The 72,089-nt window shown below is 32.3% G+C and overlaps 5 protein-coding genes and 1 long non-coding RNA gene across 12 annotated transcripts; 1 reads left to right on the top strand and 5 right to left on the bottom strand.

The window, feature by feature from the left end:
- Positions 1-13,259: 13,259 nt before the first annotated feature.
- Positions 13,260-14,741, bottom strand: LOC131182381 (uncharacterized). Its single transcript, XR_009150724.1, has 2 exons — positions 14,165-14,741; positions 13,260-13,433 (listed from the first exon to the last, which is right to left on the bottom strand). It is a non-coding gene; the product is annotated as an uncharacterized LOC131182381 (long non-coding RNA).
- Positions 14,742-18,366: 3,625 nt separating this feature from the next.
- Positions 18,367-24,704, bottom strand: LOC110652137 (anthranilate synthase alpha subunit 1, chloroplastic). Its single transcript, XM_058151809.1, has 11 exons — positions 24,468-24,704; positions 23,591-23,775; positions 23,308-23,497; positions 22,194-22,345; positions 21,407-21,522; positions 21,068-21,314; positions 20,917-20,973; positions 20,557-20,709; positions 19,706-19,786; positions 19,152-19,238; positions 18,367-18,826 (listed from the first exon to the last, which is right to left on the bottom strand). Exons 1-11 carry the CDS (start codon positions 24,607-24,609, stop codon positions 18,503-18,505), a joined length of 1,734 nt encoding a protein of 577 aa, XP_058007792.1. The 5' UTR covers positions 24,610-24,704; the 3' UTR covers positions 18,367-18,502.
- A 10,074-nt stretch (positions 24,705-34,778) lies between these two features.
- On the bottom strand, positions 34,779-40,077 carry LOC110653581 (probable zinc metalloprotease EGY2, chloroplastic). Its single transcript, XM_021809293.2, has 12 exons — positions 39,726-40,077; positions 39,573-39,645; positions 38,932-39,075; positions 38,457-38,507; positions 38,250-38,360; positions 37,894-37,968; positions 37,695-37,800; positions 37,514-37,607; positions 36,853-37,006; positions 36,458-36,665; positions 36,136-36,296; positions 34,779-35,191 (listed from the first exon to the last, which is right to left on the bottom strand). Exons 1-12 carry the CDS (start codon positions 39,899-39,901, stop codon positions 34,943-34,945), a joined length of 1,602 nt encoding a protein of 533 aa, XP_021664985.2. The 5' UTR covers positions 39,902-40,077; the 3' UTR covers positions 34,779-34,942.
- A 13,781-nt stretch (positions 40,078-53,858) lies between these two features.
- Positions 53,859-57,263, top strand: LOC110653518 (putative receptor-like protein kinase At3g47110). The gene is made up of 2 exons (XM_021809193.2): positions 53,859-56,797; positions 56,872-57,263. The coding sequence occupies exons 1-2, from the start codon at positions 53,980-53,982 to the stop codon at positions 57,261-57,263; spliced, it is 3,210 nt and encodes a 1,069-aa protein (XP_021664885.2). The 5' UTR covers positions 53,859-53,979.
- Positions 57,264-58,043: 780 nt separating this feature from the next.
- LOC110653580 (uncharacterized) lies at positions 58,044-60,661 on the bottom strand. 2 transcript variants are annotated; one of them, XM_021809291.2, is made up of 4 exons: positions 59,942-60,661; positions 59,718-59,813; positions 59,062-59,226; positions 58,044-58,548 (listed from the first exon to the last, which is right to left on the bottom strand). In XM_021809291.2, exons 1-4 carry the CDS (start codon positions 59,969-59,971, stop codon positions 58,207-58,209), a joined length of 633 nt encoding a protein of 210 aa, XP_021664983.2. In that variant the 5' UTR covers positions 59,972-60,661; the 3' UTR covers positions 58,044-58,206. The 2 variants fall into 2 exon arrangements, with proteins under 2 accessions (XP_021664983.2, XP_021664984.2); XM_021809292.2 differs by having other exon boundaries at positions 59,736-59,813; positions 59,942-60,654.
- Positions 60,662-66,019: 5,358 nt separating this feature from the next.
- LOC110653578 (auxin transporter-like protein 2) lies at positions 66,020-70,609 on the bottom strand. 6 transcript variants are annotated; one of them, XM_021809282.2, is made up of 11 exons: positions 70,377-70,609; positions 70,192-70,266; positions 69,806-70,097; positions 69,524-69,717; positions 69,215-69,400; positions 68,938-69,050; positions 68,602-68,785; positions 68,382-68,479; positions 67,501-67,708; positions 67,126-67,383; positions 66,020-66,406 (listed from the first exon to the last, which is right to left on the bottom strand). In XM_021809282.2, the coding sequence occupies exons 4-11, from the start codon at positions 69,692-69,694 to the stop codon at positions 66,200-66,202; spliced, it is 1,425 nt and encodes a 474-aa protein (XP_021664974.2). In that variant the 5' UTR covers positions 69,695-69,717; positions 69,806-70,097; positions 70,192-70,266; positions 70,377-70,609; the 3' UTR covers positions 66,020-66,199. The 6 variants fall into 6 exon arrangements, with proteins under 6 accessions (XP_021664974.2, XP_021664978.2, XP_021664979.2 ...); XM_021809286.2 differs by having other exon boundaries at positions 69,830-70,097; XM_021809287.2 differs by having other exon boundaries at positions 69,892-70,097.
- Positions 70,610-72,089: the final 1,480 nt, after the last annotated feature.

The following is a 72,089-nucleotide window of genomic DNA, read 5'->3' as shown; positions in this document are numbered from 1 at the left end:
TGATGATACCAAAACTCAACTAGAATCAAATTAACATTGTTTTAAGTGTTGTGAAAAAGACTAAGGATTTCATGATGGATTCGTGCTCTTGAAGAAAGGATGACATTCTAAGGATAACACAGGACGAATCAAAGGAGATAAAAGAAGAAAAGGTTACCTTCCAAGGCTGCATTGAAAAATCAGAATTGAAGGTACACATAGTATAGAAGTTAGTTTTAATTTCTAGAATTGGTTGTAAAAAGAATTGAGGAGTAAAAGTCAATGATGCTTATTTTCAATCCCTCAAAAGATTTTCTTGTTAAATATCTTTATTGGCCTAAAAAGTGTTTGACTATGATTTGGTGTAAAGTTTTATAGTTTTGAAAGTTATACAGAAAAGTTTTCCTGGTATGCTATCTGGTTTGCTACTTATTTTAGTATGCTAACTGGTTTGCTATTTTCTCAAGTATGCTAACTGTCTCAACTCTGCACAACATCGCAGAAAACGACAAAATAACGGCTATTTTCTTGAAATTCGTATCTGTGACGTTCAAATGAGTTCTGCAACGGTAAAAAACGTTCCAAAGCTATAAATACACCTTCCTTTGGCCATTTTGCACTTAATGAAAGTCCCTCTACTGTTCAAAATCATTAAAGCTTTCATTCAAAGTGCTCAAAGTGATTTATTGCTCATCATTGGCTTATTTACTCAACTCTTCTTTATAGATTCTGTTGTATTGAGTGAGAGTGAGTTTTAAACACATTATTATCATTTGTGAGAGGTCATTCAAGCACCTATTGAAGCTTGGTTGTGAAAAGTGTTTGGGTTAACACTTGGTAGAAGTGTGAAGCTACTTGTAAAAGCTTTGGTGAGAAGATTTGTAAAGGGCTTTGTCTCTTGCCTTCAAAAGAGAAGAATAGTGGAGTGAAGACTCAAAGTGGGATCTTTGAGAGAGTGGATGTAGGCTAGTTAAAGCCGAACCACTATAAAAATTTCAGTGTTCATTTTCTCAACCCTTGCTCTTTACATTTATGCATTTTAACTTTATGATTGATATGCTTTTGCAGATATGAAAGTTGATATCATATGCTGTTGATCTTGCTGCTATCTGAGAAAAAGCCATCGCTAAATCACGATATCTGATATAATCTGCTTGTTGTTTAATCTGCTGTCAATTAGTATATCTGGTATTCTGCTCTGGTTGATGTGTTAAAAATCTATCCAGATTACTGATATATTTACTGAATGCTAATATAGTGTGTTATATCAGTATACTGATTGCATAAAGCTTAACTTTGAATCAACTTGTCAATAGAGCTATATTGTTCATATTTCACATTAGTCAATTAAGTTGAACCTAGCTGCAATTTTCAAAGGTTTTGAGCAAGAACCGAAAATTATTTTTAAAGTCCAATTCACCCCCCTCTTGGACATATTTTTATCGGGCATGGCTGTGGTGAGTCTTTGATTCCAGAGGCTTAGTTTGTAGCCTCCTCTTGGTCCATCTTTGGACGGGTTCTGGATGAGGTGCAACCACAGTACCTTGAATAAGCTTCATGATTTAGTAAAATTACTATCCACACCTTAAATATGACTCTTGATCAAGAAAATCATCTTCAGAAAAACCCACAGTTAAAAAAAACTATTAACTCTCCTTTTGGGAGGAGGTAGAGTAAAGTAAAATTTTATAAAAAGTTTTTTAAAGTAAGGTTTTTCATAGTTTTTAGAGATTTATAATTTTTTAGTGTTTGGAAGGAAATAAAGATTTTTTTTAAAGTATGTGAAGGTTTTAAAAACAAAACCTCCTTAATCCACTAATTTGATGGGTTGGAAAATAAAAGTTTTTTGAGATTTTTAAAAACCTCCAAAAACCATACTTTAAAAAACTTTCTATACTCCCAAACAAAAGTTCAAAATTTTTAAACCTTGAAAAATCTTCAATTATTTTAAAAAACTCCTTCCCAGACAAAGGGTAAAGCATATTGCTTTCCAAATTAAAAAAAAAAAAAAAGAAAAAAAAAAAAGAAAAAAAGAAAAGAGAAACGTACCTTGAATAAAGCTCATAGTTTAGTAAAACTACTACCTACACCTTACGTACGACACTATGTTTAGAAAAACGATTTTGATAAAGCTCAACGTTTAGAAAAACATTAAAGCATACAACTTTACAAATAAGAAAGACAAAAAAGCACCTTGAATAAAGCACATGGTTTAGTAAAATTACTATCCCTACTTTAATTTCAGGGATTTTTCTTGCCTAAATTTGAATTGTTATGGATCTAAAATCAAAATATATAGTGAAACTCATCTATTAAACACATAAATCTCACATAATTGTTTCATATAAGAATTTCACTTAATTATAATCCTCAGTATAGAAAAGCATCTTCAGTAAAGCTCACTCTTTAAAAAATTACTATTGGAAGAGATGGTTTTATAGATAAAAAGAGATCAAAAGCTATCTTGGATAAATTACTACCCACATCTTTAAATGGCCATTAGTTAAATTAGAAACACAATAAAGTATATGGCTTCACAAATTAAAAAAAAATGTATCTTGAATGAAGCTCATGGTTTCGTATTTGATGTTGCCTATGGATTTCAGGTTGGCAAACGGGTGTAATACATCTCAAATAGCTTACAGTCAAAGAAAGATGTGAGGTCGGCAGCCTCTCCAATGTTTAAGTCAGAGACTATTATGATATCTGAGAATGATGACAATGAGTAATAACTAGTAAAGAGTGAAAATGAGTTACTCACCTTAGTTAGCATTAAGAGCCTATTTATAAGATGAGGAGCAATGTATTGGCGTGATCCTTAGGATTTTATTGATTTAAGCCCAGTTATACACCTTCGTATGTTACGAAAACATACCATATTAGCAATATTCTAGGTGGTAATCTCGCCTGCTTTAACAGCTTTTGTTCGATCTTTGTGTCCCCAAACTCAACTCCATTCACATGTTCCAAACTAGATTCTTAAATGATCTTTTCTAACCTCCTTGTGTTTGGTCTTGTTCCTTCTACCTTGATATCATTGTCTTCGAACTAATTGAGTGATGAATTCAAACTTCTCATGATCGAATTGGATCTAGGGGATCTGGCTCTTTAAGGAATGATTTGAATTTTGAGGTGTGCTATATCATTAATCCCCCCTAGTCCGAATCTTTAGGTTTGGCCTGATTTATAGCTGTACTCCAAGTCGACCCATGTGTCATATAATTTTTGCGACACTAATGGATACCGATAGCTGTGCCTCAGGAATCTGGAGGGTCACTGTCCATTTTTGGTGTTTAATACATTTTGGCATATCGATTCAAAAAAATCGATGTAATGGGTCTTGGATGGCCTGCAATTAAAGAAGATGTGAGGTCAGAAGCCTAAAGGCAGCTGCTGCAATGCTCAAGTCAAAGAGTATTATGATAACTGTGAATGATGACAATGAGCAACACCTAGAAAAGAGTGAAAATTAATTACTTACCTTGGTAGGCATTAGGAGTCTATTTATAAGGTGAGGAGAGCACATTGGCATGATTCTCAAGATTTTGTTAATTTATGCCCTGCTGTACTCCTCCATATGTTACGAAAACGTACCATATCAACGATATTCTCGACGGTAATCTTGTATGCTTTAACAGCTTTTGTCCAATCTCTTTGTCCCTGAACTCAACTCCATTATCAACCAATTCAATCTGAACTAGATTCTTAAATTATCTTTTCTGACCTCCTTGTGTTCATTCTTGTTCCTTTTGCCTAGATATCATTATCTTCAAACTAATTGAGTGATGAATCCAAACTTCTCATGATCGGATCAGATCTAATCTAGGAGATCCAATCCTTCAAAGATTGGTTCGGATTTTGAAGTGTGCTATATCAGTATTATTGCCAAATTATTATTATTATTATTATTATTATTATTATTTAAAACTACTTATTTATTATTATTACTTATTTATAGGTTGCTAAAATCTCCATATTTTGTAATTCTTATTGACATCTATAATTTTCCATCAAATAAATTATTTTACAATAAATGCATTGCTTTAAAATCTATTTTCATTTAAAACTACTATTTTGTTCAGATATAAGAGAGGAAGGTTATTGATTTTCACCTCAAATTGCAAACTTTGCACAGGTTGCGGTTATTAGTTTTTAAACCATGGATCTTTAAATTGCTCTCAAACCATATTCTGAGTGTAGATACTAGTTTTGTATAAACTATCATCAAGTCCCCAAATCTTATTTGAGATACAATTAAGCACTATCCAAAATGTCGCAATCAATTTTAGTCAATTACCATCAATAGAACTCCTTACAATTGTAATATCTCCATAGCCTGTAATTTTTTCAGTAAACTTTGTTTCTATCAGTCTTGTGTAAAGGACATAAGTAAATTAAAGGTAGATAAGGGAGAAATTATTCTATACAACTAGTATATATATAAAGGATAAATATTAATCAACATAATAGAATCCACATGAAATTTACCAGTATCCATAGCTATAAGAAAATCTTTTACATACAACGTTATTGTGTTTTAAAATTCCTCCATGCACACAATAGGCAAAATTCTTTCCTTTTCTATGTCTTTTTCCTTCTCAAGCACAACTAACTTACCCACCGAGCATGTTGCTACATAGAAAAGGTAAAGCAGCTTGGAAAATATGTACAGGGATTTAGGTTGATGGGCTTCTCAGTTCTCATTAGAAGCCAACTCAGCCAAATCAATGGCACGTGCAAGACAGGTAGCTTGAAGGTCTGCTACCCATTCACATCGATTATCAGCATTTTTGTACAGGGATATCATGTCATATCGTGCTTCCGTTGGGAACACCATGGTCCCAAGTCCAAAGGCAATGTCCACATCACCCATGAAGGACACACCACCAAATCCTCCGCTGTATGAGTATGGCCGTCGCCTGTTAACCTCATATTGGCCATTTAGTTCCATGGCTTTCACCTGCAACACAACGCCAGAGAAGATCAATAGAAAGAGGGAAAGAAAAAGGGATACATCAAGATAGTTCCAAAGAAAGGGGACAAACTGAGCCATAAAATTTGAAACTCATCATGAACAACTCAGCCATCAGCAATGCATGCAATAAAATTTTATTATAACAAGTAAAATTATGTAAAAATACAAACAGTTGAAGTAATTTTACTATTTTTTTATGGGAATTCTTGAAACATTCTTTACAAAATCCCAGTTTAGAAATCATAAAGACAAATATAATCTATTCTTAGTTATCAGATTCTTTGATTTTCGATTCCAATTCTCTGTTCAAATTTACATATATAATTTATTTTTTTTAATGAGTTCTTTATAACTTAATTAATTTAATAGAACTGTATAATTATTTTATTATATATCTCAATTGATTAAAGTAAATAAAAAATATATGATATTTATCAAATCAGATAATTTAATTAATATCTTATTATAATGAATTTATATTAATTAACAAATTATTATATATAATATTATTCTTCATGTAAAACTACATATTTATAAGTTGTTAAAATCTCTACGGTTTGTAATTTTTATTGACATCTATAATGTCACAACCCAACCTATGGGCCGGACCGGCACTAGGACCTGGGCCAGCCTAAAGCCCCCAAGGCCCGTAGTAAGCCTTAACTATTCATTTACCCAACTCTAAGGCCCATTTGGGCCCAATATCAAGAAAACAAACGGACAGAGTCCGGCCATAAAATGGACTTTCCAACGGGGAGTTTTCGACTCACCCGACCTGTAAACATAACAAATACTCAATTTGGGAGCTCAGCTCACTCTCCACATACTCATATCCTCATAAAAATAAATGGGAGCTCAGCTCCCTCATCCAATCCATCAAACATGCATATCATTATACGTTTACAGGTCCAACATGATAATAATATTACAGACCATAATCAAATAAATACTTCTAACACATGCGGAAATTCTAGGAGTAAATAAGATTACACAAATATCGATAAACAACCTGCGAAGGAGAAAAGCAGATTAACCAAAATAAAATCCTCCTGTAGCCTGAAAAAAATATTGAACAGGAGTGAGCGTTCGACTCAGAGAGTAAAATATCAATTTTAACCATAATCTCTATAACTATCTAAAACTAATGCAACCTGTGGAATGAAATGCAACATCAGCAATAAATTCACATCATAGCATCAAAAAGGTAATTTGGAGCACTCACACACCCTGTAGTATCAATCATAACATATGGGAGCTGATCCCCTATACAGCTCTCTTAAATCCAACCTGGTGCCAGCGAATTACTCAAGCTCGGACTTCCACTTAATAACCAAATCGAGGGTCCCAGCGAATTACTCAAGCCGTGACTACCCCTCGAAGGATCAGGTCCCAGCGAATTACTCAAGCCGTGACTACCCCGTCCTATCCATAGTCCACACCACATCACACGCACGCCAACGCATGCACACTGCTCCAAATTACCACAACAACATCCATGGCACATCAACAGTTATGAATGCAACATAAATCGTGCCTAGAGTTTAACTACATAAATATATGCATATAAGTGATGCATGGGCATGCTTGAACATATAATAATATCGAAATTACAATTAAAATTAATATTCTACTCACAGTACACCGATGACTATTGTGGCTGCTGGATGCAGAAAATAGCTGACCTCGATCACCTAATAATTAAATTATAAATTTATTAGTACTAAGTTAACATAAAACTCTAAAGAGGCAATAGACAGCCTAATTCATGCCGAAAATCCGGCAGAGTCTCCCCTATACCTGGGACCTACCCAACCTGCAAAAATGCTCAAATAACACTTCTAAATTCTCAATTCCCACAATCACATCTCATCAATATCACATGGCCCCTCCTGGGCCCTCCAAATCAGACAATACTCAAAATCTTAAAAATTACGTTTTAGTCCCTATAATTGACATTTTTCAAAAATCCACTCAAATAAGCTCTAAAAATTCTAAAATTTTGCCCCGCGGTCCTTAATAATATTGTAAGGCTATTGCAAAATGAATTGTAATTTTCTAGTCACCCATGAATATTTTATTCAAGAATTTTACTCAATTCCATAAGTTTCTAACAGCTAACATATTATTAATTCAACCCAATTTAATATTCACATATTTAAACCTCCATCCTCAAGCTTCAACCAATCATATAAAATTTAAACATCTTAATTTCAAACAATCTTATATGCCTATATGCTAAAAATTTAACTAAAATCCATCCATATTTCTCAAAAATATTCTACGATCACCCAAAAATTCAACTAACACCATAGAATATCTCCAAATAATTTTACTTTCATCATATATTTTTCTTAGAATTTTTCTCCAATTTTTCCTGTTTATTTATGCTCTACAGACAGAGAAATAATAAAAATTTTCTTACCCGAAGTTTATCTATGTCTCAAAAATTCCGAAAATTTATGAGGAAGCCTCTGGAAGTTGAACCATCTCCATAGCTCACCGGAGCCATCACGGCACCACCGCCAAGACGGTGGTCGGCCACGCGCCGCGACATTTGCCGGGTCTGATCATACCACCATGTTCCTCTCCTCTTCCTCAGTCCATATGTGGTCTCGGATCGTCGATCCAACGGTCGGATCGTCGTAGATCTGACGAAAAAGTTTGAAAAACCCAAAACTTCTCTCCTCTATATCTCACTCATCCGACCTCCATTTGCTTCAAAATTGGTATCAAAAGAAAGCTCTCGGAACAAGCTTTCCAACGCCACCGGAATCGCCTCGATCGGACGTCGGATGAAGCCGGAATCGCGCCGGAAAACCGCTGCCCACTATGCGCTCATTTTCTCTCTCCTCTCCCTCTCTTGCCGCCGTTTCTGGTGGTCCTGGACGTCGCCGGAGGGTCGCCGGCCGGTGGGGAGCTGCTTGGGACATCGCCGGCCGGTCACCAGAGAAAGGAAGAAGAAGAAGAGAGGGAAGGAAAGGGAGAGAAGAGAAAATGGGGGGGGGGGGGGCTTCCTCCTCCCGTTTTTGATTTTTTTTTTTTTTTTTTAATAAATGTTGGCTGTGACAGTAGAAACCCACTGTCACACGCCAACAGTCAAATCTGTTTTTTTTTTTTTTTTTATAATTTCTGGGTTGTTACATTCTTCCCCCCTTAAGAAAAATTCGTTCTCGAATTTTCGAAGAAACAAGAGATATGGAAAAGAAGATTATCGGAACAAGTGCAATCATTACTCCTTCAGCTATGCAAAGATGGGTAAAACATTTATTCTTCAAACTCTTCGTATATTATATATGACATTCTACCGCTCTCTGATTCTACCATAGTATCCTATTTGTCATCATCTCTTTCTAGAGGGCTTTTATCTTGTAACTATTTATTGACCATTTTTCTGACATTTCAAGTATTCGCTATACCTCACTGTTCTTGACTTGATGTCTCATAATTCAATAAACTTTGGTGCTTACCTCACTTTTATTACGCCCCAACATGTCTCTTGGTGACTTCAGTCATCATTCATTTGTTTTAATAATCTCTGTTTCCACAATGTCATAACTTATGTTCCTTATTCCATAGTATCCTATGAGTAGCTTTCCTGTAGCACCTAATCTAGGCGTCTTGTTCGAGATCTTCACTCTACTTATGACCTCAGTGGTCAATACCTATAAATCTTCTCCTCCCATGATACTTCAAATTTTTAATCTCTTTTGTGTCATTACTAAGGTACTTAGACCAACCTCTATCGATCTTATGTAACTAGTCAGGTAGAGTCTCCTCCAAGGGCCAAGTGTATCATTTATCAATATTGGAAAGTAAACTGGGTCTCTCCTTCTAGGTAACAAAAGTGTTTATATTCTCTAACAACTCAACCCATGCGACTTATCAATTCTCACTCCTTCTCTGGAATATAAATATCTAGACTTCTTCCTATAGCTTCTTAGTATATGGCCTACTTCTGACACATTGGCACTCAGATCGAGGCTCTACTACTCCTTTAATCTATCATCTCATAATAACTTGTTTTAAACATCTCTTAGTATGTTCCTAGCATACCTATTCCTCCTTATCCTCATCCTTATAACTAGCTGTACAAGCTTTCTTCCTATTCTTTGGATCTTATCCACTTCCTTTTCCTATTTCTGCTATTGTTGATATCTTTTCAACCCGCTGCACTTATTCCTTAATCTTAATCCTATTTCAACCTTACACATTTTTCCTTCTTAACTATCAGAACATTATCATTCCCTACCAGCCTTAGTAGGAAATTACTTATCCTGGATGGACATGAGCCCCAGAACTATAAGTTCCATCTGAACTAACACGGCTATGGGAAATGTGTGCCATGCCTTAATTCTAAACAAAATACTTCATGTGTTCATTCTCCCTAATATAATCACATATACTGCCTATAGCTTTCTAAACTTCAACCTCAAATTACCCATCAGCAACAATTTCATCTATTGAAACTCATCCATAAATAGTATTTCCTCTAGCTCATAGTTTAAAACAGTTGCAAGCCTTAGTAGCTAACTCAAGTTAACTCTTGTCATTACTCTGATCGTCCTTTCATACTTAACACTAGGTATGCACTTACTGTCATTCTCATATCAGGAAATTGTATATGAATTGGTGCCTACTAAACTCTCAAATAACTAGGTCTCCTTGACTCAATCTCTGTTCCTTATATAACCTTTTAGAATCAAAAGCACAAGCTAAACTTGAAAAGAAAGAAAAATATCCTCTTATATTCAACTACGCCCAATTGTCCATATAATAACGTTTAACCTATGTTTCTTAGTCTTTCTCTTCAAATTTCATCATCTCCTAGCACAATTGTGCTCTACCTATAAGGTATCATCTGCATGAACCCTTTACCGTACCATTGTCCTTCCTGACATAATATTTTATAATTTATTAACTTTACTTATACTCGACCTATGATTCATATCTATTATAGTTTATATTGTGCCCTTAACTTTTGTTGATTCCTGAAATATTTCTCTCACAAATAAATTCTTCCAACACTAATCCACCCTTATCTATGGTCATTAATTTGATCCTTGAACTTTCTAGTAATTTATAACCACCCAGACTTGTCATTTTTCGTTCTACCCCTACTATTGTCCTGTCGTTATTGCTTCACTACAAAGTGATTCTGTTGATCACACTAAAGACGCTTATTCGACATTCATAACGAACCTCTAACTACCTTCTCACTATCTCAAAAGTCTAACCTAAAGCCTCTGTGTCATTATCTATCATTCTTTTCCTCTCATCATACCTATTTGATCCCTTAGATTGACTTTTATTCAACTTACTGCTTACTAACTTCTCTTTCTCTGCCTAATTAGATAGTCCGCAATATCATCGCACATCTTCTACTTTTTACTCATTATTATTGTATTCCATACCTCCATCACTATTCTTGCTAATATGGTCCCATTTTGGGTTCTCCATCCTTGTCATTCACCTTGCCAAAAATAACACTTAGCCTACCCTATATCTTAACTTTGTTCCTTTTATTATGCGCCCTTCGAATTGTCCTTTCATTTATTTCCTTTGTCTTACCCAAAATAGAACTTGACTATTATGTCCCTGGTTCCATTCTTCTTCCTAACATGACAGCTGTACCTGCTAACTATATCTTCCAGAGTCTCTACCACGTTATCACATATCTGTGCTACTCAGATTTGATCCTTTGATCACTCTAGCTAGTACTCCCACTGGCATTTAAATTATATTGCATCTGCAATCAATTGTCCAAACTTTCATTCTGCACTTTCTTTATCCATTGGCCTTCTATGATTTATCTTCGCTAATTTATTACTCTTAATACTATTATAATTAGATTATATTATTGTTTTGAAAAAATATGAAGTTAGAAAGGAACTCAGGAAATTACAGTCATACTTTTATCGTATGATTTCTATTCTTATCCTTTAGCTTACATAATACCCTTACTACCTCGAGAACTGATTCTGCAGTAATTTTATTTATTTGTTATTATTATTATTATTATTATTATTATTATTATTATTATTATTATTATTATTATTATTATTATTATTTTCCATGTTTACTCAATTTGCCAAAACTTAAGATTTCGGGCACCCAAACCCGTCATCCAATTCAAAGGATTTACATCCATCGTGATCTGATTATATATGATTCCTATAATGAAACTTGTATCCTCTGCGGGATACTCGAGCCAACTACTCTCTACCACACTCTACAGTCCCATCTGGGGCACTATTTGGTTGGTCACCATTATTAGTAATAACTTTCGATCCCTTCTGAAAAGATAGGACTACACCCTAACTGGCTGCAATAAAGGTACTACATTTACCACCTTGCCCAAACCATGTCAAATTAATGTCTCTCTCATCATATCATAGCTCTGTAAATCATCAATTCATAGTTTCGACCTTCTCTAGGTAGTAGGGTTGTACTTTATTCCATACTGATACACACAAGGTATACTATTCTCACTAAGTTCTAAGCAAAACGTCTATCGTTCTGCAAAAACCATCCAAAATTCCATACCGAAGACTAGACGGTCTCACTCTATAGGTGTCACCTTTACTTTGCAACTAGTCCGAAACCTCTGGTCTGATGGCAACTTTTACTGTAACTCTAGCTCATGCTGGGGTAACTGAGTCACTGACTCTAGTTATCACCCAACTGTGACCTTTCAATATTCTAACTCTAGACCCCTAATCAAGAGTTTCCAACTCCTCTGCAGATATAGAACTCTGTTCTGGTATTACTGTACCAAAACAGAGACTGCCTGCAACATCCTCATCATAAGCACTACAGGGAAGTACGCAGCTCTACACAATAATCCCATGTCGGTCAGTGTCTGCGACTTCTGAGCAGATATCGAGAACATTGTATAGTTACTACGATACGTCCTGACAGACTAGGTCTCCCAATTTCTTATCTCTCTTGAATCTTCTATTATCAAAAACTTATTCTGACTGGGTCATCTACTGATGATTGCCAGCAGTGGTATCCTCATCCTTATCTAGGGCAACTGTACTTTCAGGACTTAATTTTATGTACTCGTGCCTTGCACGAAATGGGCACACTATTTAAAGCCATACAGACAGAAACATAGCATTTCTTGGAGTACGTATCCTCATGATAGACCTCACATGTCTACTAACTCTATTTCACATTTCTATGTACTCCACGAAAATCAAGACGCTAAATGAGGAACTTTTATATTTCCCGAGGTATAACGCAGAATCTAGAAACAAAGAATTACAGAAAAAGACGAAACAGAATCCTATACTCCGCATGTAACATCCTAACAAGACTCCTTTTACACTCCCAAGTATATTCTTTCCCATGAATCTAGAGCCTAAGCTCTGATACCACATCTGTCACGACCCAACCTATGGGCCGGACCGGCACTAGGACCTGGGCCAGCCTAAAGCCCCCAAGGCCCGTAGTAAGCCTTAACTATTCATTTACCCAACTCTAAGGCCCATTTGGGCCCAATATCAAGAAAACAAACGGACAGAGTCCGGCCATAAAATGGACTTTCCAACAGGGAGTTTTCGACTCACCCGACCTGTAAACATAACAAATACTCAATTGGGGAGCTCAGCTCACCCTCCACATACTCATATCCTCATAAAAATAAATGGGAGCTCAGCTCCCTCATCCAATCCATCAAACATGCATATCATTATACGTTTACAGGTCCAACATGATAATAATATTACAGACCATAATCAAATAAATACTTCTAACACATGCGGAAATTCTAGGAGTAAATAAGATTACACAAATATCGATAAACAACCTGCGAAGGAGAAAAGCAGATTAACCAAAATAAAATCCTCCTGTAGCCTGAAAAAAATATTGAACAGGAGTGAGCGTTCGACTCAGAGAGTAAAATATCAATTTTAACCATAATCTCTATAACTATCTAAAACTAATGCAACCTGTGGAATGAAATGCAACATCAGCAATAAATTCACATCATAGCATCAAAAAGGTAATTTGGAGCACTCACACACCCTGTAGTATCAATCATAACATATGGGAGCTGATCCCTATCTGACTCTCTTAAATCCAACCAGTGCCGGCCGAATTACTCAAGCTCGGACTTCCACTTAATAACCAAATCGAGGGTCCCGAATTACTCAAGCCGTGACTACCCCTCGAAGGATCGGGTCCCAATTACTCAAGCGTGACTACCCCGTCCTATCCATAGTCCACACCACATCACACGCACGCCAACGCACGCACCGCTCCAAATTACCACAACAACATCCATGGCACATCAGATTATGAATGCAACATAAATCGTGCCTAGAGTTTAACTACATAAATATATGCATATAAGTGATGCATGGGCATGCTTGAACATATAATAATATCGAAATTACAATTAAAATTAATATTCTACTCACAGTACACCGATGACTATTGTGGCTGCTGGATGCAGAAAATAGCTGACCTCGATCACCTAATAATTAAATTATAAATTTATTAGTACTAAGTTAACATAAAACTCTAAAGAGGCAATAGACAGCCTAATTCATGCCGAAAATCTGGCAGAGTCTCCCCTATACCTGGGACCTACCCAACCTGCAAAAATGCTCAAATAATACTTCTAAATTCTCAATTCCCACAATCACATCTCATCAATATCACATGGCCCCTCCTGGGCCCTCCAAATCAGACAATACTCAAAATCTTAAAAATTACGTTTTAGTCCCTATAATTGACATTTTTCAAAAATCCACTCAAACAAGCTCTAAAAATTCTAAAATTTTGCCCCGCGGTCCTTAATAATATTATAAGGCTATTGCAAAATGAATTGTAATTTTCTAGTCACCCATGAATATTTTATTCAAGAATTTTACTCAATTCCATAAGTTTCTAACAGCTAACATATTATTAATTCAACCCAATTTAATATTCACATATTTAAACCTCCATCCTCAAGCTTCAACCAATCATATAAAATTTAAACATCTTAATTTCAAACAATCTTATATGCCTATATGCTAAAAATTTAACTAAAATCCATCCATATTTCTCAAAAATATTCTACGATCACCCAAAAATTCAACTAACACCATAGAATATCTCCAAATAATTTTACTTTCATCATATATTTTTCTTAGAATTTTTCTCCAATTTTTCCTGTTTATTTATGCTCTACAGACAGAGAAATAATAAAAATTGTCTTACCCGAAGTTTATTTGTGTCTCAAAAATTCCAAAAATTTATGAGGAAGCCTCTGGAAGTTGAACCATCTCCATAGCTCACCGGAGCCACCGCCGGCACCACCGCGCACGGTGGTTGGCCGCCGGTCGTCGGCGACATTTGCCAGGTCTGATCATACCACCATGTTCCTCTCCTCTTCCTCAGTCCATATGTGGTCTCGGATCGTCGATCCAACGGTCGGATCGTCGTAGATCTGACGAAAAAGCTTGAAAAACCCGAAACTTCTCTCCTCCATATCTCACTCATCCGACCTCCATTTGCTTCAAAATTGGTATCAAAAGAAAGCTCTCGGAACAAGCTTTCCAACGCCACCGGAATCGCCTCGATCGGACATCGAATGAAGCCGGAATCACGCCGGAAAGCCGCTGCCCACTATGCGCGCGTTTTCTCTCTCCTCTCCCTCTCTTGCCGCCGTTTCTGGTGGTCCTGGACGTCGCCGGAGGGTCGCCGGCCGGTGGGGAGCTGCTTGGGACGTCGCCGGCCGGTCACCGGAGAAAGGAAGAAGAAGAAGAGAGGGAAGGAAAGGGAGAGAAGAGAAAATTGGGGGCTTCCTCCTCGCTTTTGATTTTTTTTTTTAATAAATGTTGGCTGTGACAGTGGAAACCCACTGTCACACGCCAACAGTCAAATCTGTTTTTTTTTTTTTTTTTTTTTTTAATTTCTGGGCTGTTACATATAATTTTTTGTTAAACAAATTATTTTATAATAAATACATTACTTTAAAATTTATTTTCATTTAAAACTATTAATTTTATTCAGAGTATAGGGGAATATCTAAGTAATTTTTATGTAAAATATAAGATACAATTTAAGAAAATAGACCGAGTCTAACTCACTCTCAAAAGCTAGTTCGAGAGAAGCGAAGTATCTAACACCATAAAAGAGGCACACTACCCCTATTCCAAACTAATATGAGATATTAACAACACAATTATTAATTTTTAAACTACAAAGCTTTAAATTATTCTAGAACTTTATTTAGAGTGTGGTTATTGATGTCATATTAAAATGTTGAGTTCTTGAATCTTATTTTTTAAAAAAACCATAAATCTTTAAATTACTCTCAAACTCTATTTACTTAGATTCGGCCTATCATTAACTCAAGACACAAAATATACGGTGAGATCCACTTATTAAATGTAATAATCTGAATTTTAAAATATAAATTTTATATTTTTCTATAATATTTAAATATTATTTTAATATTATCTAACTAATTTATAATTTTGCAATATTTTCATTTATATATATATTTTTAATATTATTTCTAAACATATTTTATAAATTATTTAATAGTCCAATTTTAATGTAAATGATTAGTTTTAAAGATTAATATTAAATCAAATAACAACGTATATTGCTTCATTATTGTTAACTTTGGTTCTAAGATTTGATTTAGTTATTATTAATTTGATTATTATTATTATTATTAGATTATGATCAATATTATTTATTTTATGTTTTATTATTTAATTATAAATATTATTGTATTTTGGGACCCAATTGAAAAGTTTTTAAGACTTATTTGAAAAGTTTTGAGAAGTTTAGGGTCTTAGTAGGTAATTAAAAGTAAAAAAAAAAAACACACACACACACACACAAAACCCAACTACTCTCTCTCTCCCTCCCACGTTCTCTCCTCTCCCTCTTGTCACTCTCTTTCTCCTTCCGTTTTACAGCTGCCGGTGAACCTCCGGCACACAGTGGCAAGCAAAGAAGCACCACCCAAAGAAGCCAGCAAACCGTCAGCCGACCGGAGCAACAATAGCAGCGACGCAGAAGCAAGGTGCTTCTCCTTCAACACGCTTACAGGAAGGAGTTTTCCAGGAGCGATTTCGGCTTCATTTAAAATCTGATTGGGGCATTTTTTTATGTCATTGGAAAGCTTATTCTATGAGCTTGCTTTTGGGATCAATTTCATAGCGTTTGGCGGTCAGATGAATGAGATCAAAAGGAAGAAGTTTCAGGTTTTTGTGACTTTACAGTTAGATTCCGGCCAACCGACCAATTTGGATGATCGAACCTGGAGATCATGATCTACACTCCTCAAGCTTCGTTTTGACACCAATTACGCCTTGATCAGAAATCGAATGGAGAAGATGCTCAATGGATAGCCTAAACTAAATTGACTGATATCAGGCGATCGGAGCAGAGTTTTGATGAACCGTCAGCGAATCCATCACCAACAGTTAGGCACTTGGATTGATGATATCTCACTGGCACCCAGGACGGAGTTTTCGGCTTGATCCAGATGCCTAGTGGTCTATCCCATAATATAGTCAATATTACAGTCAATCCTAGTATTTTTAGATATTCCGGACGCATTCCAAATAGCAGAATTTGCAAAAGTAGTCGCTAACTCAAGTCGTGTAGTTTGTGCCTTGATTAAGTTGGCTGGTTAAATCTGTAAAATGTTCCTAAATTAGTAAAATTAAGTAAACTTTTTTTAATTAATACAAGGACGATGTGGAGGACCTCCAGGAATATTTTTATAATTTTTGAAATGCTGAAAATAATTATTTGGATTGTAGAAGAATTAGGGACTCGAGCTGAAATTTGGAAGATTGAACCTAGATTAGGTTTTTTGTAGGCCCTAGATGGGCATTAGAATTGTTGTTGTGAGCTTGAGGCTTGTGTGTTGTTGTTGTTACATTTTCTTGTAGGGGGGTTAGGATCAGTTATAGAGAAAACTCTGTCAAAATTTCAGCAAGACCTTAGAAATTATTCCTGCTTCTTTAATTAAATTAATTGATTAATTTTGTCAGTAAATTGATAGGGGTCATTGTGTCTGTATAGGTGATCAGTGACGGCTAATCTATCTTCTCTCCAGTCGGACCTGCAATCGGGTCGACCAGTCTGTAAGTTAGATATTAATTATTTTGGTAATTTCAATATTAATTATATATCTGGCATACTCATGTATTTTATAAATATTTAATTATACACATAAATAGTTAATATATTAGGGGCATTTTAATTATTGCATATTTAATTATTATTATTTATTGGTGACTACCGCTCTGAGGATAATTTAGAGCTGGGTGTGTTATTTATATATAGATATGGATATGGATTGGACGGACAGTCACGGCTTGAGCTAGTCTCGCTGGAACCCGGTATTTATGGATATGGAAAGTCGAGATAAGGCACGACTTTGAGTTGATCTAATTGGCCCCTGCATTTGAATTAAGCAAGAGTCTTGCTTAAGTTGAACTCACTACCAAGATTTGGATTAAAAGAGCTGTATAGATGATCAATTCCTATATTTAAATATTGATGTGATACACTGAGTGCGTGAGTAATTCCAAATTATTCTCGTACGAATATTGAATGAATTATTATTATATGTGATGAATGTGTATTTCATAGTAAGATTACACTAGTTTTATATAGCTATAGAAATTGCTTCTATAATCAATATCTAACTCTCTAAGTCAAACGTTCATTCATATTCAAATATTTTTTTCTTAGATTGCAAGAGGAGCGAGTTTATTTTTCGAGTCTAACCTGTATTTTCTTTCATAAGTTGTGATACTTCTTACTTTAATAGTTTTTATTGTGTATATTTATTTATTTATTTATCTATTTATTTAATTACTAAAACTCCGTTATGACAATAATTTATTAATTAATAAAAAATTAATAATATTAAATGGTTTGTACATGTTATTAAGCTAGACTCCCCTAATAGTGGATTTCTAATGGTTATGGGATTAAATTAGCTCAAATAAATTTTTAATATTTTATTTTATTTTGTTATGTTAACATATTAAGCATTGATTTTAATCCTGGTTATGGGTTTGAAAATATGAGAGTTTTATGTCGGCTCAGGTCCTAGTGCCGATCCAACTCGTAAAATTGAATCATAATATTAAATACATAAATCTCTCATATATTTATGTCTTAAATCTATAATAGATCAAATCTAGGTAAAAATTTTCCTCATGCTATAATAAGAAAAAAACACATTATTATGTCATATCGTACTATTACCGGGGGTAAAATTACAAAAGAATACGACAAAGGTTATCTTAGTTGATCAGTATATCTCTAATATCCACCTTCCTAGAAGTTAGAAAACTCAACATCTGTAACTTCAAATACCCGAAGAAATACCAACTGTATTTTTTAGTGAACTTGTTTCTTAAGTCCTGTGTAAAGGACATACGCTGGGCAAAATTCTTTCCCTTTCTATGTGCTTTTCCTTCTCAAGCACGGCTGGCTTACCCACCAAGCATGTTGCTACATGGCAAAGGTAGAGCCGCTTGGAAAATATGTATGAGGATTCAGGGTACAGGCTTCTCATTTCTCAATAAAAGCAGACTCAGCCAAGTCTATGGCACGTGCAAGACCGGCAGCTTTGTTTTGGCACTCACGGTGCTCTTCATCAGGATCACTATCCGCAACTATACCTGCACCAGCTTGAAGGTATGCCACCCATTCACGCCGACTATCAGCATTTTTGTACAGGTACATCGTGTCATATCGTGCTCCCGTCGGGAACACCATTGTCCTAAGTCCCAAGGCAATGTCCATATCGCCTAGGAAGGACACGCCACCAAATCCTCCACTGTATGGGCCTCGCCTGTTAACCTCATACCGGTCTATTAATTCCATTGCCTTCACCTGTGGCACAGTGCCAGAGAAGATCAAAAGAAAGAAGGAAAAGAAAAGGATACATCTAGATAGTCCCAAAGAAAGGGGACAAAGATTTAAAGTTTGAAACTCATCATGAACAACTCAGCCATCAGCAACACATGTAATAGTAATGCAAATGATGAGGCAGGAGGCTGCCAGCTTTAAGCACGTGTTAACAAGCAATATTCTTGCCAACCAATCTTCACCATGTTGGGCCAAAACCAGACACAGTTGGGAGATAGAATTGAAGAATCACTAAAGAATGGAATCATGTTTGTGGTTTGAAAGTGAAGAAGAAAGTTTAACAGCAAACCTTTGGTGCTCCACTAACAGTTCCAACAGGCAAAGCAGCACGCAAAGCATCCCAGCAAGAGAGATTATCCTGTAATTCTCCGGTAACCTGCATTGAAAAGGGGATTATGGTTTTCATCAGTAAAACATGAGCTTTTACTAATTGACCAAAAAGGGAATACGGTCTTCTTTTATCATAGCCTTGGGATCTAGGAATGTTTTGCATCCATATAAATTGAAATCGCTCCAGTTTGTTGTATGCAAAATCAAATAGCGTTAATTAAGTCATATCAACAGCATCATTAAGATGACAATTGAAACTAGGAAATGATCTCATTGATGGAATTATCAAAATGCTTAACCAAAACACATGGTTGACAAGAAGAGGAAAACAGCTAGATGCTAGGAAGCAGAACAGGAGAAAGCATACTAGCTTCAACTTCTAAGACTTGTTTAGAAACATGAAATGACTTTTGCTCAATATTCAAACTACAGAATATAATACTTCAGAGAAATAATAAATATTTTACATAAAAGCTCAACCTACATTTAGATACCATAAGAAGAGATTCTCACCGTGGAGCTTATATGCATGACATGGGAATATCTTTCAACATTCATGAGTTTTTCCACTGTCACAGAACCATATTTTGAGACCTGCACAGAAAAAAATAATGAAAAAGATTGCCTGGTGCATAATTTTACTGCATCATCGAGATTAATATGTCCGCTATTTGATGCTTAAAAGTTTAATAAAAAATTTTTTATTTGGACACAAATGCCACAGCAAATACTACAATACTTCCCACAAATAAAAGGGAAGAAACAAAAAAATAATTCTGCACTATAATATTTTCTGTCAGGGAAAAAGATAAGGAATTAAGCTCAGAACAAATAAGAGAACAGGATAACAGAGATAAGAATTAAAATCTGCATAATTATCAGTTAAAGAACACAATAGCAGATACATCCTTAGTAACGCATCATTGTACAGACAAGAAAATATCATCCTCTTTGTCGATTTCTATAGACAAGCAAAAGAAGGCATATGATTCTCTGGACATTAATGAAACTGGAATTCTGATTATTTCGATATCAATTCCTTAGACAATGAAAAACAAAGAAATTTTGATATCAATTCATTTAAAAATGGAAAGCAAGGAAAATGACAACCAGCTACTTTCAGCATACAGAAAATTGTTAAATAATGAAAGTTGATAAAAGAAATTTCCTAATTCACACTAGTGATTGACCGAGCAGTATAAGCCTTTGGAAAAAAAAAGGAAAGAACATACAACGCAGACCAAGAAAGAACAAAAAAGAAGTGTATTAAATTATCCAGCTAAAATTGACAGAAGCACAATATAACATGAATATATGAGCTCTGAGAAATGCAGAGTAACATCCACAATAATTAGTTTTATGACCTTTCCAACATCATTTCTGCCCAGATCAACCAGCATGATATGCTCTGCACACTGCTTTGGATCATTTAGTAGACGCCCCTCCAACATCTCATCTTCTTCAGTTGTTTTCCCTCTTCTGATAGTTCCAGCTAACGGCCGATTAACTATCTTATTCTGTTTTATCAAGGTAACAGTTAAAAGCTCATAAATGTTAATGAGATTCAGCATATAATCAAATGAACACTAGAGTTCATAGAAATATTTTTAACTTGCTCAAATATAAGAAAAGAAATAAGAGATCAAAACTAAGCATGGAGCAAGTCATTACATGAGGAAGTCTCATATCATACTGGTAAGAAATGCTTCAGCAATATTTCATACCTTCTTTACACGTGTAAGAATTTCTGGACTTGAGGCAACTAGAATACAGCCTCTGGCCTGGAAAAGCAGCTTAAAATTTGTATTACAAGAATGTGTCAAAGATGCATAACTAGCCAAGGTGATATATAGCTTCACAGAAGAAAGAACTTACTTGCAAGTAAGTCATGTAAGGACTGGGATTCACAACTCTCAGTGCCCTATAGACTTCAAATGGGTCAGCAAATGTTCGGCGTTCAAAACGCTGACTTAATACTATCTGGAATATATCTCCAGCCAGAATGTGCTCTTTGGCCTTTAATACTGCCCCCTTATACTCTTCGCATGCCATGTTGGAATTTGTCAATGAGGGGCCAAAATGGCGAGTTTGTAAGTTTACAACTCCTGCAGATAGCCTTGGGCTAAAAATTGACAATTCCAGGAAAAAAAAAAGTAAATGAATTTCAGTGGAAGCCAATGGAGTAATATGGTAAAGAATACAACAGTAACTCACTGGTCAATATCCTGCAATCTGGCCAACAATTTTTCTAATCGCTTGATTCCATCAGAGTAAGCATCTTCCACAGAGGAATGTCTCTCCATCCTCACCCAGTGGATCACATGGACTTTCTGAGAATAAGTAAATTCATATTAAGAACCTCTAAATACAATATGCCCAGTAAAGGTAGCTGGAGAACTTAAGGAAAATTTTCTCCACATATTATTAACTAAAACCCTTGACATAGAGATTCTTTAATCTATAATCTTTGATCCAAATCCTAAGAAAGACTTAGAAGCACCAAATGGAGAGACAATAACCAACTCAACTCGACTCCTTTGAACCTTAAATCTGAATCTATTGGGATCAATCATACAAAACATTTATCCTCCATTCCAATCACTTTAGGGTTACATCTGCAGAGAGGTCTAGATCTACTAAATCCTTTCTCCTTTTCAACCCAATGGAGAGATATACGTTGCCAAATATAATGTGAAGCATTTATTGAACTTGCCATATTCACTTACTCTATCAAGAGTTATTTTTTCACTTTTCCCCCTATTTTTCTATGATTTAAGAATGTGACTTGATCATTCCTAACTGAAACAACCCTTTAATACCTACTTTATCAACAAATACTAAAAGTGTCTTTACACATTCAAGCGGAAGATGTTATAGAATATCAACTCTGGATGTTATAGAAATGAGAAAATGTAGGTCGTAACCAGGCAAAAGATCAAGAACCATGTTTAATAATCCTATGAAGAGTGTACACAGTGATAGTACGCTAGAACAAGAATACCTTCTCCACATGATCAAATACAATCACATCATCATATAGGCCAAGGTGTATGTCCGCCAGATTTCTGTCATCCTTAGGAGCGCTTGAAAACGGAAGCTTTTTCTTCTCCACATATCGTACTGTATCATAAGAAAAATAGCCAACCCAGCCACCTAGGAAGGAAAGAAATTATCAGTAGTAAGGTGGGTAGGCTTTGTATAGAAACTAATCAACAATGTCTAGTCATACAGATTGGCCATCATATAATCGAAAAAACACGGAAAGATAATAATATCACTTATCAATAAAGATTTATAATTCTTGAAACAATACACCAACCTACCTACTGAGAGGAAGAGTGGATTTCAGACAGAATGTTCAACATGCAAATAAAGAACCTCAAAAAAAAAAGGCAAATACACACGTACACAACGTATCTTACCTTTCAAGCCATAAATCAACTTCATAAAATTCATTAAACATGTATGTGCTTTGGCACACACGCTCTAGAGACATGCCAGCCTGTGTGCATATGCATGAAGAAACATGGGTGACTATAAAGCAATGGACAATGTACTCAGCATCTTTATGGAAACAAGAGAATATATCGAGATCACATCCAAAGTTATTCCTATTTGTCATATTTGGCACTGTTAAAGGTTGGCATTACTACTGAACACTACATTCTTTTCACATTTATATTTCTCATGGATACATATGGAATGGTGCTGATGAATTCCATAAAAAGATTAGCAGAGCCGAATAACTCCAAAATTTCATTTTTCTGCAGTTCATTCTGGTTAGTCTCTTTCTCTCCTCTTCTTTCTTTTCATGCGCTATCATGCAAGGTACATTAATTCCATACATGTTTGAAATTAACAATAAATTGCATTCAAACAATTTGATAACTCATATTTTTGCACCAATTATAATATAGCACAGTGACATTAAGTCATTGCATACTACATCATTTGATATTGGGCACAGCAAACCAAGCATCCAATCATTAGATAAAATTTTCAGTAGTAGTTTAATTAAGCTGTATGTTCAAATACTTGATAAGTTCTGATTGAGTTGTGCATTGAAAAACTAAAATTCATTATGGAACATTCAATTCATCTACAGAGTTTCTTACCACAAAAAGTTTCTGGAAGTTCAGCAATTACTTGGGGTTTCCAGCCCTCTGAAATTTTTCTTGGTATTGTCATTGGATCTTCAACAAACTCTTCAGTCAGAGACCCTTCTTCATGGTCCATTATTGTAACCTTATTTTCTTTCGCCACAATTTCAATTGATGGCTGAGCTCCAATGACACTGTAGCGTCCCTGAAGCCATTAGTACAGCATTAATAATAATTATATATAATCTAAGAGACTCTTACATGTATACAAAACAAAGAAAGAATGGACAGTTCTTACAACACTTGAAACCCGAAAACCAGGCTCTACAGACTCGTAAAGGAAGCTTGGAGCCTCTCTATCATCTTCTTTAACCAGGCATCGGTAAGCAGTAACCGGAGTTAGCTGGTCAGAGAATATGGAACTGTGAAGTGGCACCAAATTTCCATGTTTAGCAGCTTCTGCGAACCTCGCCTCATCAGCAACTAAAGAAAACCAAATCAGAAAAAAATCAAATTTCTAAATAAGGGTCCTAAATTTAACTTGCAAATCCTCAAATTAAATAATTTAACATGCAAATCCTCAAATTAAATACTAGATCACTTAAACACAAAAGGGATAAAAAGAGTATTCAACTGATTCTATTTAGCCATTTTTAATTATTTAATGAATTTTCAAAGAAAATAAAATGGCATAAAAAAAATAAATAATCTTATTAATTAAAAGTTAAACGAATTAAATTATACTTTATACCACCTTATTATTCTCAGCAAGGAAATTTTCAACCAAGAATGTCAAGGAACATAAATTTCGAATTCTTTTTCTTTTTATGAAAAGCAGTAACATTAAAGTACATGCTTCATTCAAACACAAAATTTCTGTCTCTTCTGAATTTTGCTTCTCTTTTCTCGAGTTTTCTTAGTAACCAAACTGAAGCTAATAAAAAAAATTTAATAACAAGAAACCAAATTCGAATCAAAATATAAAGAACTACATTTTAAAATTCTCAATAGCAGCAGCTAAAACCAGTAAACCACTATTCAAAAAAAATCCTATTCAATTAGAAAACCAGTAAAATAAAAAACACATGCAAAAAAAATAAAATAAAATAAAACTCAAACCTTTCCTTTTTTTTTTTTCTTTCTCTCACATTCCTCAGCAACCAAACTGAATTTACCTAATGAAGAGCTCAAGCGGGAAATGCACTTGAGTGGACGGACACAAGCGAGGGAGCTCGGAGGCCGTCTTCTTGTGGAAATGACGGTGGAGAAGGAGGAGGGAAGTGGAGAGAGATGGTGAGAGAAGGCTAGGGATTGCATTGTCGAAGTAGCAGAAACAAATGGTAGCAGAGAGAAACGCTCGGTGTTATGCAGTGGCAGTTGCTCTTCTTTGCTTGCTTGGTTTGTCTCTGTGTCTCCCTCTTGTTATTATATAGGCCAAGGGCCAAGCGAAGGGACAGTAGGGAGAGCCTGTCAGCCTGTGGTGGTGCCAGCTTTTAAAAAAACATTATTTTATTGTTTTAAAATTTTATAGTTAAAATATAAAAAAATAATAATAAATATTTTTAAAATAATATTTTTTTAATAAAATTTAGACAAAAATAGAAGCAATTCATATAAATATGAGAAATTTACTATTTAATATTTTTATTTTATTAAAATTAATTATTTAAAATTTTTATTTATAAAAATATATTAATTAATTCTCATATTTTTTACTACCTTCTAATTTTAGTTTAGATTAAAATTTTTATTAATTAATATAAAAATCACATAATTTAAGATAAGTAATTTCATAAAAATATAAATAGGATTTTTTTAAAGATTAAATTAAGTAGTTAAGTTAATAAAATAAAAGAAATTTATTTTTTTAATCATGAATTCGTTCATTAATTAATTAAATAATGTAGCCTTTTTTGGTTTTTCTTTTAAAGTAATTCTTGCTCATCACTTGATTTAGTTTCCATTTGAGGGTTGGCAAATTAAAAGTGTTTATAGTAAGAAATATTAAACCATTAGATATACTTTCTATAGTCAAGGTGAGTAATTTCTTTAATATTTATGAATGTGTTTACCTTTTTTAGACAAAGTATAATTTTGAATTTAAGGTTCTATTTATTTCATAAAAATATTTTTTTAAAAATATTTTTATATATTTTTTAATATTTAAGATACAAAATAAGTTAATGAAAAATATTTTTTTTAGTCAAAGATTTCATGGAAAATATTTTTTTAAAAAATATTTTTTAACGTTTGAAGCACTTAGAAAAATGAGTTAATAAAAATTATTTTTTAATCAAAGAGAAAACTAAGTTATTTTAAGAAAAATAACTTTCTTGTCTTAAAAACTAAATGATTCTTCATTTTATAAAATTTAATAATCTTATTGAAAGTTTCGCTTGTTTCATAGAAAATAATTTGTATATATAAAAATGTATTTTTCATAAAAATATTTTTTATTATTTAGTTATAATATTAATTAATTATATATATTTATTTCATGTATGTATAAGTGTGTTTATATTTTAATAAGACTATCAAAATATAAAAAATAACTTTCTCTTTTTAAAAATAAAAATATTTTTCTTAAAATGATTTAATTTTTACTTTGACCAAAAAAAATATCTTCGATCTACTAATTTTCTTGAATGACTCAACACAAAAAAAATAGAAAATATTTTCTTTTTCGTGAAATAAACAGAACCTAGAGTGTAAAAATATTTTTCATTTAGTTGTAATGTTAAATTAATGTTATGCATTTATATATAAGTATTTTTATATTTTAATAAGATTATTAAATTTTAAAAAAATAAAAAATAATTTTAAGATTATCAAATTTTTAAAAAATAAAAAATAATTTTCTCCTTTAATAAAAAAAAGTTATTTTATTTAAAAATGACTTAATTTTTATATAAAATATTTTTTAAAAACTTATTTTTTAAAATATTTCAAACTCTAAAAAATAAAAAAAAATATATTTTTAATGAGACAAACGGAGAATATAAGCTAATTAACAATCTTAAGAGTTCAAAATTAAAAATTCATGAAAGCTTTAGTCTAAAAATTACCAATTTAGTAATAAAATTAATTACAATAATAGAAATAAGAGAATAAAAATTAATTAAATAATATATAAGAGAGATTAATATTTTAATAATATTTTGAAATTTGGTGGCATAAACTTCTAAAAGCCAACATTTGGATTCAAAAAGTTAAAATTTTTAGCTTATATAACTTTTAATTATAAAAGTCAAAAGCCAGTTTTATTTTTTTTTATTTTCTAAGAGTATGTTTGGTTAAGTTTTAAGAGAGGAAGGAAAATAAAAGAAGGAAAATATTTTTTATTTTTCATTCTTTGTTTTCTCTCCTTGTGTTTAGATGAATGAAAAATAAAAGAGGGAAAGTAAAAGAGTTGACATTAAAATCTAGTTTTTTTTCTTTGATTTCTTAGTTTCTCTCCAATTTGGAGAGAAAATAACTAAAGAAAAATAAAATTTATTTTTCTTCCCTTCTTTATTTTCCTTCTCTTATCCAAACAATGAAAAAGTCTTTTCAAAGTTATTCCTCCCTTATTTATTTTCCTTCCTCTCTCTTTTCTACTTATCCAAACAAAGTGTAAATGCTTATATTAAATAATATATTTTTTAGAAATTAAAATTGAATTTTAAATTTAAAAACTCTAATTAAATTATTAATATTTTTTTCAAAATTCAATCAGATTTAGCAATTGCATCAATTTAATTGATTTGCTTTGTCAAAATTAATATTAAAAAATTAAAAATATTAAATTAATATATTTATAATTTTTAATAAATCAACCTTTTCCACGTGAATATTATTACCTCCTTATTATATTCAATGAAATTGGATAAGACCGCCTTTCGTATCTTTGGAAATTCGATTTCTTGCAGATATTTTGCGTGGGCTTGCTTCCTCAATCAATCTTGCACCTGCTTCACGTGCTCCATTAATAGCCATCTAATAAAAAAAATTAATCAGGAATTCAATAATTAATTACGACAAGATATTTTTTTTAGGTAATTTTATAGAATTTAACTCAATTAATTAATTTTTTTATTAATTTTCATATTTAAAAATTTAATAAATGAAAATTTTAATTTTTTAATTAAAAAAATAATTAAAAAAATAAAAATCACGTGATAATTGAATTAAATTCTGTACTTTTAAAAGATTTTCACCCTTTCTTTTATTTTTGTTCCTTCCTTTACTGTATACTCTCCACCTTTTTTTTTATTTTTGCTTTGTTTTTATTTTAAATTTTTATTTAAATAATTCATCTTGAATTTATTTGAATTTATATTATGTTTTTACTTAATAAAAATGTTATTTATTTCTGGGCAGTAATCATCTCTCCTGTGCAGTACAATATCTTTTCATACATTGCAAGACAATATTTTCACCAAATTTTATATTTTATTTTTCTATCTTTCTATGACAATTATGTGATTAGATTAATAATTATCTTTTTTAAATGTTAATATTCTATTCGATAATAATTTTTAAAGTATTATTTAATATTTTAATTTTAATTAAAATATTATCTTTTTTATTTATACTATTCAGTGATATTATATGTACAATAATATTTAGAGATTTAGACAGTGATTTATAAAAAATTACTTCTCCTAAATTTTAGAGATTAAATAAGTAATTTTTATCAGAGTCAATAAGATAATATAACTATTTTAATTTTAACAGTTACTTCAATAATTATTTTTACTGAATACTTCTGTTTCAAATCACTATATAAATACTTAACCAACTATAACTAATATTTAATTACTGACAATTGACAGTTACTAAAATAGCTAATATTATTATATAAGTCTATAACTTATAAGGTTATTTAACCATTGATTTTTTAATCTTTCTTCCAAACACAATCTAAATAATATTTTAATCATATAATATATTTATTTAATTTTTAATCATATATGTGTCTTTTAATTAAAAATTATATACTTAAGAAATATATATATAATAAAATAATATACTTATCAAGGGATATATATATAATTTTTTTTAATATTTTTGATGTTGCAATTTTAAAATTGTTTTTCTCTTTTAAAATAAACACAAAAAATGTGATAATTTTAGATTCAATTATTGAGACTTGAACTAATATAGGAATAAAAATCGAAAATTGATTTCAATTCTAATTTCTAAAAATTAAAAAAATAAAAATGAAGGTTTATTTCTGATTCCTAAGTTGAATTGAATACGAAACCATAACCAAAAACCCCTAGTACTGGATAAATTGACCGTAGGGTCACCTTCACTGCCTCACCTTCTTTTGTTCCCATCCACTTAAGCCTATATTTCATTTATTCTATTAATTATGGCTTACAAAAATCTGTACACATCATTTTTTTTTTCATCCAAATAAAAAGTACCATGTGAATTAAATTTAAACGTGTCCTAGCCCTGTTATTTTTATTTTATTTTTATTTATTCTCTTTTTTATATTCTTCTTCTTTTTTTTTTCTAGTGAGTACTTCGACTCTAAATTTGGGATAAGACACTACTGAGTACTCTTTTAATTTGGTTACTCTTCCTTTAGGGGTGTTAACGTCTGGAGAAGAGACTTCTCGACAACTTACTGAGTTGATGAAGGCCGTGACACTGGTTGGTGGAGAGGGGGAGATAGTCATAGGTCTCAAGCCCTCAAGCCCATATGTTGGGGTGACAATTTTAGACACGAATCTCGAACACGATACGAACACGACACGAAAATATAGGGTTTGGGTTAGACTTATTCGTGTTCGTATCGAATTCGTGTCAACCCATTTATGACACAGTTGTAATCGTGTCGTGTCACGGGTTAACCCGCTAACCCGACTTGATACGTTTATGACACGATTTAATATTCGTGTCATGTGTTGACCCGTGACTCACTAATCCATTTGACCCACTATGACCCATGAACCCACTTATGTAGCGTGTTAAATGGGTTAAATCGTGTCAAACCATGTTAAATGAATTATTTCTTGTTAAATGGGTCGTGTCGTGTTGAATACACCTAATACAATTTAATATTAATCGTGTCGTGTCGTGTAATCCGTATAATAAAAGGGTCGTATTCGTGTTTAAATTTTTGACACGATTTGTTAATCGTATCATATTCGTGTCAACATTAATCATATTCGTATCGCGTATTGACACAATACGAACACGACCTATCAATCTAAATTGCCACCCCTACCCATATGAATTCGAGAATAAGGCTTCCCATTAAAGTTGAAAAGAGAGGCAATGAAAAGGGCTCTGAGAGTCTGTATGATAGCTAGTTTACTCACTCGGGATGAAATCGAACAGATTATAGAGGAGCATCAATTTCATTTCATATTTTATATACATGTGTATAGAGCATATAAGAGACGATTTTAATATTATTAAATTAAAATTTATTAATTATATTTTTTAATATAATTATAATGTAAATTAAAGATTTTTAATCAAATGATATTGAAATTATTTTTAAAGTAATAAAATTTTAAATTCAAACTTTATCAAAGCTAATTGACAAAAAAAAGTCTTATTCTTATTATTATCTTATTTGGGCATAAAATTTAATTTAGCCATTGTTATTCATGTGCAATTAATTATATTATTAATTTTTCTTATTTTTTAAATTTATTAAAAATTTAATTCAAATTAGTTACCAAATCGACTACCATTGGTTGAAAAGTGAAGTTGGATTTTAGGGGAATTGATTGATGTCCACCTCAGTTGCGTTGGTCACTGAAAATGACCGATATAAACGCCAACGATCTCGTGATATTGCGCGTCGCTAAAAATAGGAGGAAGTGCAGGGGATGAACGTGAATGGTACTGCGACCCGTCCTTTTATTTATTTATTTATTTATTTTTAAACTTAATCTAGCATAATACTTTAAAATCAAAAAAAAAAATCAGTAAAAAGTCTATTTTAATTCTTAAAGCATAAGTAAATAATCCTATAAATTTTTGAAGTATTTTAAAATATCATAAAATAAATATTTTAAATTTAAAAAATAAATTATAAAAATATTAAATTATAATTTATTTTTAATATAAATTTAATTAATATTGTGTATAAAAATTTTTTAGTTCACGAAATTTTTATTAATAATTATGTATATCTAATTTCTAACATCTTAATAAGTATTTATTATATTTTAAAATAGATTAATAAGTTATTTTTCACAGATTCAAAATATTTTATAAATAAATTTTTTAAATTATTATATAAATAATAATTACGATACGATAAATTTTTATTAAAATATTATAAATTAGATATATAATATTATTGATGATGATTTGTGCATTAAAAGATTTTCGTATATGATTTTAATTATATTTATATTAAAGATAAATTATAATTTAATCTTTAAATTATAATTTAATTTTATTTATTTATTTTTAAAAGTTAAGAGACTTATTTATTTATAAAATAATAAAAAAAATTTATTTAATATATTTTTAAAATTTTTAAAATTTATTTAATTATTTTTAAAAATTAAAAACTTAATATTTTAAAAACTTAAATCAACATAACATTAAGAATTTAAATAAGCGTTTTACCATTAAAAATATATAATTTATTCACGTGATTCAATGAAATAGGCCTCATTTTAATGTACTCGAACGATTATGACTCAAGAAAGACTAGTGTCGGTCGGGTGCACCAGGGCCCTAGCTGCTGTTGATGGTTGACTGAGATCAAGTCAACGTTGGCCTACGTCCAATTCCACGTTGTCATTGCAAACAAATCAATCCACTTTTCTTTGAATTATTTTTAATAAATTAATTAAATTATTTATTTAATTTTCACCTAAATATTAAATAATTAATTTTTTTAATAAAAAAGTAATATTTATCAATTACCTTCTAACGCACTCTAAATAAATTAAAAATTAATTGAATCCTAATTCATTATTCTCAAAGAAAATCATGTAAAATTTTTCTCTGTTTCAACTTACATCTTATGGAAAAAGCAATTTTTTTTTAATTTTTAAAATAAAATAATACATTATGAAATAATATATCAATTACATTCGCTTACATTTAAAGAAATCAATTCAGAACTAGCCATTGGCCAACCCCAACTTTCCGAGCACTACTCTTTGTGGGGGTTCGTATTCATTGATCATTTTCACGAGAAGTGGCATTAAATAAAGGGAGAGAGAGAGAGAGAGCAGATAAATTCCATTTTAGCAGAGGTTCTTAGTGCTCATATCATATGCATTTGATGCATTAATTACTCGTCTTCTTTTTAAGCTACTCATTCCCACCCTGACCATGAACTTGCCTGATATCAAACTATGAGTGCAGGGCTAAAGCTCCACTACACTCATATATAAGGGAGAATTTAAATTTGATTTTTGAAAAATGTATTATTTAAAGGAATAATTATGAATTTTTAAAAAATTTATAAATTTTATTATAAGTGCATGAAATGAAATTATTAACATAGTGCACTGATTAGAGCAAAAAATTTATGTTTTATAAATTAAAAAAATTCATAATAATTTATATAATTTTGAGTACAAATAACATAATTATTAAAATTAAAATTCATCAGACTAATTATTCTCTAATTTTTAAATCAAATGTTTAAGTCCTGAATTTTATAAAATGAAAGAATTTATAAACCAGGCAATATTTTTCTTATGAATATTTCATATAATATATTTTTAATTATTAAAATGGCTAAAATATTAGTTTTTATAAAAGTTTAATTTTAAGAAAAAGAGATTTTCTTTAACATCACATCTCATTTCTTAATTCCAAAATAGTTTTATATATATATGCATTTTGTTTATGTTCGATTTATATGGACTTGAGATATAAAATATATAATAGGTCTCACTTATTAAATACATAGATCTTATTTACCGTCTTCATATATATATATATATATATATATATATATTTGCTATAACTTTTAACAAATAATGATAGAGGTTTATAATAATTTTAAATTTATATGGGTTTTTTTTTTTGCCATTAAAATTTAGTAGAAATATTTTTTTAATAGTAATTTAATTCGGTATTCATTCATGATTGTATTGGCTTTTTATATGACATTGTTATATTCATTAATTATTTTTCATTTTAATTGTCACTGACTTATCTATCTTCCTATTATAACTCAATTTTACGTTATAGCCTTATTTAATAACTCAATTTTTATATTATTTATACAGATATAGATTTATATAAATGTTATGTTAAGAATTAGAAAATCGAAAGGTCATACTAATAAATAATTACCGATAATAATATGACAATAAATTTAGTAAGATCAACAAAATTTATTTAATATATTCATATTAATTATTGAAAATTAATGATAAAATTGTTTATAAAAATTAATGATAAAATATAGAAAAAATATATATGCATTAAAATTATAGGCAATGACTTAGTTATTTATTGTATTTTTAATTATTTATGCTTATTAATTTTAAATTTAAGGATTTTTGTAATTATGATTCACAAATATAATTATGTTAATTTTATTTAAATTTTAATATTAAGTGTTAACAAATTAAAAAATAACATATTAATTAGTGGTGTTAATAAGATTAAAAAAATGTTATTTAATATATGCATATTAAATATTATTATTAATAAAAATGTATTTTTTGTAATTATAATTCATAAATATAAATGTATATTAATTTTATTTAATTTTTTATGTTAAATATTAAGAAATTAAAAGGTCATATAATAATTAGTTGCAATAATAAGACTAATAAATTTCAATAATATATACCTATTAATTATTATTAATGATAAAAATATAAATATTATTATTATTATCAATGAATTTAATTTAATTTAATATATATATATACATATTAGAATTTATTTTTTATTAATTATAAAAATGTAATTTTTTGCTAAGTATAATTCACAAGTATAGATATGCATTAATTTTATTTAAATTTTTATATTAAATATTAAAAAAGTAAAAAGTCAAATATTAATTAGTGATAATAATAAGGCTAATAGATTATATATATAATAAGTCCAATAAAATTTATTTAATAATACATGTTAATTATTTTTAATGATAAAAGTATATATATTTATTTAATATTATTATATTCATATTAATTATTATTATTAATGAATTTTATTTAATTTTATATACATATTAGAAATTAATCATTATTAATGCTATTATAATTTATAAATACAAATATATATTTATTTTTTTTAAATTTTTATATTAAGCATTAAGAAACTAAAATTCACATATTAAATAATAATAATAATAACAAAATTTATATATTAAACAATAATAAAAAAAAATAAAAAATCACATATTAAATATTAGTAATAATAAAATATAAGGATAAAATTGACAAATGAAAAAAGATTTAATAGAGTGTCGCTAGTCAATTTTTAGTGAACTTATTTTAGAGATCATCTTTTATGTAGATAGATGGGAAGAACGTGGCAAACACGACACGTGACGCTGACGTGACAAAATGCTAATACAATATCATTAATTTTAAGAGCGTGCTGTGTCGCCAGATCAGTATCAAATCGTCCTTCTGATTCTATATATCAACACATGTCGTTTAATGATTTGCCCAAAAAAGTAAAGAGTATTAAATTGATGAAAATTAAAGTACAGCCACTCTTATATCAAAGCACCAAACCACTACTTTCCCAAAGAAAATGGCTAAGAGCCTTGTTTGGTCTGAACACTGACACCTATTTATTTTGTCGACTACCCCAATTTGTTCCTGTGTGAGCTGGGTGGATACTATCCAATTTGAATTAAATAAATTAAATTAAATTATTTTAATTTAATAATTTAATTTAATTTTTAAAAAAATTTAATTTAATTTTTAAAATTAAAAATTTTAATTATTTTTATTCAATTTAATTTAAAAAAATTAATTAAATTAAATAAAATTAAATTATTTGATTAATTTTTAAATTAATTTATTTTTATAAAAAATTTATAAATTATATATAATTTTTATATATATATAAATTATTTAATTTTATTAATTAATAATTATTAAGGTCAAAATCATATTAAATAACTTAATAATCATGTTTAAATTAAAAAACTCATCAAAACTCAAAATCGATCAATTTCGAACCGAATCAAACTGAAATAGAGTGATTCAATTCAATTTAATTTTTCATTAATTTCGATTCGATTTAATTTTTAAAATATAATAATTTGATTAATTCAATTTTGATGATTCAGTTTAGTTCAATTCGGTTTGAATTGAATGCTTAGCCCTATATGTGACACCTTTGTACATGTGGAACTTAAATGTCCATCAAACATGCATTATCAAACATGTGATATGTGCTACCTCCAACAAGTTCTGGTATAAAATGCAGAAAAATAGAAATCCTGAAAGTAATTTTCACCATTATATGCTTCGCGTGGCTCAAAAGGTAAAACATGTGAAAAAATAAAAATTAAAAAAGAAAGAAAAGGGAAAAAATGAGTTAACAATACATGTGTATAGAACTCATTAATATATAAATATCATTTACATTTCACCTAATTTATTGGCCAAGATTTTCATAAGAAAAATCCTACTCAAATGGACCTAAGTTTCCGAAAGATGGCTTGCATTAAGAATAAGGCGACTGTATCACACTATCACTAGAAATTTGTAACGACTTCATCTGTAAAAGGAAAAGGGTATGGCAAACATACCAGCAATCCTAAGAGCAAAACCAAAACTCCAAGGGCAACATACTTTTCATCAGGATCAGTGATTTCCTCAGCGAGTGGAGCAATTGGCCCTCTTTGTAAGAAGAATATCAAAAATACCCAATAAAATGCCACATCATTAAACAGTGAGGATAGACCGAGCAGGACAATTGAGACAGCTGTGAAGCGAGCTGAAGCCTGTCAAATGAAAAACTAGATTAGTATAGCACTTGTTTTGTCTTGAAGTATTTCAGGAAATGAATCAGAGGTCTCAAGGATTTTGAGGCAGCTACGTAACCAAACATTTGAAAGTGTACTTCTCAAAAAAGTATGTTAAGACTAAAGTTTAAACCATGGTTTCTCACAAAAGTATGTTAAGACTTAAGTTTAAACCGTGGTTTCAAATAACAGCTGTTATGTAATGTAAGATAATGGCCGTTATTTATAGGTTTTAAAGATCTCATTACCCGTGACCCATTATTTATAGGCAAATTTTAGGTTGCATGTGTAATGGCTATTACCACCATTACTTAACAGTAATAGTCCTCATTTACCATTAAATAACGGTAATGGCTACCTCAATAACAAAGAGATTACAAATCACATGCAAGTAGTGTTTTCTTTTCTTGCCTTCCACAACTATTGTTTCTATCACATTCTCTCAAAATTTCACCTTCTTTCGACAAATCTTTCCATTATTCTTTTCTAAACTAAGATCATTATTAAATATTTCTATTCTCCACAGCTACTTGCAAAAGGTGAGTATTATTTGCTGTGTTTTGCTATTTCTTTTTATTATTTCCTGTTTTTCGCTTTTTCTATCACATAATTATTTAACTATAAATTGATTAATGCTAATGATATCTAAAAATGATAGATTTAATTTCTTTATGATATATTTGTGCTTGTTATATAGTTGTGTATTTTAGTTTTACTTTTATCTATCAATATCTAATCATTTCATGGACTTTTCAGTTTGCAAAATTTTCAAAAAGATTCGCATAGCTCTAGACTACTACTGTTATCATCACGTTACGGTTGTTACAGGCCTATTCAGTTATCTGCGATTGCGACCATGATTTAAAACCATGGTTTAAACCTTAAGGAGTCCTATTAATTATCTTAAACTTTGAACAGCATACCTTTCTTCCCCATATGGCAAAAGAAATCCTCCCTCCATCAAGCTCTCCTGCAGGGATGCTATTGATGGCATTAATAAGCAGTCCAGCCCAAGCCCATACCACAAGCGGGTTAACAGATATGGGAGTACCTTCCTTGAGTACATCACCCAGAAGAAGTTTAGCTACAAACAAAGAGAGAAACTCAAAGTTAATATCCTCTGTGATGTGCACAGGTAAAGCTTCATGCCAATAAGTATGACGATGGTCAAGACACTGAAGTACCATAGAATACATGAACACAATAAGTGTCTCCATGCAAATATGCCTAGAATGAAGTGCTTACCAATACCCCCAGCAAGAAATGACTCGTGAAAGACAGAAGCATCAACAACAAGACCAACACCATCACTAGGTGGTAAGATGAATCCTAAAAGAAAAAGAACAAAGCCCACAGTGAACCCAGCTATAGGTCCCGCTGCTGCAACCTTCAGAAGATCTTCACGTTTGGACACAATACTTAGTATCCTTGTAATAGCACCAAAGGAGCCTATCTGCCCACCAAGACAGTTCATTAGACCTTCCATACACGTTTATTTTAGGGAAAGGAAAAAAGATCAGCCATCATGTACTTGAAATAATGGCTTCTAACCATCACTCTAACAGCAAGCTGCCAATTTGGAAGGGAAAAGAAAGTTATTTCCAAATTAAAAATCAGGATAGGTCAACCATATATTTCACCTGCCAACTTGGAACAAAATATGGCACCCCCAGCTTAACATCACTTCTTTTTGCAACTAATATGTGGCTGAGTTCATGTACTCCCAAAATAAGTGCACTCACAAGGGCTCCTGGCAGGCCATTCTTTAGCAACTCGAGATTGTCAAAAGTTGATCTGGTGCATTTAAATATTAATGTTCTAGTAAGAAAATGAAACTCAAATAGTTCCATGTGTGAATAAGTCCTACGGCTAAAAAAGAAAGGATAAAACAGCACATCACAAACCACAATGATAGACTGCAAATAGGTACATGATAAGAGACATCACTAGAACTTCTGTTAGAAGAAATAAATTTTATTGACAAGATCAAGGAAAAAAAGAAAAGGGAAGAATGCTCCCTGAAAACTTAGGCATAATAAAGGCAAAGAAAAGAATTTTATTAAAAACATGATTGGCGGAACCATGAAAAAACATAACAATAGCATCTTACAGATATATGCCTGAATAAGTGAGTTGAACTTAAAAATAGATTGAAAAGTTAGGGTTCAATAGTGAAGTTAATTAATTTCATCATTTCAAGGAACAAAGGGAAAAGCAAACAAAACTATTTTGTTATACATGCTTAAAGAAAAGATAGCAATCTGTATTTGATAATAGAATATGGATAAAGAAATTGCATACAATAAGTTGGATTGTAATGCAGGAACATTTCGGAGAAGTAATGTGAAAACTGTAACAACTCCAAAAGCCCCAGCAGCAAACCACTCTGGGACTGCTGCAAAAATAACACCAAATCCGTTATAGCATACAACCACGACAATTTATTATGGACTAATTTTGATCCCCACAATAAAATAACTACCTGTTGTTTCAGGCTGTAGGGTCTTTCTTGGAACAACAACTGCCACTGGTTTATCATCCTCTGGATTAACTAGAAGGAAAAGTTTATATTCATCCCCAAATTTATTCTGTGTATAGATTGCAGAGACATTGAATTGTAATAAGGATAATTTCATGAAAATTTTAAAAAAAAGAAAGAGATAGAAGAAGCAAATATGCACCTGCATCCTGTTTGCTATCTTCTCATAGCTTTTTGCAGCCTGTCCTCTCAGGTTTCCTTTAAACAAGACCCCACCCTACCAAATGTAAATCTATTAAAATGACAACTTAAAAACCATTCTAGTGAACAAAAGAGGAGGATGAAATAGCTTTTCACATGACTTCTTAACTCCCTCTGAAGAAGATATTCCATTTCTGTAAATAGGTAGTAAATAATTTTAAACATTGTAAGAAAGAAAGGTCTGAATGTAAAAACTTCAATGATCAACCAGATTTTCTAATCTCAATGGCAACTCCATCTGCTTTTATCCCTTCTCAGAGGATGAGAAAAGCAATAGTACCCATTTTATTAGCTCACCTCATATGGCTCCTCGCTTGTCACAAAAAAAGTATCAAAGCCAAATACTTGGTCCTTAAGAATATCAATTGTTCCTTTAGGAATCCTTATTGATTCATCCAGTTGCTGGGGCTGTTGAGGAAGTTATTGAAAGACGTAAGAAAGAAGGTACTGAAAATAAGATTCATCCTCTAACGCAGGAAGCATTCTAGAACCTATCATAATCACCTTCACACCTGGAAGAGGAGAACCACTAGCAACTTCTAAAGCATCAGGATCCTGTTTCAAATAGAAACTTAACACAGTTAGGGCCATAGGAATTAATAATTGGTTCCCTAGTACCTAAACCATAAACATTTAAATGAACTTTTAAGGATATATGTCAATGAACATGAACTCTATCATGTAGACAAACTTGCTATGATAAAAGTAAGAGTCAATGTTATCATATATAATTTGACAACCAGAAGCCAATATTGGTTAATTAGTTTGATTGTTGTTTCCCAAAAGCACAATCTCACTAAACTAAAGAGAGGGAAACGAACAAAAACCAAACTATACATATTGACTAATGGAAAAAGGCAATGTACGTGAATTTCGGCCACTGGCATAGAGAAAACATCATTATTAAAATAATCATGTGATAAACAAGTAATCTACTAAATACAAAATCTTACTGCCATATGAAATTAACAAGAAGTACCTGGGTGCCACCTTCAGCATTAGTTACCCCATCATTATTGTTTATTTGATTTACAACCGTAGGCTGAGAGTCAGGCTGGGAATTGGATTGCCCTATGGAGTCTGTAGTAGATGTTGCCTCTCCTCCTTCATGTTCTTCTTTTTCCTATAGATAATATTCATCCAAATTTAAAATTAAATAACAACCATGCATAATAATGCCAAAAAGGTAAACATAAGCATTAACCTTTCCCCCCAAAACAAAATAAAAGATTCAAAATCAAGGTCCATGCAATATAGTGTTAGATACGTCATTCTCAAAAGCCTCATCATGAACACTAGAATTTTACTTCCATTTGTACATTTGAATGCGAGCAATGGTCTTGAAATTGAACTCCCAATGTTGAGAACCTCAAACTTGAATTTCAGCTCAATTCTCATTTACCCCAATATCACAATTAAAAGCAAGATATCAAATTTCAATAATTAGGATTCAAAACCAAAATGAAATCACCCAACAATAGCTTTTATGCAAGCATATCCTTAAATTTATAGTACAAATGAAGTTATCAAGCTGAAAATAGGAGGGAGTGCCAGGAACTGAGATAAAACATCTAAATAAAACAAAAACACAAAGAAAATTGCATAGAGGAATGATTCTACCTTATCATTATTGCTATCTGGTTCAGTTTGCGTCTCTGTAACTCTACAAACAATCCCTCTCTTTCCATGAAACCTAAATTCAAGACACTACGATTAGCTTTCCAAGCATTAACTAAAATTCATTTCAACCAAAGAAAAACCAATTCAATTTACCTTGAAACATGGTACAACTTGAAATCCCTGAAACGACACCGTTTCTTCCGCCGAGAAACAACCGAACAAGCTAAGAATGGCCGCGAACGAAGCTCGAAATGAGAGCAAGAGCTGTACTGTGATGACAAAGACGACAATGGACTAAAATTCCCACGAAAAGTAGCTAAAATACTCATCTTTTAGCGTCAAAAAAAAACAAGAAAAGGATATCTTCAGTTGAAATCAAACCCTAATTCCATTGAAATTTCAAAAAGAGAAGGTTTTGGGTTGAAATCGGCAGATTCAGCTGATGGGTCTTATCTGAGATGTTTCTTGGGGAAGAACAAAAACGGATAATTCTTTCGAGCGTTGGTTAAATACCCGCCGAATGATATTTGCTGTTTTTGAGTATCTAGAGTTACCAATCAGAATTTGACACGTCGGAATTCTGGTTGGATTAATGGGCTCGCATTCGCTGCGTTTTTCTAATAATCATATGCTTTAGTAAATATATTTATGTTTAAAAAATAATTATAAGTGTATACTAACAATCTTATGTAATATAAATTAATAAAATATTAAATATATTAGTTAATATAGTTATTAAAATTAATTATAAAATTATTTAATAGTTATAATTTTATAAAATTTACCTATATATATATATTTATATACTTTTTATTGATTTATTATACTATATGGATTGACCTTAGATTATAAATTTTTTCTATATATAACAGTAAATTAATAAAAAATAAAAAAAATAAATAAATGCAGTTACTTAGCTTAAAAAAAAGTTTTAAAAGATTAAAAGGTAAAGGTGGATAATTTTATTTTAGATTCTATCTTTTACTTGTTGATGTATACATTTTGCATAATCATTTAGGTTTAATTTCATAGCCATTTTATTTGATTATTAGTCACTTTTAGCTAATTTCATTAGTTATTTAGTTAGTTTTTCATAATTGTCAATTTTGGATTAATTTGTAATTTTTACTTTGTTTTGTAGGAAAAATGGTGTTTTTGAAGGACTGAAGAGAAATTTTGCCATTGAGGAGTGACTTTTACAGCCAAAGATATCAAAAACAAGTTTTCAAGCTGAAATATGCATTGACCAAATTGTGCATAACTTGCCGCATAAGCTATGCAGATCTGCATAAGGGGAAAAATCACTGTTCCAATACCTGCCGAAATGTGCATAAGGAGACTGCATAGCTTATGCACATTCACGCCTCCCTTATGCACTCTCACGGAATTGTGCATAACCTATGCACCAAGTCATGCAGTTTCGCATAAGTGAACCAGAACCAGCAGAAAACTGCATAAGGGACTGCATAACTTATGCAGTCCACTTATGCAGTCCCATAAAGGTTTCATTAATGAGCTGGCAGAAGATTCTCTCAGAAAATTCCTCCTAGAACATACCATTTTAGGGCTCCATGTCAGAAATTGCTATAAATAGTCATATTTTCCCATTTTAGAGAGAAGACAAGGAGCAGAAAAGGAAAGGAAGAGGAGAGGCAGAATTTGAAGAGTCACTTTCACCTTCCACACCATTTTCAACCAAGATTTGCAGATTTCTTTCTTTCCTTATATTTTTCTACATTTCTAGTGTTTAATTTCTTATTTCTTAGCTTAGATTAAAGCTTATTTTCATATAAACTCAGATTTTCTTGTAAACATTATGGATAGTGAGTAGTTTACCTTTGATTCTGGAGTAAGGGTTGTAATATTTGAGATATTTTGTGGATTTTGATTGGGTAATCCATATTTTGTGGTCTTAATGAGTTTTATTCATTTCTTGTGTGCTTAATGACATGCTTAGTGTAGGATCCCATTAAGTAATGTTCTTAATCCATGGTTGAAGCACCGAAAGGAGAAGGCCTTTGTGATAGATAATCAAGAAATCGGACTTAATTAACTTAGACCTAGAAATAGGCTAAGGATTAAGAGGATTCACAGATTAATTAAAGAACTTAATGGGTCTTAATTAATTCTAAGTCCACGAAAGTAGGATTAGATTGATTAAGGCACTCTTTGTCTCACTCGAAAGGGAATTCAAAGGATTTAAGAATTAATCTCCTTAAAACCCATAAGTTTCACAAGATTGGATAACCAATTAAAAATCCCAAAATAGCTCGAATATGAAATCCCGAACTCCGGAATCGCCTTTTTATCATTGCTAATTTTCAATTGAATTTAATTGCTTGCCATTTTAGAATCTTGCCATATTTGAACTTGCTTATTTCAATTTGATGCAATTTTAGTTTAATTAATACATTGATGAATAGAATATTAATTTTGCACATATAGATTTCACATTCTCAATACCCATCAATTCATTACTTTAATTTCAAAAATACTTCGATTTAGTCAACTTTTATATCAAAAATTCAATCATTAACTCAACTCCTCGTGGGAACGATATCTTTACTGTATTACTTGTACGACCCGTGCACTTGCGGTTGGGCCACATCAAGTTTTTTGCGCCGTTGCCGGGGAGTTGTTTGTTTAAGATTGAATTCTTGATTATTTTAGTTGTTTTTAGTTTTATTTTGTTATCTTTTCATTTTGTGTTTGTTTGTTCTTTTTCAGGTACTTTTAATCTTTTATGAGAAGAGCTAGAAGCACAAGTGATACATCCTTATTGTTCAATCCTGAAATTGAGAAATTTTGTAAAGCAAACAAGAAAGAAACCAGAAAAAGAAAAGAAGCTTTGAGAGAAACCGAAATTGAAGCAGACATGGCTGATGAAAGAATTAGAATCGGTGGTAATGCTGGAAATGGTCAAAACAATGAAAATGAAGCCCAAGGGGAAGAAGTTGTTAATGCAAACGTGCTTAGGGGAAGTATGATGGATCATGCTTTTCCTCGTTTTGATGATTTGAGAGAGAGCATAGTAAGACCAAGAATTGATGCAAATAACTACAAGATGGATTTTGGAGTTCTTCAAATGATTCAAAATTCCCAATTCGGGGGACATCCTTCTGAAAATCCATACACACATCTGAAGAAGTTTGCTATGATCTGTGACATGCAAAAACAACCTCGAGTATCTGATGATGCAGCAAGATTGAAGCTATTCCCATTCTCTTTGAAAGATAGAGCATTGGATTGGCTTGATTCTTTACCTCACAACTCCATTACAAATTGGGAGCAACTCACTGATGCATTTCTTGCACAATATTTTCCATCAGGAAAAACTCAAGAACTAAGGAATCAAACGACAGCTTTCAGACCAAGAGAGGATGAAACTCTATATGAGTCATGGATGAGATGGAAGGAATTAGAGAGACAATGCCCACATCATGCCATTCCGAAATGGATGATAAACCAAAATTTTTACACAAATGTCACTCCTGCAATCAGAGGAATTATTGATGCTCAAACAGGAGGAGAATTTATTATGAAGCATGAAGATGAAGCTTATGAGCTATTGGAGAAAATTGCAAAGAATACTCATCTTTGGAGTAGTCCAAGAGGACCAGCTCCAACTCAAAAAAGGCAAGCTGCTGGAATGTATGATCTTGATCCATTCAATATGATTAATGCAAAGTTTGATGCACTTACTAATGTTTTGGCTAAGAAGATGGAAGACTTGAGTATGTTGGTTAGTTCAACATCATCATCTGGAAGTTCACAACAAGTGGCTTATGCAGAGGAAACTACCAGCTGTGGAGTAGATTATGGAGAACAAGCAGCATATGTTGGTAATTATGGAAACAAACATATGGGGAATTCTTATTCTCAAACTTATAATCCAAATTGGAGGAATCATCCCAACTTTTCATGGGGAAATCAGCAAAGTCAAGTTCCAAATCAGAATTTTCAACCACAACAGCAACAAGGAGTTCCATATCAGCAAAATAGGCAACCATTGCCTAATTTTCAGCAGAAAAATATGAATCCTCCACCAAAACAGCAAGAACAAAATTCCACCACTGAAGCTTTATTGCAACAAATTCTTGCTAACCAAAATAAGCATGATGAGGAGATGAGAGAGATGAAAGCAAGGCTAGAACAGATGCAGACACATAACAGAATGCTGAAAAATCAGATTGCACAATAAGCATCTTCCTCAGGTACCAAGTCTTTTGGAAAACTACCAAGTTAACCAGAAAACCCAAGAGAGCAATGTCATGCCATTACACTGAGAAGTGGTAAAATAGTACATAATGAGAAGAGTGAAAAAAGTGAGAAGAGAGAAAATGAGGAAGATGTTGATGAAAATGAAAAACAAGAGAGTGAAAAGAAAGAGAGTGCAAGAAAAGAGAAAGAAGAGAAATACATACCTCCAGAGCCTTACAAGCCACGACTTCCCTTTCCAGAGATTTCAAAAAGCCAAGCTTGATAAGCAATTTGGGAAGTTCTTAGAGGTTTTGAAGAAGCTATACATAAATGTGCCTTTTATTGATGCTCTTTCCCAAATGCCTTCTTATGCTAAGTTTCTAAAAGAAATTCTCTCAAATAAGAGGAGACTTGAAGATTATGAGACTGTAGCCTTAACTGAGGAATGCAGTGCTATCCTCCAAAGAAAACTTCCTCCAAAGCTCAAGGATCCAGGGAGTTTTTCAATTCCATGCCACATTGGGGAATCATGTTCTATAAAAGCTTTATGTGATTTATGGGCTAGTGTAAGCCTTATGCCCCTCTCCATCTATGAGAAGCTCAACATGGGAGATCTTAAGCCAACCCACATTTCTCTTCAGTTAGCTGATAGATCAATTAAGTATCCTGAAGGGATTTTAGAGAATGTGCCTCTGAAGGTTGGGAAATTCTATATACCTGTTGACTTTGTCATCTTGGACATGGAAGAGGATTCTAATATCCCAATCATTTTGGGGAGGCCTTTCCTAGCTACAGCTGGTGCTTTGATTGACGTGAAAGGTGAGAAGCTTACTCTCAGAGTCGGAGAGGATCATTTAGTCTTCAATATTGGCAATGATAAGAAGAAGCAATATGAAGATGTAGACTCTTGTTTGAGAATTGATATAGTTGATGAGTTAGTAAAAGAGCACTTTAGAAAGAGCTATCTGAAGGCTTCTCTTGAAAGTTATCTTATCCATGAAGGGAGTATCAATGATGAAAATCCAAAAGAGGCTGCATTTGCAGAACATTTAAAGGGTAATCCACCTTGTCATATGGCATCAATCTTTCAACTTGAGTAAGTGGAGAAAAGTGAGGTCAAGCAACCATCTCTCAAAGAAAAAGATACACCAAAGGTTGTCAAGAAAGAAATGGTCGGATTTTTAGACAAAGTAGCAAGGATCTTCTCATGTGATGGAAAGAAAATGAAGTATAGATTCATTGAAGCACCTATTGGAAACAGAGGCAATAAATTCCAATTCCAGCCACCATGAAAAATGACAAAAGTCCAGCTAAGGACTATAAATTAGCCCTCTTGGGAGGCATCCTAAGTCCTTTTATTTTTATTTTGCTGATTTACTTTTACTTTCATTACTTTTGTTTTTATCTTGAATCTCCCCAAATTCAATTTTTGACATTTGTTGAATTTTGTCCCTTGTAGATGTATTTCAATGGAGGAAGGTTGGTGAACTGCTGGGGAGTGACCCTTAACCTGAAATTATGTTCTTTAAATCTCCTACAAATTGATTGATTTTTGCTGCATAACCGGTCACGAGTCTGCTACAGTTTTATGCAGAGAGGAAAAATGAAATCTGCAGCAAGGAAAGGTCTGCAGTAGATGAATTATGTCCTTGGGTTGTTACCTGGTTTATGCAGAGCAAAAAAATGACATTCTGCAGCAAAGAGGGTGTCTGCAGTAGATGGCTTACGTTCTTGGTGAGGTTGGGTGTGTAACTTTTAAGTAAATGTGATTTTAATGTTAATATGGTGGTAAGTGAGTCATTTTTGCAGTTATGAGCTCATTTGGGTTGTGGGATTTAAGGTGGAAATGCTGCATTTTTCTTGGCATGACTTGGGGAGTTCATCATTTGTGAATAGATACAACTTTATGCAAATTTTATTGAGTTTTAATGTGCTAAATGTTGATTTGCAGAATTTGAGTTAAAATGGCATGGGTCACAAATGCTTTTTTATTCAGGATCCATCTTCTACAAGCTTGTGTGATGCATTTTTGATGAACTTTGTATATATTGATATGTTTTTGATGAAAATTTCTCATGGTTTATGCTTTATAGAATTACATTTCTTCATTTTAGGGTATTTTTCACACTTGCAAATCATGTTCCATTGCAATCTTAATCTTGTTGAATTGTGCATAAGCAACTGCATAGCTTATGCAATCTTGCATAACCACAATTTTTGCCATTTTCATCCCTGTTGCAAAGTGCATGAGAAGAGTGCATAGCTTATGCAACTCTGCATAGCCTAATTTTGTCAAATTTCATATTTTTCGAAACATGTATAAGCAGAGTGCATGACTTATGCACATTTGCATAACTTCAAATTCTTCATTTTCTCTCTCTGCCGAAGTCTGCATAAGGAGGGTGCATAACTTATGCACTTCCGCATAACCAAAAACTCTGAATCTCCAAACTTGCCGAGAGGTGCATAAGCATAGTGCATGACTTATGCACTTTTGCATAACCAGAAACTCCAAAAATCAAAACCTGCCAAGGGGTGCATAAGCAGAGTGCATAAGCAGAGTGCATAACTTATGCACTTCCGCATGACCACAAACTCTGATTTTCTCTCTCTGCCGAGACCTGCATAAGGAGAGTGCATGACTTATGCACTTTCACATAACTGAAAACTCTGAAACCCAAAACCTGCTGAGAGGTGCATAAGCAGAATGCATGACTTATGCACTTCTGCATAACCACAAACCCAAAATTCCAAAACCCACCGAGGAGTGCATAAGCAGAGTGCATAGCTTATGCACAACTGCATGACTACCAACCCAAAATCTCAAAACTTGCCGAGAGGTGCATAAGCAGAGTGCATAGCTTATGCACAATTGCATGACCACATTTTCCAAACACCAAAACTTGCCGAGACCTGCATAAGGAGGGTGCATGACTTATGCACTTCTGCATAACCACAAACCCTGAAAATCAAAACCCACCGAAAAGTGCATAAGCAGTGTGCATAACTTATGCACTTCCGCATAACCATCAATTCTGAATTCCAAAACCTGCCGAGAGGTGCATAAGCAGAGTGCATAACTTATGCACTTCCGCATAACCACACTCTCCAAAAGTTAAAACCTGCCGAGACTTGCATAAGGAGAGTGCATAACTTATGCACTTCCGCATAACCACAAATTCTGAAAACCAAAACTTGTTGAGACTTGCATAAGGAGAGTGCATAACTTATGCACTTCCGCATGACCTCACTCTCAAAAAAAAAAAAAAAAAAAAAAAAACCAAAACATGCCGAGACTTGCATAAGGAGAGTGCACGGCTTATGCACTCTTGCATGACCACAATTCCTACACTTCCATTTTTAGCCGAAACTTGCATAAGTCAGCGCATAAGCTATGCACTCTTGCATAATCAGTTTTTCACACTCTTTATCTTCCACCAAAACCTGCATAAGAGAGTGCATAAGTTATGCACACTCATTCTCCCCTTATGCAGTTTTACACATGTCCTGTTCAAATCAAAATTTGTTTTCGGCACCCATTTTCCTTTTGAATATACTGCACAGGCTGTGAATCCTCTTATGCAAATATTTTGCATAGCCTGTGCAATCCTTATTGTCACTCATGTAGAACCACACGGCTTATGCACCCTACTTATGCACCTGTTTTGGATAGCACTTTACTCTGCATAACCTGTACAGCTTCTTATGCATCCCCATTATATCTTGCTCATCTGCTCTATACTAGGTAACTCTTTCTTTTTGCTCTTAAATTTCATTAATCCTGGTTATTCCCTTTGCTTTGAGTTTTTATAATACACTACTTGAGACATTGAGGACAATGTCTAATTTTGAGTTTGGGGGTGCACATTTTGATTTTTGCTTCATTTTTCACATTTTGAGTATAGGAACATCTCATCCCATTTCATTTACATATATTGTAAATATTTTACATATACATCCACACATACATATACATAACACATTTACACACACATTATACATCACTTAGAAATTGTACACATTGCATACAAATAGACTTCCTCCATTTAGTTAATGCATTACTCATTTTTAGGAATCATGCATCATGCATTAAATTCTTTTGCCAAATCCCTTGAGTTTTGAAAAGTTGCCTATGAGAGTGATTTGACTCACCCTTTAGTTGGGTTTGTAGATTGAAAGTTTCCTAAGAGGTGCAAGGTTTTGAAGTGTCTATCTCTTGCCTATATCTTCTTAGCCAAAAAGCCACCCAACTAGTCATTTGGAGATGGAAGTGTTTAGAGGGAGTTATTGGATATAAGGTAGTCAAATGATGTCTCACCAATCCTAGAACAAATTTTCTAAACCTTTCAAGGCGAAATACCAGCTTATACTTGAAAAGAGAGATGATTAGGCATTCTTTGATTTAAACCTTCTCATTTTAAACCTTTGGCCTTTTTCCTAATTAAAATTAACCCTTGCAAACCCCTTTGAACATTTTTATTCCTAATTTTTCTTGAAACCCTTATTGCTACCTAGCCAATAAACCAAACACTCCAACCCTTTTCATGAGGATAATTGAATATTAGGTACACTTTATACTCTGATATTAAAAAAAAAAAAAAAAAAAAAATATATATATATATATATATATATATATATATATATACACAATAAAAGGGAGAAGAAATGTTTGTCATCTTGTAAAAGTGCTAGTATTTGTGCTTTTCACTATTGTCATTCAAATTGAAAGAAATCCACCCAAAGTATTAAAAGGAATGAGCTTGGGGGTGGCAATTTTAGGGACAATCATAAAAAAGAAAATGCAAGATACAAGTTTAAAGTATCAAAATGTCCCTCCATTTTTATGTGTTTTGTAAACTATGCTAGCACTTGACAATTCTCATTATGTATTTCTCTCCTCCATATATATATATATATATAAAAAAAAAAGAGAGAAAAAGAAAAAAAAAGTATAATAAAATAAGAAATGTACCTTATGTTGTCAAGATTGAAAATATTCTCATGCTTTGAATCCTTTTTACCCATTTTTCTTCTTAGCCTCATTTTTGAACCCCATGGCCCCATTACATCCCTAAAAAGACCTTTGATCTCTTGATAGTATTTGCTACATTAGTGGAGATAGGAGTAAGGAATTTGCCTATGGGATTGGAAAATTATCCATTCATTCATTTAATTCCATCATTCTATATAGAGACACTTTGACTATTGATTGTTCTAGAATTCCTTTTGAGCATGACTCTCTCTTTTGATTGGTTGGTTTGGGGATTTTGAATGATAATTGACTTGATGGCTAAGCGGTGAAAGCTTGGATAAGCATTAGACTCTTTGCATTTTGAAGGATGGGTATATGGATTGTTGGTATAGCTAAAGGTGTGTTTAGTTACTTTAATAGGTAATTTTCATAGCTCTTTGGATAAGGCACCCCTAAAAATTTTGCATTACATTTTAAAGTTTGCTTGAGGACAAGCAAAAGCTTGAGTTTGGGGGTATTTGATGCATACATTTTGCATAATCATTTAGGTTTAATTTCATAGCCATTTTATTTGATTATTAGTCACTTTTAGCTAATTTCATTAGTTATTTAGTTAGTTTTTCATAATTGTCAATTTTGGATTAATTTGTAATTTTTACTTTGTTTTGTAGGAAAAATGGTGTTTTTGAAGGACTGAAGAGAAATTTTGCCATTGATGAGTGACTTCTACAGCCAAAGATATCAAAAACAAGTTTTCAAGCTGAAATATGCATTGACCAAATTGTGCATAACTTGCCGCATAAGCTATGCAGATCTGCATAAGGAGAAAAATCACTGTTCCAATACCTGCCAAAATGTGCATAAGGAGACTGCATAGCTTATGCACATTCACGCCTCCCTTATGCACTCTCACGGAATTGTGCATAATCTATGCACCAAGTCATGCAGTTTCGCATAAGTGAACCAGAACCAGTAATCGCATAAGGGACTGCATAACTTATGCAGTCCACTTATGCAGTCCCATAAAGGTTTCATTAATGAGCTGGCAGAAGATTCTCTCAGAAAATTCCTCCTAGAACATACCATTTTAGGGCTCCATGTCAGAAATTGCTATAAATAGTCCCATTTTCCCATTTTAGAGAGAAGACAAGGAGCAGAAAAGGAAAGGAAGAGGAGAGGCAGAATTTGAAGAGTCACTTTCACCTTCCATACCATTTTCAACCAAGATTTGTAGATTTCTTTCTTTCCTTATATTTTTCTACATTTCTAGTGTTTAATTTCTTATTTCTTAGCTTAGATTAAAGCTTATTTTCATATAAACTCAGATTTTCTTGTAAATATTATGGATAGTGAGTAGTTTACCTTTGATTCTGGAGTAAGGGTTGTAATATTTGAGATATTTTGTGGATTTTGATTGGGTAATCCATATTTTGTGGTCTTAATGAGTTTTATTCATTTCTTGTGTGCTTAATGACATGCTTAGTGTAGGATCCCATTAAGTAATGTTCTTAATCCATGGTTGAAGCACCGAAAGGAGAAGGCCTTGTAATAGATAATCAAGAAATCGGACTTAATTAACTTAGACCTATAAATAGGCTAAGGATTAAGAGGATTCACAGATTAATTAAAGAACTTAATGGGTCTTAATTAATTCTAAGTCCACGAAAGTAGGATTAGATTGATTAAGGCACTCTTTGTCTCACTCGAAAGGGAATTCAAAGGATTTAAGAATTAATCTCCTTAAAACCCATAAGTTTCACAAGATTGGATAACCAATTAAAAATTCCAAAATAGCTCGAATATGAAATCCCGAACTCCGGAATCACCTTTTTATCATTGCTAATTTTCAATTGAATTTAATTGCTTGCCATTTTAGAATCTTGCCATATTTGAACTTGCTTATTTCAATTTGATGCAATTTTAGTTTAATTAATACATTGATGAATAGAATATTAATTTTGCACATATAGATTTCACATTCTCAATACCCATCAATTCATTACTTTAATTTCAAAAATACTTCAATTTAGTCAACTTTTATATCAAAAATTCAATCATTAACTCAACTCCTCGTGGGAATGATATCTTTACTGTATTACTTGTACGACCCGTGTACTTGCGGTTGGGCCACATCACTTGTTTATTTATTTTTTATTAATTTATGATTTCATATAGATATATTTTCATAAAATCAAGGCATTTTGCTTGTGTATTGTGTGATTTATTTATTTTTTATTTTAATATATAATTTAATATTTATTTTTATAAGATTTTATATTTTAAAATCATACTATAAAATTTTATTTTTAACTAATTATATTTATTAAAATTTTAAATAATTATATTCCTATTAAAATTAAATTTAACTTTTATTTCTAAAATAATTATCAATTATTTTTTAAAATATTTCTTTATAAAAATGTAATAATATAATATTTTTACATTATAATTGTGTTTAAAAAAAACTATATACTATTAGAAATAGTTTGTCCATAGTAATTATAATAATAAATAAACTAAAAATTAAATCTTAAATATTGTGGTAATATTCAAATAATAATAATAATAATGTCAAATAATTTCTTAATTTATAATTTTTATTTTATTCTTCTTTTTTTTTTGAAGTCTTAAGTTTGTTCTTCTAATTTTAAATTTTTTTATACCTTTCAGCAATTGAAAATTTTCATTGTTTAATTTTTCTATAAAATATTTTGTATTTTTTTAACACAATAATTATTTTTTTATATAAATTACTGAAAAATTATATGGTTAATGGTATACCTCTTTATTTTAATCCTTTGATTTTTAAAATCTATATCTTTTATAAGAATGTTTATTTTTGAAGTATAGTCTATAATTATGCACATAATAAAAAAATTGAAAAAAAATTTATTATTATAAAACTAATAAATATTTAAAAAATAATTATACAAATTTAAAAATATAAAACAATTAAATTATTGTTATGAGCAGGTAAAAAGTGAGAGATCAATAAGTCATATACTTGATATTTAAGAAAAATGAGAAATAAATTTATTTTCTAGTATCAATAAATAAATTATTTAATAATAATTGATATAAATATTATTTAATTTTAAATTTTAAATTCTGATAAATGATTTATATTATATTTTAATTAGTTCATTTATGCTAATCAAATTAAAGAATAAGAAAACAAAAATAAAAATATTAAAACTTTGAAAGAAGTAAAATGAATAAAAAAAAGGAAAATAAAAATTTAAATTTTAAAATTAAAGAGGATATAATAAATTTTAAAGAAATCAATATTTATGTCAAGTGGATATCATTTAATAAATTATTAAGTCACGTGGATTATAAATTATGACTCATGGCAAGTTTTTAAATGTATTAATAAGCCAAATGACTTAATTTTATGAGACTATTTTGTGCTTTAGCTTTAATATGTATATATATATATTTTCTTTTTTTTTTAAAAGAATTTCGGGATTATTTTTAGAGGGGTGGAATCAGTTTTGCTCAATTCAAAGAAAAAAAATATTGTGTGTAATAATAAACTTTCTATTAAGAGAAAAAAATAATAATATATATAAAATTTTAATATATAACAATAATTTAATAAAAAAATAATTTTATAAAATAATATAATTTCACTATAATATTAAATTTACAATTATCTTTACCCATTTTTTTTTTTGAAAGTGTTGTATGATTACTTCATCATTAATATTATTAAAAATATATTTCTCAATATATACCATCAAATAATTATTCAACAATGAATTTCCTATTTAATTCCGTAATTGAATCTTCATAATTTTTATTGTGAAAAATACCCTTTCAATGCTTAATAATTGTAAATTATAATGGTAATATTAATATTAATTTCACAATAAAGTAAAATAATAATATTTTAAAGACTTTAAAGGGTTAAAAAAAAATGTTTTGTGGTGTCATATAAATAATAAATATGAAGTGGATCAATTGTCCCACTTAACAATATGTAGCACCACCTATGATTTTGAGTTTTTGAAAATTTTTGCATTAAAAAAAAATTAGCATTAGCGCTTTCATTGTTATGATTATTACAAAATGTAGGAAAAAATTAAAAAAATACTCAATTAAAAATGATTACTTTTTTATAAATTTTAATTTAATAATATCAAATTATTTTTAGGAATGTAAAGTTTTATATTTGAATTTTATAAATAAAAAATTTATAATACTTCTCATTTATTATAATAATTTTATTGTTAAATGTGTATGAGTGTAATAAACACAATATATAAAATTTAATTCATTATAAATATAAAAATATAAATACATGAAACTTATTCATAACTTGCTGACAACTGCAGCTTGGAAGAAGTGGATATTATTATGAGAAGAGTGGCTGCTGCTCCCATTTGCAAGAGCAGGCTAGTTTATTTGGTGATCTACACAAAAAGAGTTCTACTTACGTAAATGGGGCCACCCCATACAACGACAAGTAACAAGTGGGTCTTTGAGCCTGGTTTGAATCAAGTGAAACGTGAACTCAGTCATGTTTGAGGGGCTTGAGAGAGACAAGGTTCCACACTTGTGGGTTTGACAAATAATGGATATCAGTGTTGAAATGTGATGAAGGAAGAAAAAAAAATTATTTTGAGGAGCTCAAAATTCAGCCAATTTGCAAGATGACGCCGGCCCGTTGATCCAAGCTCTTGAAAACTGAGATCTTAGTGGTTTATTTAGCGTATATGAAAACTGAGATCTTGAAAATTGCTCGTGCTTAACTTCTTGAAGCTACTGATGTTTGAGCGGTTCTTGGAATCTTGAAGCTATTGGATAATGTTTAATCTCTTCCTTGAAAAATTCTTAAAGAATAGTTAAATGCAGTTTAGAAAAATGAATGGAACTGCAATGTCAATTATCACACACTTCTCTTAACTCCTTGATCATGCCAAGAAATATGAGAGATATGGACCAAGTCTATGATTATCCATTGGAAGGGAATATCAAAAAGGCAAAAAAAAATATAAAATTTTCAGCCATAAATTGATTTTGGAGCTCTGGGGTGTGCAAGTCAATACAAGGGGCATATGTATCACTCTGTATGTGCTCTGCCTTTTTCAACTTTCATTAATAGCTGAAAACTAAACTTACTGCCTATGCAGAGAAAATCCAATCTCTTAATTTCTAGATTTGAATTGAAATTTGGAATATATTGAAAGAGAAGTTAAGGACGACTTGGAACTTAGGAGATGAATTTAAGTAATGAAAAGGAGAGCTGTAAGAATAAGAGAGAGGGTACTGGCAATATTTAAGGAAGCAAATTCAGAACTAGGTGAGCATTCAGTTCTTAAACCAAGAAAGAAAAATTGCAGAATTATTATATACACCAGTGCAAGTATGAGTGCACCTTGGGCCTTTGTGTTCTACGCACTTTTCCTGACCTATTCCAATTGTTTCATGGGATACGCCTCAAAGTCCCAGAATGAAACAGACAGACTAGCATTGCAAGCCATCAAAGATGCTATATCTCAGGATCCAAATGGAGTCCTGGATTCTTGGAACACTTCTCTTCCTTACTGTCAATGGCGAGGAGTATCATGCAGCAGCAAGCATCGTCAGAGGGTAACTGTCCTAGACCTGTCCTCGCAGGGCTTGGTGGGTCGTGTCCCTGCTCACATAGGGAACCTCAGCTTCCTCAGGGTTATCCTCCTGCACAACAACAGCTTCCATGGAGAAATCCCACCAGAGATTGGAAAGCTGCTTCGATTAGAAACAATCTGGCTAAGCAACAATTCCTTCCTTGGGGAAGTTCCAAAAAATTTAACCAGCTGTATAAACCTTAGAGAGATCAATTTTATTGACAACAATCTCACAGGGAAAATCCCTGTTGAGCTTGGTATTATACCAAATCTTGCTGTTCTATGCCTTGGCAAGAACAATTTCAAAGGTAAGATCCCACCTACCTTTGGGAATTTCTCATTTCTCATCCTTCTTTCCTTAGAAGAGGCAAGTTTGGAAGGAAACATTCCTGAGGACATTGGTCGATTAACGAGACTGGAATATCTAACAGTGGCAAGTAACAATTTGACTGGTACTTTTCCTTCTAGCATCTATAACCTCTCAAGACTCACGATTTTATCTTTTCCACTTAATAAACTGAAGGGAAACCTCCCAGTAGACATTGGCTTCAGGTTACCCAACCTCCAATATCTAGCTCTTGGAGGAAATCAATTCACAGGTGTCATCCCTAGTTCATTATCAAATGCTTCACAACTTAAAATGATCTCTTTAACGGGTAATTGGTTCAGTGGACTAGTACCTGTGGAACTAGGAAGGTTAGCAAATCTATCTTGGTTAAGACTTGGTGCTAACATGCTTGGAACTAGAAGTGGGAATGATTTGAGTTTTGTAGGTTACCTAACCAACTGCACCAAATTAAAGAGTCTCCTTGTAGGTGGAAATCTTCTCAAAGGCTCAATGACCCAAGCCATAGTCAATCTCTCCACTCAAATAAGCTATCTTTCACTAGGGCTAAACCAGATCCATGGAACTATTCCTCCTGGAATAGGGAACCTTGTCAACTTGATTCTCTTGGATATGCAGTACTTGATTCTACGTGGTAGTATTCCTAATGGGATTGGCAATCTTCAAAAGCTGTCAAAACTATATATCCCAGGAAACCAGTTGGAAGGACAAATTCCAACCACCCTTGGTAACCTTACAGCTTTATATGATCTCCAGTTAAGTCAAAACAACTTATCTGGAGCGATACCTCCTAGTCTAGGAAACTGTCAAATGTTACTGTGGTTAGATCTGTCTGAAAATGACCTTGATGGATTTATACCTGCACCAGTGTTTGGCCTTCCCTCCATTGTGTCCGTCAATCTATCACGCAACTACTTAACTGGTACGTTGCCACCAAATGTTGGCAACTTGAAACAACTTGAAACTTTAGATGTCTCTAAGAACAAACTGTCAGGTGGCATTCCAAGCACGCTTGGCTCTTGTTTAAGCTTGGAAACTATCTGCGTGAACGACAACTCTTTTGAGGAAACAATCCCTGAGACCTTAAGTAGTTTGAGGGGATTACATAAGCTAGATCTCTCGCATAATAACTTGTCTGGGATGATACTAGAGAATTTTGGTAGGCTTCCATTTCTTAAGATTTTAAATCTCTCTTTCAATGATTTGGAGGGTGAAGTTCCACAAACTGGCCTTTTCAGAAATGCCAGTGTCATTTCTCTTACTGGAAACAGAAAGCTTTGTGGGGGAATTCCCGAGCTGAAGTTGCCTGCATGCACTGTGCCACACTCGAATAAAAGAGGACGTTTTCTGTCTTCCAAAGTGTTGGGTCCATTAATTGTTATTGCTGTTTGCTTAGTTCTGTTTGTTGGCTTCTTTATTCTGCGCCACAGAAGGCGCAAGTCAATTGAAAATTCTGCTTCTGCTCCTCTCAACAATCAATTCATCAAAATTTCATACCGTGAGCTTCTTCAAGCAACTGATGGTTTCTCCAATGCCAAATTACTTGGTTCTGGAAGCTACGGTTCAGTATATAAAGGATTTCTTCACGAAAGTCAATCTCTCATTGCAGTGAAAGTCTTCAATCTTTACCACAGAGGAGCTTCAAAGAGCTTCATTTCTGAATGCAAAGCCTTAAGAAACGTCCGCCACCGAAATCTCCTGAAGATAATGAGTGCCTGTGCGAGTGTAGACTATCAAGGTAATGACTTCAGAGCTGTCATCTATGAGTTTATGGCAGGAGGAAGTTTGGAAAGTTGGTTACATCCACAGCAAGTTGCAGATGATGAACGTGACTTGAATAGAAGTCTTAATCTTGAACAGAGATTAAGCATTGCAATTGATGTTGCTTCAGCTCTTGAATATCTTCACTGTGATTGTCAACCACCAACAGTTCATAGTGATATCAAACCCAGCAATGTTCTTCTTGATGATAACATGGTTGCTCATGTGGGTGATTTTGGTCTCGCAAAAGTTCTTTCTAAGGTTTCTTGTGATGTGCAAAATGATAAATCTAGCTCAGTCCTCATAAAAGGATCTGTTGGATATGTTGCACCAGGTAAAATTAGTTTCTTCACACCTTACTTTGTAGCCATAAATGAATTTATAAGTTTGTTCTGAATGATTATGCAGAGTATGGTATGGGTGAAGGAGCATCCGTTCAGGGAGATGTATACAGCTTTGGGATACTCGTTCTAGAGATATTTACAGCAAGGAGACCAACTGATGACATGTTTCAGGGGGATATGAACCTTCACAACTTCGTTAGAATGTCACTGCCGGAGCGATTGATGGATATAGTTGATCCAAAGCTGATTTATGAAAAAAATACAATAGGAAGGAGTGTGCTGGATTGCTTGGCCTCAGTGCTGAGAGTAGGACTATCATGTTCCATGCAGACGCCCAAAGATCGGATGGAAATAAAAAATGTTGCAAGGGAATTACATAAGATAGCGGAAGCCTATGAAAGAAAAGGTAATGATGGAGCAGAACAGTTGCAGGAAAAGACCATTACAATTTCATAGTCTCCTAGTTACATAATTTTTGCAGTCTCTAAAGTATAATATCAACTGCTGCCAATGCAATTTTTTTTAGCAAGGGAATTGCTGAGTGAAGACTCGAAATTAGCTTTATCAAATGAGTAATATGCTTTCCGCCCCTAAATAAAGCAACGTTCTTTTACAATTTCACAGTTTCCTGGTTATCTATTGAATGTCTGCTATGGTTTAAAAAAGAGCACCCTTTGGCCTTCTGAGTGTGTTCGCGTCTCCATATTCTTGATGAACCATAACAGTCGATTACTTGAATCCCACTGAAGTAATTAAGCAAGTGAACATGCACACCTTCCTACAATTAAGCATAAATGTAATTTAATAGTGCCTATAATCAAGCCACAAACGTACTATCTTCATTCCCTTAAATAAAAAAGAAAAAAAAAACAAACTAATGAGCCTGGACTGCAATGATTATGGATGTTCTATAATTTGATTCCCACTGATTTTTCTCAAATCTCTTCAATGGTTGGAAAATATTCTCATTAATATGCAATTCATTATAACCTTATAACTTGCCAAATATAAAGATTTTAATATCACTCAAAGTATTTATCAAGATTAAGATGACATCATAAAAAGAAAAAAAAAAGGATAGAGGTAAAGCTTCATTTCTTTTACTTTCATTTGTTCTAATTTTCTTTTTCTTTCATATGATTCTTTATTTTGTGGTTCCAAGATTTTTAAAGAATATGGAAATCATCCATATGTTCTTTAAGAAGCAAAACTTTGGTACCTTATGAGGACTTTAAATTCATCAAGAAAATGAAAGAGGTGTACTTCGTTGCTGTGCTGTAGCCTAATTGTTCTCGCAAATAAATGACTTCTTGAGAAAATTTCTGTGTAAAAAGGTTTTGTTGTACTGACAAGAAGGTGGATGTGAAGAGGTTGGCATTAGGTACGCTTAAACTCTGCCTCATTCCTCATCATCATCACTAAGCCACCCGTAACAAGGTTTACCCTCCTGAGCTAGAAGAGATTCAACAGGTGGAGGAGAAAACAACTGTGGAGAACTGACTCCTGCAGAGATCTGAGAGGAGGGCAACTCTCTACCAAGCTTGCCATGACAGGTTTCATCCTTAAAAGAGCATGGAGCAGCTTCCAGTACTACCGTTGATGAGGAGCAGTGAGATTGTGCGGAGTGGACTTGCAGGGCAAGTTTCTTTGATGGGGATTCAATGCTTGGTGATTGAACTCGCTTCGAATAACCATGAGAGGAGTGAACTTGTGCTCCAGTAGCATCTTGAATAATGCCATCCTTCAAGAAACATGGAACATCAATGCAATTTGCAGCATTAGAATTCGTTAGCAGTATCTACTAATAAAATCTAATCCTGTAACAGAGATGATTAGTTGAAATGGTCAGCTTTTCCTTTCCTCTTAGCTTATCTTAACACGACGTTCTTCACCAAAAAATAGTGTAGTTAGTAGTTCAATTCGATGCCAGAAAACTCATCTAGGGAGCTTTCTAGTGAGCTTTAGCTCAGTGGTATTAGAGTAGCCCACAGGACAGTGAAAGGTATCGAGTCGAGTCCCAGTCAAGTCGATTACACAAAAAAATAAAAATAAAACAATTGCTTAGATTCAATTTCTCTATGTTACCTCCATGGATATAAGACACCAAATTCATCCCCCAGTCGAAACAATCTCACATCACAAAATTTCATTTTTCTAAATTTTCTCTGCAACCCAGTTCTATTTTCTCATCAACTAATTCGACTACACAAAGTTACAGACATTGAAAAGACACAAAGGGGAAAAAAACATTTACCTTTGACACTCCATTCTCTATCAACAGTATGGGATCACTGTTTTCTAATAGTTTTGGTTCATTATTTTCCCTCTCAGATTTCTCTTGCTCCTCAAGAATGGAATCAACGAGAAGCTTGTAAGAACCCTCTTCAATAAAAGTCCAACCTTCATCTCCTCCATAAGCCTGAAACAGAAACAAGCACTCAAAAATGTCCACTTTACTGCTCTGCTCGATTGCAGAGAAGGCCAAGAGAAACATAAAATGGCACTTTCACGTTCAATTCCATTCTAAATTCACAAACGATATATATATATATATTCAATCAGAAAAGCTAAAATCTCCATTTTTCTGAAGTTTTCACGGCAGACAAACAGACGTTTGTAACATAAATATACATTTTCTCAGATGATAAACAGCCCCCAACTTCAATTTGACTAAATGAGATCAAACTACTATATTTCCCATATTTTCTCAGCAACCAAACATGGAGTAAAAGAGACATACAAGAGAAGCACGATAGAAAGCACATTACATAATTCCCAGATGATGAAATGTACGTTTCTTTTTTTCTTGTTTGGAAAGTCACTTTCAATTCATCACCAAGCATTTCCTCAACTACCAAACAAACTATTAAAAACCGTTTTTGAATATGCTTGTGTTTATAAAGGAATGACCTTGAGAAGGTTTCTTACGGTTCTGCGAACCACAGCTTCAGGGAAGCCCATTAAGCGAAGGGCGTCAACTGCAGCATCAATCCGTTTCAGATCCACCTGTAAAAGTGTAAAAGTTTCTCCCAGAGACAGAGAAAGAACGGCCGATCAGTGAGAAAGGGAGAGAAAATGCGGGAAACGGGAATATAATAACCAAACAAGTAAAAGGAAAGGTTGGAGCATCACACCTTTCGAGCTCTTCCTGTTCTTGGAGGCATATCTGCGCTTTGAAATCCACGGTTCTTGGCTTTGGTTATTTTAGTGGGTTTTGTAATTTGCAATCAGGAGAGCTCGGATCTTGTGTGGTCAATTCTAATGGCGTGAACCAAACCGACCGAATTCCTTTATGGGAAAGCAAACCTCAAATAAAAGAACCCTCTACTGTTCACTCCCAAGTGTTACTTATCCATAATTGTATCTTTTATCTTTTTCCAACTCTATAAAACTCTCATCTCCCTTCACTTATAAGTTATAACCTGTGATTTCCTTGCCTTCGAAGTTATTGAAGAAGATCACTGGGTACAAACAACGTGTGTAGCTTCCCAGTTCAAGAAATTATAACTCAGTAGGGTCTCGTCTTTTAGTAGCCATGACTGACTCAAGATTCTCTTTGGTTCCATAACATCAACAACATCTGTTAAGTACCCATCTCCCTTTCTCTCTGATAAAATGTACCTCTAGCATATATTGGCCGTTTGCAAGAATTTAGCTAAACATGAATGATTAGATGTAAAGTCAACTCTTCTGTCGATGAGTTGTTTTCCTGATTGTTCTTGTGTCAATGAGGTCTTCAAGTTTGTGCTTTGCTTTTCTGTTTTTAAGTGATTTCATAGAAATTTCAGATTTATTTATGAGAATATAATGCCAATTAACAATTTGTAGGAAGTAGAAACCCTAATCAAATATTTTATCAATTGCTATAATATTTGTTTTAAGTGATGTGATAGGCATATCAATTGCTTGAGAGATTCAATGTAAATGTTTTATCAACTCTAAACAAATATTAGTCAAAAAAAAAAAAACTCTAAACAAATATTAATCTCCTTTGAAAAACGATTTTAAATGCTATTCCGGTCAAGTTAAATTTGATGAGGGGAGGAGTCGTCCTTGATTCAGTTTGTCCCCTTTGTGAAGATGAGGAGGAATCCGTGGAGCATGCCCTTTTCTATTGTCACCACTCACCACGCCAAGAGTAATCTGGTTTGCGAGCCCTTGTACTTACAAACCAAATCTGGTGGGTTTCTCTACATTTGATAGATGGTGGGAAGGCTTGTGGCAGCATTTTCGGATTGATCCGGGTAATCATGATTCCATGTGCTGCATTGTTTCTACTCTGTGGAACATATGGAAGGAAAGGAACAGGGCAATTTTTGACCATATTTATCCTGATCCCGTAGCAGTGTATATCAGCCAATATAGCATAAGATCATCTTCTGCATAATTCTACTCCTTTTGTAAATTGGAGCAATATGGTTGGTTCCAGGTTGGAGGTATGGAAAAGACCCCAGTATGGTTCTATCCAGTTAAATTGTGATGTAAAGCTTGGAAGGCATGAGGGCCCCTTTTACTGCTATTGCTGTTGTAGCTAGAAATTATCGAGCTAATGTGGTTGATGGGCTGTCAAAGCTGGTCCGCTGCTCTTCATCTTTAGTTGGAGAAGCTCTTGCTGTGGTAGAAGGTGTAAAGTTGGGGATTTATATGGGAGCAAGGGCTACTATTGTGTAAACAGATTCTGAGATTGTGTTCAAAGCTATTCAAGATCATTAGGGGTTGATTCCTTGGGAGATAAATTGCCGCGGTTCGTTCCATCAAAAGCCATTTACTCTTCTACATAGCCATTGAATGGAGCATCAATTCAACAACGCATTGGTTTAACTGTCCCAGGCCCAAACATTCTGATAATGTGCTTCTGTTTGCATATCCGTAAGAATGAGAGCAGATCATGTCTGAACCATTATAGCTGATAAACTAGTTGCTTTTCTAGAGGAGTTTTGAACTCGGATTGGTATACCCATCAAGGCATTACGCACAGCCACAGGCACGGGCAAACACTTGAAGCCCAAGAAGCCTTCTTTATAATAAGAAAGTCAAGGCCTAATTCACCCTTCAGCCATGCCAATACGTTTTCAAAGGAAGGCCTAATGGGTTAGTAGTGGTACTGTAGGCTAATGAGAAAGTCATATAGATGAAAATTTATTCAGCGATAAAATCAAATAAGATTGAGAATTTAAGATCAAAAAGTCCCAAGTTCAAGTTTTATTATTAATAATTTGGATTATTATGACTTAAATATAAAGTTCTCAAAAAAATAAGAAAAAATAAAATTAATAAGTTTTAATTCAGTATTATTGTACTGGTCTCCAATACTGTAAGATTACGATTTCAAATTTCAGTCTAATTCAATTGTAATACATATATCTATATAAAAAAAAATTAAATAAAATTTTAAATGCAGTAATGGAGCTTTGATATCCTGAAGTCAAAAGCTGAAGCAATGTTAAAGGGGAAAAAAGAAAAGAGAAAATTTTAAAACTTGAGAGCTCTTTTTTTCCTCACTAATGAAGGGCATTTCCTTGAAATACTTTCTGTAAAGTAGCTGATTTCCATCATCTTTCTTCTTGCAAATGGAATGAAAAGTGAAAAAGAGACCTCTATATCTTCTCTTTAATTAGGCACAAAAATATTTGTAAGGAGAAAAAAAAAAATTCTCCTTTACAGCATTTGTACGTGTGGATATGCACATTTCTTTAAGACCAATTTAGAGCAATCGAGAGGCTAGAGCTTGTCTAGTGTCATTTCATCAACAATACTTCATTGACTAACATAAGAAATCCAATAATGATCTTACTTGTATTTGTAGTTGGATTGAGCATGCCTCAATAAAAAATAATATGACCTCTTCTACTTTTAACAAAGTCACTTGTGAGATAATTAAAATTTGATTAATTAAAAGTTTGATTTGGCTTGAGTTATTTGACCTTAAATTTAAGCATATTAAGTAAATTAAATACAGATTGATTTTAAATTCAATAAAATGTAAACAATTCAGAGTTTATTTGGTTTATATTATTATCAATGAGTCATGAATAAGTTATTTTTTAGGATAAATTATAATTTAATCTTTAAAATTTAGCAAAACTTGTAATTTAATTTTTATATTTTTAAAATTAAATAATTTAGTATTTAAAATTAGTAAAATTTACAATTTAATTTTTTTTATTTAATTTTTTATTTAATTGATCATTAATTATAATAAAAAAGACTAACATACTCTTAACTTTATATTTTCTAACTGAAATAATTTAATCTATAAAGTTTTATATTATAAGCAAAATAATCTCTTGGTCTAAATTATTTTATTTATAATATAAAATTTTAGAGATTAGATTATTTAAATTAAAAAAAATTTAGGGTTAAAAATATTTTAATTATTTTTATTCTAATTAATAATAAATTAAATAAAAAATAATAAATTTTTATTAAATTTTATAAATTAAATTACTTAATTTTAAAAATATGATAATTAAATTATAAATTTTATTAAAACTTCAATACTAAATTATAATTTATTTTAATTCTTTAATAGATTCTAATTAATAAGACAAAACATCAAATCATTTTGGTTAGATTCTTTTCTAATGATGGGAGAGTTTTAAAATGAAAGTAATCTTTTCCCATCTCTTAAATTTCAATTCTCTTTGTTTTCTTGAAATTCTAAAGGTGTAAATTTTCTGTTGGGAAAGTCATTTAATTATAGCCAGTAAACGGATCGGATCAAGCAATTTCAAATCATTTGGATTTTTTATTATTTTAAAATTGAATGATTCGAATTTTTCTTTTTTAAGTTAATTAGATCAAAATATTTATTAATTAAAGGCCCTTTGCTTATTTTTGACCAGTCAATGGCATATCAATTGAGTAGCAAAAGGACAAAGTCAAGTTGGAAGTTAATGAGGTAAATAAAATAATAGAAAGATCCACAAGATGCGGTCAATGGGGATATAGTTTGTGTCATAATAGAAATAATATGTTTTGGATTCATGTGGATTCACATGCAAAGAGTTTCTAAAGACATGGTGGCCGATGTGCAAGCCATGTGAATAGTTTCACCATCCACGGATGGAAATTTAGGTAGTAAAATATAATTTTTAAAGATTAAAAGAAATATTTTATATTTATTTTTATTTATATAATTTTAGGAATGTAATAATTTAAGTATAGTGATGTCTTCTCTTGTCATATGTCATTATTTTCTTAATACTCTTTAGGAGAAAGTAATTAGTTGACTAATATAGAGCGACAAGTATAACGAGCCACTGATAAGATGAGTTTTTGTCCCATTAGGTTTTTCCTTGTCTACAAGTAATGTAACGACAATCAATCTAATTATATTGATTATGATAAATGAATGAAAGAAGTAACTCGTTCTTGATATATTTGTATCTCGTTATTTGTTATACTTGAGATGTTTGTTCATATGCGATGTTTATGATATTTTTCATGTTTGCCTTGTCAAGCCATGCTAATATACTAATCTTATTGGATAGATTGTTGTAAGATTCTCTTAGTTGACTTGTCTTGAAAGAGTTCAAGCTAAGTATCACACAGTCTCAAGGGTGTTCTTACAAAGGGTGAAGCAGATTGACTCAAGTTCTATTGCCAGCCCCTCAAAATTATCATGAGATCATTACCCTCTCTCCAAAAGATGCAACTGATAGAGTATGCAATACCTCCTATAGGGGTCGATACTATCTTTTCAAAAGATGCAACTAAAGGGGTGTGCAGCACCCCCACTTTCTCTACCAATGTGTAACTGAATCACCCTGCCTACTCCTTTTAGAGCGCTTGGTGTGATGATTAGAGGGACATACATTACTTCAAGCAAAATCACTTTGACCTCTTTTCTCTAGGGTGTTAATATATGTACAATAAATTCCTTCATGCTTTCCACCATCCATGAATTAGTGGTTGCTCTGATACCAATTGTCGCGAGCCCATTGTTAGGACGCCTTTGAGATTGCATGGCACTTGGCTTGAACTCTTTCAAGATAAGTCAGTCAAGAGAATCTTACAATAATCTGTCTAACAAGATGAGTATATTAGCATGACTTGACAAGCCAATTAGGAAAAATACCACAAGCATCATATATGAACAAGTATCTCAAGCATAACAAAGAATGAGGCATAAATATATCAAGAATGGATTACTTCTTTCATTCATTTATTACAATCAATACAATTGGATTGGTTATTCTTACATCACTTATAAGTAGGGGGAAAACCTATAAGGCGTAGTGGGACAAAAACTCATCTTGCCAGTGGTAAGCTATACCTGTCACTCCACAGTAGTCAACTAGTCACTCTTCCCTAAAGAGCGTTGGGAACACAATGGGATGTAACAGGAGGAGACATCACTATGTTTGAGCTATCACACTTCTAGGATTACATAAATAAAAATAAATATGAAATATCCCTTTTAATCTCTAAAAATTATATTTAACTACCCAAATCCCATCCCCTTGACACAATGCCCCCCCAACTTTCTTTCTAACCAAAGATGTATTAGGCTTGACTCAATCTTAAAATTAGTACAATAACTTTAGATCATCTATAGGGATAGCAACGAGTCAAATTTTTACAGATACCTAATCCAATCGAACCCTAATAGAACAGACTTGAATAGTATATAATCAAGTTTGTGACGAATTTGAATTTGAAGTTTAATACTCATGATGGGTTGAAATTTTACATATTTAGTATCTATTATCTAAACCTGTTTATATAAATATTTAATTAATATTTTTATAATAATATTTATAAATTTTTATATATTTATTTTATATAAAATAAAATTAAAATATCTTATAAAATTATTAAATTTTTAAAATATAAATTATTAACAAAAATAATTTTTTATATAAATTTTTAATTAAAATATATAAAATTAAACGGCTTCTTGTATTTCCTAGATAATAATAATAATATTTAGAACGGATTTGGACAGTTGAGAATAAATTTTAATAAGGTTTGAAATGAATTTAGGTTTTAAGAATATTAATTAAATTTGAATTTAAATATGGTAATTATGTTCAAACAGGATAATTTTCACAGGTATCCTGCCCGTTGCCATCTCTAATAAGTATTTAGTTTGCTCAAGATTTAAAGAAGATGACCCCAATAACTACACTTGCTAGTTCCTGAATTGTATTCACTGAATAGAGAATTTGGAACATTGCTATATGATACTAATTAACCAAACATTAACATTCACAAATCACCTACTGCTTATATAAAGGTTGAAACAAAACACAATATGTAAGGGAGGAGCTGCCGGTGATGGTGCCTCCCTTTGTATAATACATAAAGAAAATGTAAAATGCTGTGGAGAAATTGTAACAAGTGGCTTCAGAGTTTAGAGTATAACTTGGATGTTCAGTCTAGAACACTCAATGGTGCTTTGAGGCAGCCGGCGGTGGGCACTGGTAGCACTTGGCAAAGAGACCAAATGTGTCAACTTGCTTGATAAAATTGGCCATGCTAGCCCACCCTCCTAATCCAAAACCAACTACAAGGACCCATATCACTATAAATGCATTCACTACATACATGGCTGTCCAGCTAGGGAGGAAAAATGGAGGCTTCTCCGCTGCATTCTGTATTTTCAAGAATTACACGATCAATAAAAAAATTTTACAATTTGAGGGTGTAGACATGATTAAATGTATTAACTCTTGCATTTCTTTTTTGGGTTTATCAGAAACTTTTGAGGTCACCAGCCTATTAGGAATGAGACTGGCTACCTAAGCAGGGGCCGGTAGAGAGAGTTGGCAAGCCAGCTATTTCCAAGATATTGCTAGTACAAAGAGTATTAAGTATGAGTATACCACATAACTGATTGAAAAGGAAATGCCACCAACCTCAGCTTGTCTCAAATTTCCGAATTCTAGCCATTAAATCACACTTGTGCGGCTAGAAAAATTTTAAGTCACTTCAGAAGGTCAAGCTAAAGTATCTAGTTGGTAATCAAACACAACAAACCAACTCAACTACATTTCTCTAATGTAAAAATCTTGAATTGTTTCTCAAGAATTATTGCGTAGTTACTCTCATCTATCCATAATCCATTTACTCTGAGGCTAGGCTAATATCACCAAAATAAAGCAATTAGGACCACAATTAGACTTGCTATAGTGATCAATAACTCAAGTAGAAGATTTGCCTATCAGCATCCATATCTATCACATTGGCTATAAGAAAGCGAGACATGTAGTAATGGACTGACAACTTTGTGACACTATTGGACAATGCCAACCAGATGTATCGTACATGTATTAGTATAGCTAGCTGCTGCAGAGAAGAAGGGACCATTTACCTGTCGAGCAGAGGCAGATCGATAAGTGAGCATATGAGCTAAAGAAGGGATGATGTAGACGGTGAAGCTAACCAAAAGTGCCCCCACAGCTGAGTTAATGGGACCAAAGAAAGGAAATATGATAGCCAAGAACCATATAGGTATGACTACAGGCAACCTGGTTAATGCCCTCAAAAATATGCTCTTAGTATCATGCATCCCTACCACTTTCTCCCACACAAAATACAGTGGTGTACATGCGAATCCGAATGTTATGAACTGCAAAGCAAGTAGCAAAAGTATTCACCCCAGCAATCTTCAAATCAAGTCACAGGTCACATGTGCTAGTTCACAAAACTCTGGTTAATTCATTAATAAGAGAAAAATATGCAAAACCTGATGGATGAGCATGAGGATAACTGCAGCATCACGCCATCCGGAATTGGGAAGAAGTGAGAATGCATTCGAGTGGGTGAGAAGTTGATCACCGAATGCCCAGTAGACAGCGGTAGCTGATGGAATTGTTAAGGTGAAAACATACATGGTGGCAAGGAGATAGATGTACTTGAACTTCTGAGGCTTCCACATTGCATGCATAATTTCACTACAAAGCATTGACACCAATTTCAGTGATGAATGATCCTTAATTCATCATAAAATAGCATTTATTTAAGTCTAGAAATATTTCCTTCCTAATTTATTAATTAAACATGTCGACACAGGGTTCTAAGCCCAGTAGGCATTTGCATGCAGGGTGTGTGGGCGTGTTAGAGATATAAACTATTCTTGTAACTCTCATCTACCAGCTTGAACTTTCAAATTGGACGGTTTCTTGACAAATTAAATATGTGGGTGCAAATAATTAAAGAAATATTATGTGAACTAAGCTGTAACTTTTAATATACAACCTATATATGGAGCTATCACATATTTAAATACTTAGCTGACAACTAAAAGGGTTTGGTATTTTGGTGGAGCCAAGATTTGTGGAAGATCAGATGGCAATCATGTGGACTGTGGAAATACAAAAGATGAAATGGTAACAAACTCGTTAACAGTCAAAACCAACCACAGAATAAGATGCGACTCTCACCTAACCACCAAAACATTTTTTTCCTGTACAGTAATATTGACTAATATATGTGGTAAACCAATGAGATCTCACCTGAATTTAATTACTTAGGCAAATGGTTATAGACTTAATAAAGAAATGCAAATCCATTTCTTTACTAGTTGAACAGTAATATAGCAGTTAAAGAAAGAAGGAAAACACTTACACAGTAACAGCATGACCACCAAAAGTGTAGAGGATATTGGTGGCGCCTGTGAAGTAGAGAACCAGTTTTGTTGGGCCAGAGTGAGTTACGCCATCAGCCTGTAAAATGGTAGTGATATGTTAGAACTTGAAGAAAAAAAAAACCACAAATCAGATGGCTAATGTTTAAAGAAGAGGCAAAAGAAAGGATCAAAACCATTGATCTAAATATTGGTAATTACCTGGCCATGAACAATAGCTGCAATGGTCAAATACCAGGCAGTGTAGGTGGTCATTCCAAGCCCAAGAAAAGACCAAATTCTGTAATTGTGAAATGAAGGTATGAACACAGTGGTGGCACAGCAGGCTCCAAAGATATATGTCCATGTCCTCTTGTCTAATTTGTCATTAATGTAGTATATATTGCTGTAATCACCCAAAGAAACAATTCAAATCAGAGGATTAAACCAAACCCATTTTTAATAGTCCTCTGGAAATCAGAAACATTATCTGATGACAGAAAATGGAAAATTTTGTTCAAAAAATAACATAAAATTGAAAAAAAAAAAAAAACTGACCTTGCACAGGCTATGAGTTGTATAACAGAACCAAAGAGGAGAAAAGTGCAGTTAAAGGCCAACCCAACGGCTTTCCACGTTGGACCCAGTAAACCATCTAACACTTCAAACCACTGCAGATTGAAATTTTGGGAAAAAACGAAAATGAAGATCAAGGTAATTTTCTATTCTAGAAATGAGAATAAAATGTAAAACATTGTTTATTTATTTATTTATTTTAAACTTTCTGGCTTTTTTTTTTTTTTTTTAAATTATGGGTTGTTCTTGGAAAGTTAACCTGTATGACATGGTTCTTGAAGCTGACATTCTCTTTCTCCTTTCTGCTTCGGTATTCTACATAGAGCACACTGATGAGATATGCAGTCCAGCTCCCAAGAATCCCGTAAAATACCTGCAAAATTATTCCAGAAAGCATCCCCATTTGGGAGAAAGAGTAAGGCAGTGTCAACAGCACCTGAGCAACCTGTAACCACCCAAAAAATAAAAATTTCCTGCTTAAAAATATGTATAGGACTAGAACAGTACCGTTTGAACAGTTGTAGTCAAATTTTAAGCAGAGTTTTTTTTTGTGGATTTCTAGTAATACCTGATTTGAAGCACAGCTAAACCAGGCATCATATACAGAACCACCATGCCAAAGAATACTCTTGAGGCCAAAAATGGAGTCATCTTCCTTGCTCTCTTCTTCTTTCTCGTCATGCTCAGTTTCAGTGAAGCCAGATACCATCTCTTCCTCTGCTTGTTTCTGGGATATCATTTTTGCTTCACTGCTCTACAGATCTGAAACAAATAATGAAACAATGTCAGGTAAAAAATTTTGAAACAAAGCCAGAAACCAAAAAGCTAACAAAATCACAGAATCAGGAACCTGTCGCAAGATTAGTTACAGTACTTGGATTTGGAAATCTCCCTTGGATTTAAATTAAGAGAAGAGCCAGAAAATTCTATGTAGACCTTTTTATTGACAAATGTATCACAGTCCTGCAAGTCTGCTGCTTCTTTAACACCCTTTTCTAAAGAGAGAGAGTGAGAGATGGTGCTTGCCTCGTTTCAAGAGTGTGCTTCTCTCGTTTTATACCTTGTAAGAGCTAAGAATAGAGTCCAGACGTCGAGTCCAAACGGCTGTTACAGCTCTTTTTTGCGGGTAGAGTGATTATAGTCTGCAAGATTATAAAAGGATATTTAAAATCTCTCAAGAAAATCCTCACAATTCGAAGATTGTCAGTGCATTAATTGTCCTTTTTTGCAACTCACCCAAATTCCCCCCTGCTTTCACCTAATAGAACTGACACTGTAAAAGTCTGATAGCTATTTCACAACTTGGGCAAGCTTAAAGAAAAGAAAAGAAAAGGAGAAGAAAAAAAGTGTAAGAAAATCTCTCTTAAAAAGGAAACTTTGAGCAAGAAACAACAAAGAAGAATTCTGACAGAAAGGAACACCTGAGAGAAAGAAAGGAAACCAGCCAGGAGCTGCTTTTGCATATGAAACTACCTTATAATGTATTAAGAAGCAGAGAAAAACAATTTTTCTTTTTTGGTTTCTCACTTTTTTTTTTTTCTCTGCTGATGGTGCATCTGTTATGTCTAACAGATGCTGCAGAGCTTCTAGTTTCTATCCTCTCTGCTTTCGTTTTGTTTTCTTCAGTTTTGGTGTTTTCTGTCTCAGCTTACTCTATGATACCCTTTTTAAATGAGTTTGGTACAGATCCAAATCTAAGGAAATTAAAACCCTGAAAATCTTTATTTTCTTTTTTACCTAGAAATTTCAATTCCATTTTTCATAATTATATATAAAATATTTTACATAAAATAATAAGTTAATAAAATAAAAATAAACTTCATCAAATAATATCTATCTGAACAAATAATAATTATATTTTATTAAAATACATAAATCATAACAAATCTTACTTTATATATATATATATATACACACACACACTTGTAGGCGTACCACAAATCTTGTCTACTTAGGGCCATGCATAGATAGACAAAGGCTTAGATCAACTTTGTTTCGTATGATGTCTGTTAGGTGATTACTTATACGAAAGGTATTCCACTATTCTTTTTATAGTTACTTGCAAAGGGTTAGGGTTTGGGCAAAAATAATGCCACTATGCTTACTTGTTCTTTAATTATTGTCATTGATATATTTGAATGACATTGTATCATTATCTTTAGGGGCACAAGTTTTTAATTTAATGATAAAAAAGATAATCATAAGTTTATATTATATTAAAAATTTTGTTTCATAATTAAAAAATTGAATATGAATTTATCCTTTCATACTTATAAAATTCTAAAATGGTCCAATACATTCAATGGTGTAAATTTTATTTTAAATATGAATCATTATTTGTGAATAATTGTATAATTATTATTAATTTTTAAGATGTATTATATATTATTGAATTTAATTATAAGATATTAATATTATATTTTTAATATTTTTATAATATTTTATCAGTTAGTGAAAATAAATTAAAAAAACAATATATCTCCATAAAATAAAATAAAAAAGAAAAAAAAATTTTAAAATTGAAGGGTAAGTATATTGATAATGATTGAAGTAATAGTGATTGAAAGGGACTAATGAGGCATGAATTTGTTGAACAGCCACTTAAAGGGAGTCAAAAGTAAGGGCAGCGCAGTAGCAGCATCTAATCCATTGATTGATAGCGTCATTAACGCCAATTTGCTTATAATTAGTCAAGTAAATAACTCAGGCTTAGTGGATAAATGAATATGGTGGGTCCTTCTTCTTCTTCTTCATCTTCATTCTCTTACCTTCAATAAAATATACTCTCTCTCTCTCTCTCTCTCTCTCTCTCTCTCTCTCTACTAATAATTCAATTTACGTTGTCTTTCAAAATTTCGTAATGAATATAAAATATATGTGTGTAATACTTATTTATAATAAAAGGTCTCTCTCTATTAATAATTCAATTTACTTTACCCTTCAAAATTTCATATTAAATATAAAATGTATGTAATACTTGTTGAGAATAAAAGGTCTTAATAAAATTATTATAATTTTATCAAGATATTAAATTTTATCTTTGAGTATTATGTATGTGTGTTCTATCTTTAAATAAATAAAAAAAACAAACTTCAAGAGCTATAAGCAATTGAGTCACCAGTGCATAACGCAAT

Source organism: Hevea brasiliensis, chromosome 8 (genome assembly GCF_030052815.1).
Source record: "Hevea brasiliensis isolate MT/VB/25A 57/8 chromosome 8, ASM3005281v1, whole genome shotgun sequence".
NCBI lineage: Eukaryota > Viridiplantae > Streptophyta > Magnoliopsida > Malpighiales > Euphorbiaceae > Hevea > Hevea brasiliensis.
The sequence above is the reverse complement of the archived record's forward strand: the minus strand, read 5'-3'. Positions and strand labels throughout refer to the sequence as shown.

What these genes read in the sequence shown, in the direction of transcription:
- LOC110652137 (XM_058151809.1), bottom strand. Translation starts at nt 24,609, where the DNA reads ATGCAATCCCTAGCCTTCTCTCACCATCTCTCTCCACTTCCCTCCTCC. An exon ending in AGATTGCAGGATATTGACCA is followed by an intron (nt 21,315 to 21,406) that starts GTGAGTTACTGT and finishes GTCAATTTTTAG; the next exon opens with CCCAAGGCTATCTGCAGGAG. An exon ending in GCAGAAATGATGTTGGAAAG is followed by an intron (nt 19,787 to 20,556) that starts GTCATAAAACTA and finishes TTTTCTGTGCAG; the next exon opens with GTCTCAAAATATGGTTCTGT.
- LOC110653581 (XM_021809293.2), bottom strand. Translation starts at nt 39,901, where the DNA reads ATGAGTATTTTAGCTACTTTTCGTGGGAATTTTAGTCCATTGTCGTCT. An exon ending in CAAGCGAGGAGCCATATGAG is followed by an intron (nt 37,969 to 38,249) that starts GTGAGCTAATAA and finishes TACATTTGGTAG; the next exon opens with GGTGGGGTCTTGTTTAAAGG. An exon ending in AGATAGCAAACAGGATGCAG is followed by an intron (nt 37,801 to 37,893) that starts GTGCATATTTGC and finishes ATCTATACACAG; the next exon opens with AATAAATTTGGGGATGAATA.
- LOC110653518 (XM_021809193.2), top strand. Translation starts at nt 53,980, where the DNA reads ATGAAAAGGAGAGCTGTAAGAATAAGAGAGAGGGTACTGGCAATATTT. An exon ending in TGTTGGATATGTTGCACCAG is followed by an intron (nt 56,798 to 56,871) that starts GTAAAATTAGTT and finishes ATGATTATGCAG; the next exon opens with AGTATGGTATGGGTGAAGGA.
- LOC110653580 (XM_021809291.2), bottom strand. Translation starts at nt 59,971, where the DNA reads ATGCCTCCAAGAACAGGAAGAGCTCGAAAG. An exon ending in CCGTAAGAAACCTTCTCAAG is followed by an intron (nt 59,227 to 59,717) that starts GTCATTCCTTTA and finishes TTTCTGTTTCAG; the next exon opens with GCTTATGGAGGAGATGAAGG. An exon ending in TAGAGAATGGAGTGTCAAAG is followed by an intron (nt 58,549 to 59,061) that starts GTAAATGTTTTT and finishes TGTTTCTTGAAG; the next exon opens with GATGGCATTATTCAAGATGC.
- LOC110653578 (XM_021809282.2), bottom strand. Translation starts at nt 69,694, where the DNA reads ATGATATCCCAGAAACAAGCAGAGGAAGAGATGGTATCTGGCTTCACT. An exon ending in CAGCTATTGTTCATGGCCAG is followed by an intron (nt 68,480 to 68,601) that starts GTAATTACCAAT and finishes ACCATTTTACAG; the next exon opens with GCTGATGGCGTAACTCACTC. An exon ending in TCCTCATGCTCATCCATCAG is followed by an intron (nt 67,384 to 67,500) that starts GTTTTGCATATT and finishes CTTGCTTTGCAG; the next exon opens with TTCATAACATTCGGATTCGC.